A 72,089-nucleotide genomic window follows, 5' to 3' on the forward strand; every position below is an offset into this window, starting at 1 on the left:
ACAGTTTACACCCATGAAGAAGTGTGATTTTGACTCAAGGGGACAAGTAGGTGGCTCAGTGGTTATTACTGACCATTGATAACGGACAGGCCCCAGAGCTTCCAGGCTCAGTTCTTGATGCAACTAAATGTCAGTCAACTAAATGTCTAAATACCTCTTGTAAAAATAACTCTCTTCTGCCAGGAGTTTTCCAGAAGAACAACTCACGCCTCCTGGAGGAGATAGAGAGGCAACAACAGGACCTGTTGGGCCTAGAGGCTTCTAAATATAATATGCAGTTCCTCAGCAATGGGAATGACAAGCACCAGCACCAAGGTAATGCCATTTGATTTTCACTTTTCTACGTCTTCACTAGGGTTGGGAATGGGATCCTTTAGGATTTTAACGATTCCCTCTTAACGGTCCGATTCCTTAACGGTTCCATTTAACGATTCCTATAGGGTTCCAAATGGACCCTCACAGATCTGTAACTGAGAGTGAACCAAATGGACCCTTACGGGTGCATTTGGTTCCATTTGTACACTCAGAGTTATGGGGGTCCTTGAAAAATTAGTTTGAGAACCACTGGTATTGTAATTGTACAGCAGACGTGAAGTCCACATACCAGCTCTGACAGTGTGATAAACGGGTTCCGTAAACTGTTCCAAATGTGATTTGATGTTGATGTTGGATCCGGTTCCTATGGTTCCTCCGGTTCCGGATCCCAACCCTAGTCTTCGCTGTAGGTCCCCCCTCCGTGCAGTCAGCCATAGGATGGCACAGGACTTGGAAGTGGAGGTCCTCCAGGTTGAGGATAGTTTCTCTACTCACTCGGAGAAGCTGCGCTCTGGCCGCACAGTAGCTGACATTACGTCTAATGTATCCCATGTAACTGTCCTTTGCATAATCATAGATGCAGCTTAAGACTAACAGTAGGGATGGTCCAGTACATTTTTTATTGTCTGATTCAATCGTATTACACAACATCTGTCATAAAGCATGCCAACTGGCTTGATGACTGCACCCTCTGATAGTAGATGTGGGAAGAAAAAGTCTTTGCTGTGAGGTCCGGCGTTAACGTTTTCTCTTCCTTTGGGCTAGTGGTTGCTGAGTTGAGGTTAGTGTGGGTATCATATAGAAGCACAGTTCTGAATTTCCCAAAGTTCAAATTCGAAGTCCTGTGTCTATCTTGATGGACAATAATAATAATATGAATAATTAATTAATTATTTTATTTAAGTGTCATGCCACCTCGTGGCCCATCCCTCATGGGATTATTATGGGCGTTGTAAATAAACGTTAAATGTATGGCACTTCGCAAAAGCAGCGTTACAAAATAAAGTAATAAAATACACATGTAGACGACAGCATCGGAAGAGACAGAAGAAAACATGGTAAATAAATTAGAATTATGAGGATTGAGCATTAACCTGAACTTTGAAATGATGAGCAGTGCTTTGCTTGAGGAGCTCAGGCTACGCTTTTGTTCATAGGAGCAAAGTGGTTCACAAATGTAGGTCGGAGCTAGACCAGACCTGAGCCAGACCAGACATGAATAATACAATTTGATTATAATCAATTATAAAAGATGGGAAGCCAATCTAGGGATGCTAGGATGGAAGAAATGGGGTCAAATTATTTGGAGGCAGTTGAAAGCCAACCTGAAGTTTTCTGTACCATTTGCAGACAATGGAGAGAATTTGGGGTAAGACTGGTGTACAGAGACTTACAGTAGTCAAGATGTGAGGAAATGCAAGCATGAACAACCTTTTCAGATAAGAAATGGACAGAAAATATTTGATTTTGGCAATGTTTCTCATGATAACAATTAGATTTAATATCCTTCTTTACAATGTTGTTCCAGATTGAAGTCACCATTGAAAGTAACGCCCAGGTTTCTAAGACATCCTTCTACTATTTTCCACCCGGTTTAGCCTCAATAATGTTTTTAGTATTATTTTAAGGAGGAGAGGACAGTGGAGAGACACAAGGGCATACAGTAGGTTTTGGTGTTCTTTGTCCCACAGTAAGGCCTAGTGCTCTTCTAGATCTCACAATGTGCCCAAAGACAGGCTGTACACAGCAACATTTGTTAGTTTAACTCTGAAACTGTAAAAATTAACCCTTTTATGAGTCCATTTGTATACCTTCAGAGTTTAAGAGGTATGTATTCCATGCCTTTTTGTGTGTGAGAATTCTGATCCCACCTGTTTGTTGGTTTCCCCCAGTAAGCAAAGGAGAAGGCTATTTTCATTTTGGCTACAATGTGATACATTATACATAATGTACACAATCAAAATGCCTCAAGAGGCAACATACTATAACCAAGCTGTCCACACTATAATAGCCTAGTTCTTGATGGAGAATTGGTTCATCAGCACGTTCTGGATGGAAATACGGTACAGCATCCCTTCTGCCATGTGTTGCATCATCACTCATTCATTGCCCAACGGTTGCACGCCCAAACAATACCCAACAGACGGGTTTTGCTTGAGTGTCATGATAGAACATAGAACAGTTGTTAGAACAGAAAATGTTGGAACTTGTAACAATGGGACAGAAACTACCCCAAAGTCCATTATGGTCTCCACTTACACCCGCCAGATGTGAAAGAGTCATTTCTTTTCTCTCCGACTGTTTTTGTAGGCTGCGTGGCAACACCCATGCTGGAATACCCTTTAGACAGAGCTCTACTCCTCTCAGCCTCAGGTTAGACCTGAACATCTCGTTTCAGAGGGAGAAGACAAACTCCGCAGTAGCTGCTTGTATGACACCATCATGTCGGTGTGAAATAACTAATAAGGGGAAGGGTTGGGCCAATGGAGATGGAATTCGGTCATACACTGACTAGGAAGTGTCTGCTTACAGCCCATCTGTTCAACGCTGATAGCGGAACAGCTCTATTGTCCCTCAGCTACGGAATTTGTCAGACGATATACAGGCAGTATAGAGGGCAAAATACCTTGCAGTCTTTCCTTTGTTCCCCCCATTGGACTTCATCAGTCCAATAGTGGTTAAAAATATCCATGCATGTCAAGAAGGGACCGTGGCATAAAGCAAAACTACAGAAAAGTGATTTAAACTGGGTTGCTCTGTTGCTTCAATAGTCAGCATCTGTCCCACACAGTATAGGTACAGAGTCTAGAGTAGACCTGCTCAAAACAAATTGACTTTGAGTTTGAATGTAGCTCATCATGTCATATGCCCCCCCCCCCCCAAACTGTCTCATTACATCTACTAAGTGGAAATGCCTTTAAAATACTCAACTGTATATTTCATTTATATATTGAAACAACAGTTAAATAAAGTAGCTTTTGTAACTCTCTCTGACCCTTTTACACAGATCACTGGATTACAAATATGAATGTTGTTGTTGCATGTAGTTAAATATTAGTATATACTTTCACTTGACTTGACTGAAAAAGAAAGTTTCAGTTGAAAATACATAATTTCTTACTCAAGCAAAAGAGTGGTCCAGCAAAGTATAATTTTGTGCCTTATATCCCGATACATCTTGGTAAAACTTTATTCATCTGGTCGAGTCATAAAAGCTCCCAGTCATCAACAGTGTGTGTCAGGTGCATGCAAGTCTAAAGTTCAACAGTGTGGGCGGGAATGTTTTTCTTCTGCAGTGTGTGCTCTTGTACTTCTATCTGTTTGAGGGCCATATGAGGGGGACATTAGGACTGAGTTGAATGAGGACATCACATGTTGCTGGCTCTCACCCGTCAAGGACCATTTTAGGGAGGGGTTAGGATTACGGGCAGTTGGACAATACATGTAGCCAGTGTGGATTCGTAAGGAATAAAGTTCAATGTGTTTTATTGTACACAAACAGATAACAATAAAGCTGGTAGCAGCTTCATCAGCGTGTGCGTGTGTGAGCAGTTAAGTCAGCAATGAGTCAGTCAAGCTGTGCTTATTATAATACTCATAACATTTTCAAAGACAAGGACCACTACAGAAAATAGATATAAAGTGATGGATGGACAGTGAATTCAGTTCAGTGATGGATAGTGATTTCAATTCAGTGGCTGTTTTTTCTTTTTTTTTTCCCCCAGTAATGGATAGGGAAGTCAATTCCATGCTGGACAGTAAATTCGGTTCAGTAATGGATAGTCGGTGATTCATCTCAAATATGCCTCCCTTTTTAGTCATTTAGCTGAGTGTCATGCAAACTGTCTGAGCTAAAAGGAGAAAGTCTAAAACAGTGTTGTATAAGAAAAGAGACAAGAATCAGTCGGGTATATATTGTAATGTGTGTGTTTGTGTTCCTCAGTGCTGTCCTGTCAGCCGGTAGTGAAGGTTCTGTCACCAGCGGATGGGAAGCAGAGCATCGTTGCAGCAGCCCAGCAGCTGTGTCGTGCCGTGGAACAGAAAGAGAGGAGCTCCAAAGACATCGATGTCTCCATGCTAGATGCACTACTAAGAGGTAGGCGTGTGTGTGTGTGTGTGTGTGCGCGCCAGGGCTCCAGACTAACTTTTTTCACCACCCAAAATATAAATGTATCTGTCCCAAAACATTTTATATATTTTTAATTAATACATTAATGTATTATTATTGCTGGTGAAATATGCTTGAAAATCCTTTCTATTTCTTATGCTGTGATTTGTGGCTAAACATCTGATTGCCAGCCAGAGATATTTATTTGAGACGAGCTGACCTGTTGTTATTGAGAGTTAGATAAAAGACCATTATTGGTGTAAATAAGCCGTCGCAGCACGGAACTCGTGTGTCTGTGTGGTGCAACGATATTGCGTTCTGTTTAACATTATCTTTAATGTCACAATCCAAATCATATCCATAATGTTACTCTTTATGTAGCGCAGCAATATTTTCCATGGAAAGGCAAGGTAGACGGATTTGTCTCAGCCACAGCTTGTAGATCAGCTCTTTTCAACTTGTTGAATAGGCTATAGTTCCCAGATTGGCAGTATGTCTGTTCTCCACCTTTCTGCTGTGTTACCCTTTTCAAATAGCGCAGCATGTTTGCAACTAAGTTCTACCTGAAAAGGATGATCAACACTGCTTGCGGCAACTTTTAAGCATTATGATGATATGATATTTATTTTCAGTGTCACTGTGTCTCGTGCTGTGAGTTTGCGCACCGTTTGCGCAGTGACATTGATATGTGCAGTTGGCTCAAAAAATCCTCTTTGCCCCGTCTGTGTCCCAGGGGAGATTAATTTGCGTCCCAAATTCATATTTGTATGTCCCCGGGACGTCGGGATTCCCTTTGTGTGTTTCTAAGGCATCATAATCACTTTGCCAGTAAGACTTGCCCATTCAGAGTTGTATGTACCGGTACTCCTCTGGCACACATTGAGGGATAGACTTTCCTTTACAATCGGTGTCCGTTTGTCTAAAGTCTGGGGGCATTTGATGAAATCTCAGGGGTTCTCTCTGTGAAAGAATTTACTTGTTTTCCTTTTGTTGTGTAATGATAGATTATTAGCCTGATTTTTTTTTTTGACTCGGGGGACCCGGAGCAAAATGTCTTCTTCAGTGTGTCCTCGGTGTGACTCCCGGCTGGCTGGTGGACTGTTTACTCTGTGTGATTCCACTGCTCTCTGTCCGCCTTTCCTGTCTCTCTCTCACTGGTGCTATCAAAATGAAGCAGAAATTCAGAGAAACTGTATCTTTGAAAATTATTTTAGCACAACTGATAGAGACAGAACCCCCACCCCGTTGGGACTCATTGGGAGCAGGTTTATGGGGAATCCCAGAGAGGAAGGCTGGATAATGAGTCATATTCTTTGCTCTGAATATGTGTCTGTGAGCACTGGTCAGTGTGGCATGCACTTTGGCCTGGGCATGTCCCACACTGCCAACCCTCACCCAGCACCATGTGACAATGAATGAGAAATGAATAAGTGACACTCCATCCGGCACCGGGTTGGTGGTAAACCATGTGAACCATTTTTCTGGGCATGTCAGACTCATAATAGGCGAACATTTGACAGAAATAGACGATCTACAGTACAAGCTCATAATGCATCGCGTTGTGAGCTTGTAGATCGGCTATTCTGGGCAAAGAGATTAGTGAGGGATGACCTCGGCCGGGTCATACCAGAGACTATAAAAATGGGACCCAGTGCCTCCCTGCTTGGCACTCGGCATCAAGGGTTGGACTGGGGTTATGTCACTAGGATATTCTAGAGTTATGTCCAGGGGGGGTGTACTTGTACATCATGGCTGGGGATGTACTGTACTGTACTGTACTGTACTGTACTGTACTGTACTGTACTGTACTGTACTGTACTGTACTGTACTGTACTGTACTGTACTGTACTGTACTGTACTGTACTGTACTGGGCGGCAGTGGCTCAGGGGTAGAGTGGCCGGTAGAGCGGCCGGATGGGAACCGCAAGTTAGTGGCTCCCCCAGAGTTAAGGCGGTTACACACCGGCGAATACGCGCAAAATTCGGACTCGTTCCGAATAATTAAAAGACGTTTTTTTCGCTCCGCGAAACTGGTGTGGAAGCTTGCATTGACTTTATAAGGTTTTAAAAAATAGTATTATTCGCATGAAAAAAATCGCCCCGGTGTGTAAGGACCTTTAGTGTCGAAGTGTCCTTGAGCAAGACACTGAACCCCTACTTGCTCCCGATGAGCAGGTTGGTGCCTTGCATGGTTTCCTCTGCCATCGGTGTGTGAATGTAATGCACATGTAATGCACAATCTATGTAAAGCCCTTTTGGATAAAAGCACTATATAAATGTACCATTTACTTGTACATCAAGCCACCTCCTCACGCTAGTGGCCATGTGGCCCTATAGGCCACATGGCCACACTCGGCAAGGCTTACTTACTTTACTTGAGACACCTCGGGAACCCCGGTCAATCAAGTATATACAGTATAAGTGGGAATCTCAACAAAGTTGTGAATCTCCATTAGGGAGCAAGCAACACAATATCAAAGAAGTGACTTCTGCACATGATGTCAAACAGTGTGAAAGACTGTCAGGCCAGATGATATGTCACCATCACCCCTTACTGTTTTATTTAGATACAGAAACAAAGTTACAGATCACAGATGTTACTTTATTTGCATGACACATTTCAAGGGCAGAAAACACTTCACAGAGTAAAATTAGACCAATACAAAAATAAACAGAAAGTAGAAAAATGTGGATCTAGGGATCCACATAGAAATTGTGTGGCTCCAGTGTGGAGCTTGGATAAATTATACTACCTAGTTTGGCGCTGATTGGTCCTGCGGTTTGTGAGATTAGCCCCACACACACACACACACACACACACACCCTGTCAGACGGCTAGCTACTTGCAGGGACATGCCATAATAATGGCTTGTTTTACTCTGTGACATTGTAATACTTGAACAGTATGCATGTACTAAAGAGCCTTTCCTGTTATGTCAAAATCATCATATATCATATTGCTTCCTTTTCAGAGTCGAGGAATATCCCAGACCCAGAGCTGGTGGTGAAGTTTGGCTCAGTGGACAGCACACTGGGATTCCTCCCCTGGCACATCAGGCTCACCGAGTTCATGTAAGAAATGTGTGTGTGTGTGTGTGAGACCTTTTTGCTCTTACATCATACCCATCCATGCCTAAGTATGACATAAGAGCAAAGTAGCCACCATGTGAATGGTCAGTGTGGCAATGTGCAGTAGAAGTAAGTTTCATTCTGACATGTGACCCAGTGCAGGGAGAGCTGGAGCAATTGAAAAGTATTTTTACCCAAGAGCTCCCTCCTGTACTTTGGGATGTGCATGTCCACATGGAGGCTAGTGTGTTGTATTGTGCTGTCATTAAAAAAGTATTAACTTTGAGGCTCTGTTTGTACAGTAATGTTTTTAAAAATATATATATTTAGTGCAGAAGTGCTTTAATACTTTTTAGAATAGTCTTGTCACAGTTGTCATCAGCTTTCAATTCTGACGTAAAGAATGGATTTAATAGGAAACACTAGGTATTAGTGATGTGCGGGTCGGGTTTTTTCATGACCCGCCCCGCCCCAACCCGCGACGGAACGCGACCCGCCTCAACCCGCCCCGCGAACCCATATATAAATCTATGGCTCAACCCGCCCCGCGACCCGCGGTGGGAATATATATATATATTATATAGCGCTCTTTTAAGTACCCAAAGTCCCTTTACATGTCTACAGTAGCACAACATTGTCATGGGCTGAATAAACAAGCATGTTGGTCAAAATAGGGTTTTTTTTTTTTTTTTTCGTGGAGAGCGGCTGACCCGCTCACCCTCAGCCCGCATAATTTTCTCTGAAATCCTGACTCGACCTACCCGCGCCGCGGGTTGACCCGCGGGTCCCGCGGGTTACGGGTCGACCCGCTCATCACTACTAGGTATGCTGTGTCCTAGATCTTAAGTACTTAAGACCTATTTTTTATATTTTATACTTATACTTATATTTTATATATGAAGGTGTTGCCACCAAAAATTGCCAATCTATAAGCTCACAGTCATTGTCACATTACATATCTGCTATTATTTGTTTATCAATTTAGGAAAATGTCATCTATATAACCACTTTCAACCCCACATAGGGATGCTAGGTTGAAAGTGGTTTAAAGGCCAGACGTTCCATGTTGTAAGCTACTCTCAATATTGAAGTGGATAAAAGTCTTCCTTCTCCTAAAAGTCTTCCCTCTCTTGTCTGTTACAGTTCCCTGCCTTCACATATAGACGTGTCTTACAAGGACTTATTGGGTGCTCTGCAGACGTATGCATCGTGTGATCAGCGGCTAGGCCAGTGATGGGAATTGAGGAGGCTATATGTTAAACTGCCTGGCCACACCAAGGCTTGCCACATTGAAATTGTAGCTCCCTTACCACCAGGTGCCATCAGCTGCGTCCTGTGGAGGAACTCCATTTCCCATCATGCAACGGCCAAACAGGAAAATAACTTAATCTATGGGGCAATATGGTGTAAATACATAAAAGCTTTGTACTGTCCTATCTCTGTCCCCTGTTGCTTACAACTAGATGGCCCCAACAATGTGTTTAATGCGTAATGTTGAGTGATGAAGATGTTTGGATTTTAGATCGAGGTAAACATTTGCTTCCACTGAAAGATTGTTAAATAGGCCTGAAACAGAGGAGTACTGCATCTAGACAGCCTCTGACTGCAATTCTTGTCCATTCATCTAGGAAGACTCACAAAAGTCTCAAGGTTGGGAGGGAGGAGATATTCCAAAGATCTCCATCTCTCTGTGTGATGAGGTCATGAATTTGCACTCCAAACATTCACTCCGTCCAAAATCAAGCAACTTCAGCAATCACGTTTTGAACACATGGCGCTCTTATTTTGTTTTCTATATGTTTTGCGTGTTTTTGCCTCCTGTCTGTCAATGTGTATTTCTGTGAATAATCCACCAGGATATCTTTGCAACCAATTGATGGAACCATTAAACTATAATTGGGCCACATGACAAAACAAGCCCCGGAGCTGGCGATAGAAGGACTTGGGTGTTGGAGACATCACAGGACGTTGTATGAATTGTACAGTTGTGTTTCTTCACCCATGGGTTGGGACCCGAAGGTCAATCATGAGGGGCATGGACAAAGAACAACTTCATAGCCATTGTTAATCATGACAATAAACGGTAAGTTTGGGGTCCCAGTGCAAAACCGGTTTGAGAAGCACTGATCTAAATCTTATGTCTGGATGTTGTTGATGATGTGTAATGTGCAGATGTATTAAAGGTTGTTCTTCCTCTACTACTGCCCTCATCTTCTTCCCCATCCACACACCTTCCAGCTACAGTTGAGTCCTAGATACCTGTGCAATGACATTTCTATTCAAATCCAGACAGAGCAGGCTGGATATCTCTTTAAGGTGGCTTGACCACAATGCACCACTCTCTCAGAAATTGAAATCGTTATTTTTGAATATTTTGTTGATTACCTGTGTTTTCCTGGCTTAATAATTTTATTTGCAATTTGTTTGGGTGTCTCTGCTCTGATCTCACACGCTTATTTAGAAGATCTTTGTTCAGTAACAGTGGCCACAAAATAATTTGGATAAGAACTAGATCTAAAACGTGTGAGGTTAAGCCATTAGCAGAGTCTTGACTAGCCTGGTGAACCCTCCCTCCGGAAATCTCATTTCTATTGGAATCAAATAGGAATGAGATTTCCGGAGGGAGGGTTTACCAGGCTAAGTCTCGACCATATCCCTGGTTTTATTTCAGATCGAGGTGTCATGTCCTTTTCAGAATAAATCTTTATTCACTTGACAACCAAAGCGATTTCACTGACTTAACGATTTGTACAGGTGAACAATTTACTAATTAAAGTTGGATGGGACACCTTGATAATGTCAGTTATTTAAGGCAGACAAAGTCTTGTAAATGAGGCCTATGTCAAACAGTTAGACCGAAAATAATTAATGGATGTGTGTGTGTGTGTGTGTACACAGTTATTTTACTGTACTATGGTCTTCACGCTCGCTGAACTGTCCTGTCCTGTTAGCTGTTTTTCTTTTTGTAGTCACGTAAATGAGATGGGAGACTATCTGTTACTGATGTGTAATCTAATGGGATTGCATACCTCATGAAAGTCTGACTCTAGAAACATGATCTGAAGTCCAGTTTCACTCTCATTCTTTTACAGTCTCTATGCTTTCATGCAATAGAGCACCGAAGTCTGACGTCACTGCCACTAGAGGGCGCTGTTCCACGGGTTTGTGGCTTTATTTTTTTGTGTTGAAATCCCCATTTGGGAATCTTAGATCACGTCATATAAGAACTGTGTTCCAAACATAAACACACCACCCTGGCGATTCTGTCAGGGGGGTGGCTCTGCATCGTTTATGATATTCATTTATGTTTGATACAGCCTATTTCTGGCGAAAATTGAATTAATTCTGCCTTAAAAGTCTTAAGAACTGCTACTTCCGGGTCTGATATCACTGTTTCTACAGCAGCCGCGTTCATGGGAAATGTAGTCTTTGGGTTGTTTGACTCGTTTCTAGTGTTTATATTCGGTTCTTAAGTCTGACGTCATTTTGTAGTCCGACGTCACGTCCGGGTCAAAAAGGCACCAGTGCCGTCCACTCTTCATTGTAAACAAACATGTTGGAACCCGTAAATCTTTTTACAATAACCTCCTTTTTCAGAAATAAACCATTGAGGGCTAATAAGGGTCTTAATGCTAATATCATAGACAGTAAAAAGTAGGCTAATATATATATTTATATTTGTATTTATTTATTATTAACATTTTAATATATATGTTTTTATATTTATTTATATATATATATATTTATATATAGATGTATATAAAAAACGATTTCCTCTTCTTTTTGTCGTTGCCAGGAAAGCGGTAAAATGACACTTTAGTCGTTATTTTAGTCTCAGATCTGTTAAAACAGCGAGGGACACAGCACTGCGCATATTGGGAAAATACACACTTGGACTCGGAAGTTATTCTAGCGGGGCGCAACGTCACGTCTTAACAACCGAATTGTGTTAGTCTTTGGGTAAATGTGTACATTTACACCTTCAGTCGATGCTTCATATCCATATGAGTAAAATCGCCAGGGTGGTGTGTTTATGTTTGGAACACAGTTCTTATATGAAGAGATCTAAGATTCCCCAATGAGGATATCAACACAAAAGTAAAACCTGCGGAACAGCGTCCTCTACTGGTAGTGACGTCAGGACTTCGGTGCTCTATGTGCGGTGCCCTTTAAGTGCTACGACAGTACTGATTTACGGACGTTTTTACGACAGCCGTTCCTTCTCACGTTGGTAGGAGTCGAGAAAACGCGGGTCAGATGGTTGTTGCCTGTGTGAGAAACATCAAGTGACTCTAAAGTATCTTCTGTGAGACTCTCTTCTGTTAGGTGAGCACTGAACATGTTGATTTAAGAGCTGTAACATTATCTTATCTGTCATATGATATTAGCCTTAGATCAAGAAGACTATCGTAGATATATTTGACATTTTTATATCTACGAGTCTTATAGTCCTAGCCTGGTAAACCCTCCCCCCCCCCCAGTTTGTCGTGGAATGACACCAGCAAAGCCCTTATTTCTCCTAACATGTACAAAATGCAACATATAAGGTGCTTACCCGCTTGCCCCAAATTTTAACTAGGTGTCCGTTGTGTTTGTGCAATGTATTAGTCCATATTGTTCAATAAAGAAGTGTTTTAATCCCGTTGGTGGCCGAACGACATTCCCCCCCTCGTTTACTTCCTGTTTACATTGAGTGTAATTCCGGCTTTCACCAGATGCGCCCCATCACTAACTTCCTCCAAAATCGGCCACAGACGGGATTAAAACACTTATTTATTGATAAATATGGACTAATACATTACACACACACTCCGGACACCTAGTTAACATTTGGGGCAAGCGGGTAAGCACCTTATATTTTGCATTTGCATACATCAACGATAGTCTTGATCTAAGGCTAATATGGTAATATGTTGTTTGATTTATGGTCAAAGTTTTACAACTACATGAAGGTTTATTTTATATTAAACTTTGGCCAGTAGTTGTACAAAGTAGCTTAACTCTGGGGTGACGTCACCCATCTATGTTGAAATACATTTTATTACTGCAATCTGATAAAAGCCTAAAGTTATTTGTAAACTGGGTGCTTTTCTGGGGGAAAAAACGTCTTCCTCTGTTCTAATAATTCACAACTCATAGTTATGGGTATCATATCATCACATAGAATGTTGTCAGCCATGCCTTTTGCTACGTCTGTATGAATATTGTTATGAATTGTTTTGTGTGTTAGTGTGTGTGTGTGTGTGTGTGTGTATGTATGTATGTATGTATGTATGTATGTATGTATGTATGTATGTATGTATGTATGTATGTATGTATGTATGTATGTATGTATGTATATTAAATAAAAACATAAAAAATTAAAAAAAAAAAAATAAAAAAAAAAATATATAAATATAAATATAAATAAATATAAATAAATAACAGAGTGGTTCACTACCTCAGCCTGATGGCCTGAAAGTCTAATATCTCCCCCGAGCGATAGGGATATCCCTGGTTTAGCTGTGTGTGTGTTAGCCCAGGTCCAGAGCAGTGGCGGACGCAGGATCTCTTTATGAGTAAGGCCTGGCAAGTACGTGGTAGGCCCACCCCCCCGCCCCCGCACTGAGAGGGGGGGGGGCGGGGCGGGTCGCCACAGATAGACAGCGGGAGAGAGTTGAATAACCTCTTCAAATAACCAGAAATGAATATATTATATTATATTAATTGTAGGCAACATACATATTTATGGTTTAGCTTAGACATAGCAGTTGGTAGATGATTGGTAAATGATTAACCATGACAACGACTTTTTCAAAGATGGATTTTTATTTTGTACTTTCTTATACCACAAGCAGTCAGATATAATGTACATGAGATAAAATCGGGGAAAAAACACTTGATACTCGAAAACAAAGCTGGCATTGGCAATAGGCAACAAAAAAATGGCTATACAAGGCGGAGTCGTCAGGGCTTTGAGTTGAAGAGCCTGATTATGTGATCATAATCTGATTTGCCTATTAGGTCTCTTTCAAATGTCAAAAGTGTCAAATTGTTTAGACGTTCAGTTAACATAGACGCTCTCAAGCGGGACTGGACTCTATTTGTCACAGAGAACAGTCTCTCAACAGTGCAGGATGTTAGCGGGAGAGTTATGATGGCCCTCAACAGACGGTTAACATTTGGAAAAGAGCACTCAGGACAGTTGTCAAGTACTTCCATTATTGTGGGGAGTTTCAATTTCTCCTCGTCCATTCTCCGTGTGATGTTCTCAATGAACCAAGCATGTTCAGTGTCTTTGATAGCGATCCCATACAGCTTGCATGGTCCCATCAAAAGTTCTTTCATGCCGAAAGAAGGACATCCAGGCAGGAGAGACTCCGAGGCAGTCATAATTCCATATGTGTCCTCTTTAAAACGGCAGTTTAACTCCGTTATCTGCCTGTCTAGGACACAGTTCCACAGTGCCCTCAAATCATCATCGCACTTGATAGCAGCAGCAGCCCTTGCCTCTGTGTGCCCCTCCAGTGGGGGTGGTGGTGTTGGCTCTGAGCCAAGAGCTGCTGCTGCCGTGTCTGCTGCTGGTGTTGGAGGTGGCGGTACAGGTTTAGGCGTCGTTGAGTCGAAAATGAGTTTGCTTTGGACAAACTTTTTTTTTCTCGCCGGTGCCATTGCTCTCTCTCTGGCAGTCTCTGCTGTCTCAAGAATCAAAAATGAATCAAGAGAATGAGGCCGAGACATTGTGTGTGTGGCGTTTATATTGTGTGCTTATTATTTCATGACGTAGAAAACCGGTTCTGTGAATAAGGGACACAGGCAGACACATTTCACACTCGAGTGTGAAAGGGACTCTGAGAATACACATTGGCTCAAAAGACTCAACATCCTCCAGACACGCAGGACGTAGAGAGAGAATGGATGCGTACTACGTTGTTTGTCAGCCTTAAGTATAGGGGGCGATATTCATAGTAAATACACAAAAAGCTGTCTGGCGGAGGGAAGGCACAGTGTATTGGAGGTAAGGCACGTGCCTTACTTGGCCTACCGTGCGTCCGCGCCTGGTCCAGAGTGTTAGTGAGTTCTCTCTAACGCTCTGCCAGGTGAGCTGCTCTGCTCATAGACCCAACATTACACTGCCGTGAGAGGTCTCCGTCTTTAGTAAAAATAAACAAAACTATTTAGCTACTCACCGAAACAAAGGCTGTTTTGCATTGTTGAAAGTATATTCTCCAGGGTGGGAAGACTCTCAGCATCCCACCTTCTCTGTATAATACACTTTTGGGGCAGAAAATAAAAATATGTACCGCCAGACGGAAATGATTGTATTTACTCCACTGCGCCCCCTACAGATCTGTTTTATTGTGAAGCACAGGGTAGGATTATACATTTCTGTTCATATACATGGATTGCTTCCCTTTTTTAAACAAAAACAAACAGACATATACACAAAATGGACGGGTAACATGAAAATAATACACTCAAACTTAAGCAAAAAAACAAAGGGACCCTCCCGCCTCCCTTCCCCCTCCCCAGAAGTGCTGCCCCAGATTACGTGCGACACGGGTCATCCACAAGGATTAGCCTTTCAACCTTTAAGAAAGGAGACTAAAGGCTTTAAAATCTTTTCCAAATCTTTCAGTTTGTCTTTGAGTATAAATCTGATTCTTTCTAAATGTAAGGATTCTGTCATCTCGTTGAGCCAGAGTTTGATTGTGGTGTCCTCTTTCTTCTTCCAAAATAAGAGTATCAATTTTTTTGCAGCGATAGGGGCATATGAGAGAAGGTGCTGTTGAGATAGTTGTAATTTCTTCATCCCTTCTGATACTCCCAGGATGACTAACACTGGGTCTGGATCTATCTCTACCTCTAGTATATTGGAAAATAGTCTGAATATCTCTATCCACCCCCTACAGATCTGGTCAATATAAATTACCATTGAGCAGATCTATAGAGGGCGCAAATACAATAATTGTACAAGGAAATAAAATACAGCTACATGGTCTTTCTAATAATGTTGTCATGAGCTGCAGCATTGGTTACACAAACACTATTTTGAAAATCATCCAAGACTGTCATATCATATATAAATGGCTTTTTGAAGTGACACACCTATTTATAGGATTTTATTTCGTCATGCGTCCCTCTAGCCAATCAAAGGCATTGGTGTCAACATATTGACACGTGTCACGTGGAGCTTGACCAATGTTAGCTTGGCTAGGAGGGAGGTGAACACACGGCGGGACGAAGCGAAAACATACTCTCCGCCTCCGGCGGAGACAATAATAATACATACAATTTATATAGCGCTTTTCTAGGTACTCAAAGTCGCCTAACAGACAAATTAAAACAACTTTATTAGGAAAAAGTAGTTAAAAAGGCTAAATACTATAAAAGAAGGGTAAACAAAGGGGGGTGGGGAATGCAAGTCTGGCCACAGAGAAAGGCCTGTCACCCCAGGTTTGCTTATTTGTTCTGGGGATGTCCAGGAGGTTGGCATCACCCGATCTGAGGGAGGGGGCGTGGCGTTGGAGGAGTTCAGAGAGGTAGCGCCGTAGCGGGGAGCCTGGTTGTTGAGGGCCTTGTAGGTGGTGATTAGTATTTTGAAATCTATTCTGTGCTATTGCAGTAGTGGAGTCTGGATGTGATGAAGGCATGGATGAGTGTCTCAGCAGCAGTGTGTGATGGGCTGGGATGAAGGCGGCCAATGTTGCGAAGGTGGAAGAAGGCAGTTTTAGGGATCTGGTTGACATGGGACTAAATATGTTTGGGGCATACGTTATATGTGTATCAGATTAATGGCAAATTTGTGTTTGTGTGTGTGTGTACTTTGCAACAGGTCTGTGGTGGTGTGTCAAAGCTCCGCCCCCTGCCAGATTCATCTGAGACGATAGATTCAGATCAAACACAACATTCAGATCAAACACAACTTCCAGTGAGGAGGACAGACTGTCTTTCCACAGCTACAGGAGGGAATACTGACCCCTGACCAGTGACCACTGGAACCTGCTGCTGAATGGACTTTAACAACAACCACGATTCACAGTGAAAGTAAACTTCAGGGAACATTCTAGAGGAGGAAGTGTTACAGTATCACTACTGACTGACTAATTTACTGTATTAAGCAGAGTGTTTGTAACTTCACTCAGAGACTAAATGGCTTCCTCGTCATCTCTTCCAGAAGAGGATTTTTCCTGTCCTGTGTGTCGTGACATCTTTAAAGATCCTGTTCTCCTGTCATGTAGCCACAGCTTCTGTAATGCTTGTCTGCAGGAATGGTGGAGACGGAAGGAAATAAAGGAATGTCCAGTTTGTAAGGAAATACATTCAACAGATCATCTACCCCGTAACCTGGCTCTGAAGAACCTGTGTGAGGCCTTCATACAGGAGAGACAGAGAGCTTCAAAACGTAAGAGGTCTGAGGATCTCTGCAGTCTGCATGCTGAGAAACTCAAACTGTTCTGTCTTGAATGTCAACAGCCAGTGTGTCTTATCTGTCGCGAGTCTAAAAAACACACCAACCACAGTTTCAGACCCATCGATGAAGCTGCTCTGGATCACAAGGCGGAAGTCCAGAAATCACTGAAGCCTTTACAGAAGAAACTGGAGGTCTTTAATGAAGTTAAAAAGAAAAGTGACCAAACAGCAAAACACATTAAGGTCCAGGCCTGGCAGACAGAGATGCAGATTAAAGACCAGTTTAAGAAGCTTCATCAGTCTCTACAAGAGGAAGAGGAGGCCAGCATCACTGCACTGAGGGAGGAAGTGCAGGAGAAGAGTCAGATGATAAATGAGAAGATTGAAGGTCTGAACAGGGACATATTAATCCTTTCAAACAACATCAGAGCCATAGAGGAGGAGCTGAGAGCTGAACACATCTCATTCCTGCAGAACTACAAGACCACAATGGAAAGAGTCCAGTTCACACTGCAGGACCCACAGCTGATCTCAGGATCACTGATGGATGTCACCAAACACCTGGGCAACCTGACCTTCAGAGTCTGGAACAAGATGAAGGACATTGTCTCCTACACTCCTGTCATTCTGGACCCCAACACTGCCTTTCCAGTATACACCCTGTCTGATGATCTGACCAGTGTGAGACCTGGAGAATGGCAGCAGCTTCCTGACAACCCAGAGAGGTTTGACCACTATGGCTATGTCCTGGGTTCTGAGGGCTTTAACTCAGGGACTCACAGCTGGGATGTTGAGGTTGGAGACAATACAAACTGGGAAGTGGGTCTGTTAGCAGAGTCTTACCAGAGGAAGGGAGACAGAAGGGGTCAACGGTGGAGAATAAGGTTATATCAAGGTCAATACAGAGCATGCTCCCCACCAGGGTCATTCACTGATCTCTCATTGAACCAGAAACCTCAGAGGATCAGAGTCCATCTGGACTGGAATGAAGGAAAGCTGTCATTCTCTGATCCTGATACTAACACACACATACACACCTTCACACATACTTTCACTGAAACTCTCATTCCATGCATTTGCACTGGTGATGATACTGTCCCTCTGAGAATATTACCAGGGAAGATCAGTGTAACTGTGGAACAATGCAGTTAGACATGATGAGATGATGATGAGTCTATAAGGGGGAATATATTACTCAGTTTAGCAGAATATGTGATTATGTTGTGGTCAATGACAGTCACATTAACAAGTGTTTCCTAAAGCATTGGTTCTCAAACCTTTTCATGTCGAGGACCCCCAAATTGATATGTATTTGGCTGTGGATCCCCATCTTAAAATATTTACTTCCCCTAGAAAAATGACTTTGAAGATGTCACAAGAAACAAACCATGATTCCCCAACCAAATTTAAATCTGACCTAAAAACATGGCTGTTCTCAAAATGTAATTGGACTCCCTCAGTGACCTCCACGGAAGGACCCCAGTGTGAGTTAATATACATAGTTACTGTCCACTACTGTTCAATGGTTTAAGAGTAAATGTACTTAGTTACTGTCCACTACTGTTCAATGGTTTAAGAGTAAATGTACTTAGTTACTGTCCACTACTGTTCAATGGTTTAAGAGTAAATGTACTTAGTTACTGTCCACTACTGTTCAATGGTTTAAGAGTAAATGTACTTAGTTACTTACTGTCCAACACTGTTTATGGGTTTTAAGTACTGCACATTGGCTCTGATAGGATCCAACTGCAAGATTAATAGACTGGCTATTTGTCTTATTATGCAGAATGTCTGATTAATGTGCAATAATTCATATTTTACATACAAAAGGTATTTCAGGGCTCAGCAAAGTCATATCTTCTGATTTCCTCATAAATACAACCTTTATAATTTAGGCATTTAGCTCCAGAGCGACTAATTATCAGGTTGTGATTCTCTGCCTGTTCCCTGACAGCTACATTAGTCTTCACTTTTTGTTCTGTTCTGATCCTTGACTTTAATATGGATTAAATCTTGTGAACGCTGAATTCTTGCCTGAGCGTTTCTGTGTTGTCCTGTCTGAGTCACTGAACATTACCTAAAGAGTTAATATTTACAACAAATATGTTGACTATCCAGGTTAAATACATTTTATTGTAAAATATTATATCTTGAGTAAAACTAATTCCCTTGATGTTATCCCTCCTCTATAATGACTGTCAGTAACATCACATTATTATTTTCTTTATCAAACAAACTTTTCAAACTGATTATGCAGGGCATTTAACTTTGATAAATAGCCTACATTTTGTTACAAATTTAGTAATTCATAATTCGAGTACATTCTGTTATCAGATATGACTTATTCATATTACGTTCTGATCTGCCTAGTGACAGACAAGACTTTGGTGTCAACTTGGCCACAGGCATAACTTCATAATGTCATTCAAATTAATTTGAATGACATTATGAAGTTGACAACGTTCAGTCAAGGGCCAAGTGACTAAAACAACTAACTGACTTACCAGAAAACACAACAGAAATATATGAATATGTCCTGTTGCTACTGTTAAAGTTCACTTTAAAAGATGACATTATGTATTTCTATATTGTACAGATCAGTTTTAATTGTCTTAAGATGAAAGGCAGAGTGACAAGACTAGTGATGATGTCACCAAGAGACATACTGGAGCTGCTCCATAGATGGTTAATGGAACATTAGAACATAACAAATAATGGAACATTATTATGATATAATAATGGAACAATAGCAGACTATGATATAATAATGGAACAGTATAGAATCCATCCATGGTGATTTAGCTATGAACTCAGACCAGTAAGGCTAAGTAAATACATTCAAGTGTCCTCTGGATGAATCTCTTCTTCAGCGGTGGTCTCTTCATGTTGTAGTTTAGTAATGAATGGCTCAAGCTGCTCTCAGAGACCCTTTTATGCCAGGTGAGTACAGGTGATGGCCCAGACCCCCACCGCTGGCACCCCATGAAGACATTTGCATCACTATAGGCGAGGGTCGCTCTGCTGAATGGATAGTGTATTGGCTGTCTGGCGGGCTAACGGCCCGACGGCCAGTTTTCTGTTTGGATTTTTTTTCACTGCCTGTTTCTCAGTCAGTCTTTTACTTTATTTTCTAGGGGAAGTGAGATTTTAGTTGGGCAGGCGGCCGCCTGCCTTGCCTCTATGGTGGGTACGCCACTGGTCAAGACCCAGGCTCCCGGGGAGACATCAAATTTCTCTTTTGGGTCTTGAGTCCCAAGACTCAAGACCCAAAAGAGTCTTGAGTCAAGACCCAGGCTCCCGGGGAGACATCAAATTTCTCTTTTGGGTCGTGAGTCCCAAGACTCAAGTCCCAAAAGAGAAATTTGATGTCTCCCCAGGAGCCGGGGTCTTGACTCAAGACCCAAAAGAGAAATTTGATGTCTCCCCGGAATCATACGAGGAAGTAAAATGTATAATAAGCAAGAATTCAAGGAAACACGGCCGCAATAAATGGATCCAGGGAGAAAGCGTGGCAAAGTATTGCCGACAAATTAAATGCACAAGTCGTCCACAAATATATACAATTTGTATACAAGTCCATAAATATATAATTCAGTTAGGCTTAAACATGAGGAGTGAATATTGGAATTATCGCCTAATAATCTACAATGCGATAGCCTATTATATGCGCCATGCAACCAACCAATATGTCTGAGTCTGTGCTCATAAGGAATGTGTGAAAAACAAAAAAATCTCCATGAATTCAGGGCTTCATGGAGTGTGTAATTGATAGAAAATACGTTTTTTTTTGGGTGAACTATTCTTTTAAGTGTCTTGTTCAGGGACACTTTGACACATTGTTGAGGCCTGGAATCGAACCTGGAATTTTTGCCAGGCAGGCTCTCCAACCATTCAGCTATGGCCACATCATCAGCAGAGATTCTAAGGCAGTTGTACTCTAACAGTAAAGGGGTTTCAGGGGAAACCAGCAAAATGAGGAATAATATAATAAAAGACTGTCTTGCTAATAAAGCGTCATGCCTCTCATTTTTTACAATGTATTTGATATTACATTTATATTATTTAATAAATTATGCATTTCATCCTCTATATATTGTCCAGCAACCTTTATGATAAAGGCGAAAAAAGATAGTAGACCCGTGGGAGCCAAATTGCTCAGATGCAGAGGTTCCTGTGCTGGGATTCGAACCCATGATCTTGTGGTATGAAGTCAAGAGCTCTTCTGACTGAGCTATGGCTAGAGCAGCCGTGATATAAGCAGAAGTCACATCTTCAACTCCCACCCTCGCCAGGGTCAAAAACGTTATATTTGAAATCCGAACGTTTATGTAGATGATTGGAACCTGGGCACTTTTATTGCTACTTATAACTTTTTAATGGATCCTATGTAAGTAAAGCCTGATAAAAGTGTCAACCCCCCCCCCCCCCCCCCCCCTGGGAAAAAAATCTCCAGTTATCAGATGGTCTGAGGAGGTTCGCAGGTATGCTATCCATTAACTACCATAAAGAACATCAAGTAAAGCAGGTTAAAATGATTATGTCAACCATAGAGTTAAAAAATAAGGATGTCAACCGGGGCAGGGACATTAGCTGGTATTATTATTATTATTTTTTTTATATAAATGTATTTGACTACAAAAGGCAAAAAGTCACGTGACTATAAATTGGTCTCATGTTGTTACCAATTTTGTTGACACCTGCTGGCTGAAAAAAGTCAATGCTTTATAAACAGCACTGACAACATAATTATTCATAGCATATTTTTATTGTGTATATACATTATGTAGATAAATTACTGATAGCATTCTTTCTATGTTGGTGGGGAAATGTAAGGTTTGTGCGTGATGAATCTAAAACTTGTCTTACATTTATAGGAAGGGGGGGAACAATAATTGACAATTATGAATTACGAATTCCACTTAATAAACTATATCACTGGTGTTCACCGTTCACTTAGGCTACGGGGTTGGGAAAAGCCATCTAAAACTTAAAATGCAATCAAAAATCCATCATTCAAGTTGCACAAAGACATGTCTTTTTAACAGACGTCTACCCACTGGGCACACAATACAACAACGCCCAAACGCCGTGCATACGCCGTCCATGCGACGTCCGAGTCGGACGTGTGTCGACATCGTTTCAAGTATTTTTTGCAAAACAGCTGCTGACTGAGGTCTGACTCGGACGCCGTATGGACGGCGTATGCACGGCATATGGGCGTTGTATTGTGTGTGGCTGTGCCCAGTGGGTCTTTTACAACTAGGCTAATGTTTTTTTATAAATTATATTATATTATGTTATGTTATGTTATGTTATGTTATGTTATGTTATGTTATGTTATGTTATGTTATGTTATGTTATGTTATGTTATATTATATTATATTATATTATATTATATTATATTATATTATTGTAAATGATATGACCTTTGAAAATTTGAATGTATTATTAATTAATGGAAGCAGTTAGGGGTTAGGCGTCTTGCTCAGGGACACCTTTAAATTACAATAACCCTGTGTGTCTCCTTTAATTAGCTGATAAAGCTAATACTAATTAATTAGTGAAACTTTAGCTGGGAAAAGTTCTTTCAGTCATAACCTCCCACCTTTAACTATCAGGAAACAGGGGAGGGACGCAGCCCCCCGATGGTCCTCCATGTACCTTGATGGCATGGGACTTGAACCTGCAAACTGTCTGTAGCAGAGGCAACCAATCAAGCGCACCACACCGACGCACCTTTGGGCCTTCAGCAGGTGTCTTCTAGTGCTTTTGACTTGCTTTTTTGTGTTTTGGCCTTGAAAAGACAACTGGGATTTGAACATAGAACCTCTGTGCTGAGAGTTTGATCACTATCCCATTACACCAGGGGTGGGCAAGATTTCTTTCCAAGGGGCCATACTGACTTCCATAAAGTGAGTGAGGGGCCATACTGACTTCCATAAAGTGAGTGAGGGGCCAAACTGACTTCCATAAAGTGAGTGAGGGGCCATACTGACTTCCATAAAGTGAGTGAGGGGCCATACTGACTTCCATAAAGTGAGTGAGGGGCCACACTGACTTCCAGTAAGTGAGTGAGGGGCCATACTGACTTCCATAAAGTGAGTGAGGGGCCATACTGACTTCCATAAAGTGAGTGAGGGGCCACACATTGTACAATTGAATTGAATTTTGAAACGCATAGTGCTGAATTACGTTAAAACTGCATGGATTTGGTAGACATGCCAGACTACTTTACAATAAGGTACTTGCTTTCACAACTATAATATTCTTTACAGCTGTAAAATCACTCGGGTGTACTCTGGCCTTACAATAAAAAGATGACTTGCATAAAACAATCCACGTCAATGCTGTATCAACTTTTAAATTAGCCTATAAATGTATACAGCATCTTATCTGATATGCACCACTCCATAGGTCACTGATCAAACACATTGCATTAATGTTATAAATATGGACTCAAGGTTGACTGTTTCACTGTAACATTATAAACATAAAACATTTGAGTACTCCTTCACTCTTAATTAGGAATGGAGGAATGCAGGTAGGTATAGTACTCAAATGGTAAATATTAATTCCTATAATTGGTCTAGTTAAATAATTATTTCTAAAAACCATTAACATATGGCAGCCTTTTAGAATGTACATTTTTGTTGGGGGTCATTTTGTTTTCTTTGAGGACTTTTGAGGCGGGCCGGATTAAGATGGTCAAAGGGCCGGGTCCGGCCCCCGGGCCGTATGTTGCCCATGTCTGCATTACACCATTTCTCACTGTCTTTCAGCAGGTGTCTTCTAGTGATTTTGACTTACTTTTTTGTATTTTGGCCTTGAAAATTTCAAAGTACTACAATATTGAAGAATGGGACAACTGGAATTTGAACATGGAACCTCTGTGCTGAGAATCAGATCACTATCCCATTACACCATCTCTCAGCTGATGTCTTCTAGTGCTTTTCAATTTCTTTTTTGTATTTTGGCCTTGAAAATGTCAAAGTACTACAACATTGAAATATGGGACAACTGGGATTTGAACATGGAACCTCTGTACTGAGAGTCTGATCACTATCCCATTACACCATCTCTTCCTGACTCTTAACTGATGTCTCTTAGTATTCTTGAAGTGTTTAAGACCCATACGTAAAATGAAGAATGCCTTGTGATGTCAGTGACATTTTATTACAAATGAAAATAAAAATAAGAAACAGTGCAGTAACAATACGTCTTCGTATAGCAGCAATTTTGCATGTAGAATATAAATAGGCGGAAACCTCATTATGGCCAAAACTGTTGCTTTTCAGCATAAACATTCTAAAATAGCAAAAACAGCAGATCGACAAAAAAAAGCAAGACTCACGCAACATAATTTGGCAAGACCATCATCTCCGGTTTACTTCCCGTATCTGCATAGTCTCGCGACTCGCGTAGCTATCTGCGTGAAGTGGGCGGACGCCAACCTGCTTCCGGTCTCCTAAAAAGGCGTCCGAGACGCGAGACTATGCAGATACGGGAAGTAAACCGGAGATGGTGTGTCTTGCCGATTTTTTTTGCACGAGTCTTGTTTTTTTTTCAGGACTTTCAAAAAAGCGTTAAGCATTGGTTCTCAAAGTGGGGTCCGGGGACCCCAGGGGTCCTTGGGGGGGTTCCAGGGGGTCCCCAGCAAAATGTTGTTATTAAAAATGGCTCTTTTATTGCTACTTTTAACTTTTTAATGGATCCTATGTAAGTAAAGCCTGATAAAAGTGTCAAACTCCCAAAATCCACCAGAATACTGGAAATTACATCTACTCTGTTAAAAATTCCTGGGAAAAAAATCTCCTGTTATCGGACAGTCTGAGCGGCACTGGCAGAATAGTTTATCCTGATTCTTCTATTTACCACTAGGTGTCGCATATGCTCCAAACAATGCAAACTAGTGTGTAGGTGGTTTGACTAGGTATTTCACCAAAATTGCCAATGGGTGACCTGTCGAATTATACTATGTGACTCCAGTGTTGGAGTCACAGCACACGCCGGAAGGGGTTAAATAGTGGGGGGGACAGACAGTGATGACGTCATGACTCTTACATTCCGTTTTGTTGTCGCTCCAAATAGCGCACACATGTAACCAAATGGGTGAACGCTCTAGTATAGTTGCTATGGATACAGGATAGGTGGGCTCTAGGTACATATGGGCACCTCGATGTAAAATTGGCTATTTTGTCCAAAATGTTAAAAAATATATAATAATTGAAATATGATCTTAAGTAATGTAAAGTATACATGATGTGAACATGCATGGTACATCATTATCAGACTTTATTTTATCCTTCAACTTCTTGTTTATGCCCCAAAATGACTGGATATAGCCTATATCCAGTCATATAGGCCTACAGATTTTGTAGAAACTGTAGAAATATTAGACCTTAATTGTCATGACATGGCATGTAATCATGTATACTTTAAGACCATTTTTCTTTCTTTTTTATTCTTGTTTTTTCCCCATTTTACATCGAGGGGCCCAGATGTCCTTAGTGCCCACTCTATAGTAATGATTATAGGAATATCACTCACTTACTAGGCTTTAACAGTCAGTGTGGGTGGCGCTGCTCAAGTAGTTCCAGATGGGTTGGCCCAGAGCCTTCTATTAGATGGCACTGGGTTGGCCGCCCTCCCCTGGTTGGTTCTACACAGGTGCAAACTGCAAATCACTTTAGCTCTATCCCTCCGCTAGTGGCGGACTGGCTTGTGACGCTATAGGTAACTTTTGCTCCACCACATTTCACCGAGATAGAGAGAGAGACCGCGCGGAACTTTGAACACTGTGAGGCTGCACCTGAGTTCCTGCACACAGTGAATTCCCTATCATAGGTATTCTTCATTTTTTTTTTTTTTGAAGGCACATTGGCTGCATTCCAAGCCCTCCTCCCCTTCCCTCCCCCTCCCGTGCTGCAATCTGGGTCGTCTGGTCAACAGATGATTTGTTCTTGGAGATATGACTCATATCTCCAAGAACAAATCATCTGTTGATTGGGGGAAATTGCACAACAACCATGTATTGTATTGTCATAAACTGCTTCACTTGTAGATGTGAACTGCAAATGAAACCAGCAGGCAATTCGACATTGTTTCAGCGCGTGGGTCACACATCAGGTTCAATTAGTCAAATTATTACACCTGTGCAAGATGTTCGACCTGAAAAAGGAATGGAGTATTTCTTTAGCTGGTTGTGGGTTCATGGGGGTTTATTATGTAGGAGCCTCTAGTTGTATCCTGGAACGTTTTCCTGAGCTCATCCAAAATGCCTCTAAAATCTACGGCGCCTCGTGCGGTGCTCTGGTCGCAGCTGCTCTCACAATCGGAATCTCCATGGGTGAGAATGAATAAGACATTTGAGTATTTGATGATTAAATGAAGCATGTTGTGCAGTCTATGACCAGAAATCAGGTGTGATGCAATCATGATATTTGCACATACAGGGAATTTCTAGTGTCCCCTGTAATGAATAGCATGCAAATTAAAAGGATTAACAAAATAGATACATTAATTTGATTAAAATTGGCCATAGAAAGTAGCCTATATGGAGGTTGTAAAATGTCATAAATATGAATCATTCAATTTGGGATGTACTGGCTTTATTAGATTAAGACTCGTAGATGTATTTAATCTGACATTTTCAATCTACGAGAGTCTTAGTTTTCACCCCCCCCCCCCCCCAGTTTCCACTGGATTGTCACCTCCAAAGTCGTAGTTCTCCAAACATGTACAAATGCAAAATATAAGGTGCTTACCCGCGTGCCCCAAATGTTAACTAATCCTACGGGGGAGTTGTGCACTGTAATGGTCCATATTTTTCAATAAATAAGTGTTTTTGATCTCGTCTGTAGCCGATTCTGTCAGAAAATCCCAATGGGTGGTAGTGACGAAGCGCATCCGGAATTCACTCAATGTAAACAGGAAGTAAACGAGGGGGGAAAAGACAGACGGGATTAAAACACTTATTTATTGAAAAATATGGACTATTACATTGCACAACTACCCCGTAGGGTTAGTTAACATTTTGGCACGCGGGTAAGCACCTTATATTTTGCATTTGTACATGTTTGGAGAACTACGGGCTTTGGAGGTGACAATCCAGTGGACACAGGGGGGTGGTAGCTAAGACTCTCGTCGATTGAAAATGTCAGAATCGATAAAATACATTGTGTGTGTGGGGGGGTCAAATTCAAGGAAGGCTCCAAATCAGTTAACATTCTTGAAGTGGCCTGCACCAGTAGAGGAAGCTTTTATGACCAAAGTCATTAAATACCAGCCACTCCTCCTCCAGACCATCACAGACCTAGATAATAGGTGCAATCTACTTGTGTTTATCTTTGGCAGCCAAGGGTATGTACATAGGTTGGTTGAACCTGGTTCAGGTTGTAAGAGGCTTCCAACAACTTGGGATGGCAAATAAGCAGCTAAACGGCTTGCAAAATTCTGTGCAATCTCTGCTATTATTGGTAGCCACCAAATATGGCGAAGACTTATTTACCTTACATAAGGGTGTGTGGGTATTTGTTCAAGATTTGCTGACTGTAAAAAAAAGAATTGCAGCACCTATAATGGCAGAATATTTGTGTCCTTGTATTGTATCTCTTATGTGGACATGCATAAGAGCGTGGGTGTGGGGGTGTGTGTGTGTGTGTGTGTGTGTGTGTTGGGGGGCCGGGGCGGCATGTCCCAATTTGTCCCAGTCAGTTAGGGGTTTGTGGGCCACCTTTGTGGGCCACCAAGACAATAGCAAGATGTTTTGGTCTTAATGGACCAGTTGGTCTGGGATGGTGTCCAGGATTAGTGAGAAGAGGCAGCCAGGGCCAATGCTCCTGAAATCAGAATATATACACTTACACACATACATGAAGGGGAAATATTTAAAGAACAAACGGAACACAAAAACAGCACACAGGTGTGAAACTTTGTAAGGACAGCTGAGTTCCCACATTTATCTGCAAAAGCAAAGGCCACATTAGGTAGCCTTGCTCAAACTTTATTACATTAATCAGGTGCATCATCTGCTGAACTTTGTTCAATGCCTCACATTTCAAAGTACACTGCTCCAATGGACTTCTGATTAAACTGGAGTTTAATCAAAAGTTAGATTGTAAATGACTACGTGCCAACATTTTGAGTAGGCTATACAAAGTAACAAAATACGAATAATTTAGCATAATTATCTTGTTTTCGCCCCTGTCTGTCCGTCCGTCAGTCAGTCTGTCTGTTTTGGACACCGCCGGACCGAAACTTTGCATGCACACTCCCAGGAAGACACTCTACTCCACATTTTTCAGATCGACCTCATGGTGACAATATACCAGGCCACTTCGCTTTGACGTACTGTATAACTCTTGAATCAAAGGTCATACAATCTTTCCTTCTTTCTTTCATATTCCATTCTGATTGGCTATGATTGCCTTCCAAAACTAACCTGACCTGCCAGATGAGGGCGGTATTGAGTTTCACCTGCGTGTACGAACCAATCAGCGGCTGCTAGGGGCGGGATCATCCAATCACCTGCCAAGTAGCTTGAAAAAATGGAACGTTGTCTTGCATCGATTCTGCTACCGGAGTCCCAGATGTAAGTAGGCTGTGAAACAAAATGTGTGTCGCAAGCTTCTTTCATCTGGCAGAGCCAGGTTATTCCAAAATTTGCAGGAGGGGCGCATTTGACAAAAATGGCAAAAATCATGATCGACCCGAGGGGTCTCTAAAACCAGAGCCTTAAGCGATTTCACTTACACCCATAGAACATGCCACAAATGCTACCAAGTCATTGTTTGTTGCAGAAACGTGATTAACAAACAAATGAGGTGCAAATGTTCTTGTGAGTCGTGACGATGATCGTCAAACAGGGTTTTGATATTCCATAGTGTTTGCCTGTAAATGCCTTCAAAAATAGGGGGCTAAACATCTGGCCTGGTGTAGCTAGGCCTATAATGTAGCCCTGATTGCAACTTGTAAATGTATATGTTTATACTGCTTTTAGAAGACATTTGTTTCAATAATAATTTTGAGATGTTTGTATAGGTACTGTACATTATGGTACTGTACATTATGGCCCCAACATTACCATGTTGGGGCCACAAGTTGTATCCTGGAATCAGAATGGAATATGAAAGAAAGAAGAAAAGATTGTATAACCTTTGGTTCCTTTACTTATTGAAAACGAGCAAAGGAAAACGCAAAATACATGGATGCCTCGGTAGGTGCTCTTATCGCAGCAATCAGAATCCCATAGGTGATGAATAAGACAGATGGACAAAGGGGTGTGCTTGCATGCTGATATTTGTGGTCTTTCCAATTCTGTAAATGTAATATTGAACATAATGGTAACACTCACTATGTGTCCCTGTGATTGGAGTAGGGTGCTGTGCTCCTTTGGACTCTCAGGTGTTATATATTATCATTAGCCATGTTTTTGTACGTTCATGTTCCTTATTTGTCTGTCATTATAATATTTGCCTGAAGACCTAAAAGGGTCGAAACGCTGTGCCAGTAAATAAAAGTAAGTTTTTGGAGCTTAAAAACAGTGTGCGGATGAGTGTCCTTAACACTTTCAATGCATTATAAACATCCTAGAATGCATTATTATCTGTTTATATTTATAACACTTTAAATTATAGGTATAAGCACTCATAAATATTTATAACCATACAACTGTAACAATAATCATAACACTATTTAGCATTTTTCAATGACTTGTAGGCCTATAAATGCATTATAACCTGCTTATAAATGAATAATTAGTTATAACCAAGTAGTCATTTATAACAATGATCATAACATAATACATATTTTATAATGACTTATAAGGTCAAGTACTGTATCCTAATTTATAATTACTGAGGATTTTTCTTATTGTTGCTGTTGGGCAGAAACCTCATATCTCCAAGTTTTTTCCGTAAATTAATGCCCTACTTCATCATAGTGCGTTACACAAAAGTAGTGAAAATAGCAGATCTACAAGCTCATAAGGCGTTGTGAGCTTGTAGATGCTTGTAGATTATCATAGTTTTAATACCTTTTCATAATTATACATTTATAACGCATAATCACAGTTATAATGCATTATAGAAGTCATTGTATGCGCTCATTGGGGCTTTGTTCAGCTTGCATTGGGGGATTGTTCTGGTTGCACCAGGAAGCCAGATGGTCAGCCAGGTGTAGTTATAGTCTGTTCACTGGTTTGGTGACCAACTGTCCTTTGAGGTCCTTCAGTATAATTTAGGGGCAAATGTGAAAAGCATACATTTTAAAGGCCAGAATGCCTTGAGCAAGGCGCTGAATCACTTCCGGTTTACTCATTATTTAAATGCTCTGGAGAAAAGTGCCATCTAAATGCGTAAAGAGTTTGTGTTCATGTCCATGTAGAAGAATGCTGTGCTGAATTGATGTCCATGGCCAAACAGGCGAAGAAGCACAAACTAGGACCACTGTCCCCGGCGTTCAATCTGCTGCAGATAGTAAAGGAAACCTTGCTGAGGATGCTTCCAGAAGACGCCCATGTCCGAGCCTCCGGGAAACTCAGTGTTTCTCTTACCAGGGTGCCTGATGGAAAGAACGTTCTGGCGTCGGAGTTTGACACCAAAGAGGAACTCATCCAGGTACTGAGTTATGTATGTGACCTGTGACAGGGTATGTTGATGGAGGTGTGTGTTTTTGCAGTCTACTGCATGTGAGTGCATAGTGTTAAAGTACATTGTGTATACTGTACTGTATGTCTGCATAGCTATGCATTCTAAATTGGATAAGACACTTGGTTTATCCCTGTGGGATGGTATTTAATCGCAGCATTAACATACAACAGATGAAAATGATGAAAGTACATGGATGAAATATACAAGATGTTCAAAAGATTCTGTGCAGTGAGTTGTCTTATATTGTAATTTCCCAGGCTCTCCTATGCAGCTGTTTCATCCCAATATACTGTGGTGTGATTCCACCAACCTATCGAGGAGTCGTGAGTGGACCATTACATTGACCATAATTCACAGGTTGTCATTAGGGCTAGGAAGTCTCACCGTAATGTCCTCCCAAGATCCTCACCCTAGCTTAAACAACTCCAAACCTGTACCTCAACTTAACCACAATAAGAACCTTAACTAATGTTAATTCATTATACCTACTGTATTCTAATTTTAAAGCAGGACTTTGTATGGTGGCCATCTAGTGATGACCGTGATGACCATATTCACATGCTGGTTATTTTGTCCTTACTTCATATGAAGTAAGTTAGCAAAATGACTGGTATGTGATTGTGGTCTTTTGATTTGACAATTTGTCAATTGAGCTTGTTTGTGAAGGCTCTGGATACAACACAGATTTCCACTGTCTCCCAATTCACAATCCCTCTCAACTGTTTCTTCACATAACTTTTCATTTGTAGTATTCAAATTGTAAAACTGATGTATTGCATACTTGCTTTTACTAGATTTTTAAAGCTGTGTCACCAAGTCTCAGTTATTTTAAACCACATATAATGCACATATTAATTCACAGATAATAACTTTTTTATATGCCTTCATCTGCACAATTAAACTATTTATCTAATCTGAGACCCATCTATGTCCATGTGTCTTTCCCAGCACTACATGGATGGTGCCATCAGCAATAACCTGCCCCACTGTGACCAGCGGAACACGCTGACCTTCTCAGCCTATGCAGGGAAGAGCGACATATGTCCACGTGACGGCACCCGCTACTTCCATGCGTTCAACTTTAATAACGTCAGCATCCAGGTCAATTCAGAAAACGTGTACAGAGTTGCCAGCACCTTCTTCCCTCCTGAGCTTCAGGTGAGACCATTGGGGTCCTTTCCTCCTCTACTCCAAATCAAAACACAAATATCTTAAAGGTTGTTGTATTATTATTATTATTATTATTATTAATATTAGTATTACTAGTTTAAAAACATATATATGTCTAATTTAGTATTAGTATATAATATACACAAATTAAACTAGTTCATTATTTGAGGTTACGCTGACTAAAGTAGAAGACTGCAATTTGAAGACATAATTGTGTGAATATAGCTTTTAACAACCATGTATTGTATGGACTATAGCAGGCAGTATTATCCTACCTTGCTTTGTTGTTAGAGATGCTTTACAGTTACAGTAGTACAGTAGTGAATGTTGGTGTTCTGGAGAAATTTTGGAAATTAGTTTCCAATATACATTAACACTAATGGATTACCTTAATTTCTGTTTTCTTACCATGGTGTTGAAAATATGAGAGATATAGCAAAACTGAGAGAACAGATCTATGGCTTTGATTGATTGAATATATATTATCAAGTTTGTTAACAGTACAGGTTATAGGTTATGCTAAAAGGATAACGCAAAAAAACACCAGGGGGCTTGTTTCTATTTTACTCAATTCATCAGTAATGCATATAATACAATTACAATACATATTGGTAGAAAACTCAGTAGCATCAACAGGTATATATACAGAGAAAGAAGGTGGGGGGGGCAGAGGATTTCAATTCAATTCAATGCTAAATGAAATTAATTTAGCATTGAAGTGCCAAATCACAACCAAGTTGTCTCAAGACACTTATAAAGAACAGAGACCCGACATTTCCCCACTCGTTGAGTATGCAATTTCTGCGACAGTGGCAACGGAAAAATCTCCCCCTTAACTGGAAGAAACGTCAGGCAGATCCGGGATGGTGTTAAGCTATGCTCAATTGTATATGGCTACCAGTTTTATTCAGAACATATAATTTATTTATTTACACAAGGGAACATACGGTAAAAGGATATGATGATGTTTTTAATATTTTTGAACAATTTGGTATTAAAGGGACATTTCACTTTCATACATGTTTGGGGGATTTTTAACGTCTACTCAGGCTTTTGTGAGTACCCCAGACAGATTTGAAGTTGCTTGATTCAGTATTTAGATATTTGATATAAGTTTGATCAGACACTCCCCCTTCCTACACAAACCCATTGTAACTTCAAACCATGAGTGATTCATCGAAAACACCCGTCCTTGGTTCTGGTGACTAATATTGCCCTTCTAATGTGTGAGTTTCTTAAAATAATTATAGCCCCTCACGCATTAGAAGGGCTATATATCTCCTACATGGCTGAATGCATGGTCAGGGACCACACGCGATACCTTCACAGACCACCAGGTCCACGGACCACCAGTTGAAAACCCCTGAGTAAAGGAACCTGCTGGCGGCTGCAGAATAAAAAAAACAAAAACATGAAGTGCATATGATGATCAGCAGAGGGCAGCATTAAATGCACTTGTTTTGTTACAGATTATGGGTGGAATCTGCCATAGTGGCTACATGGATGCTCTTCGCTTCCTTCAAGAGAACTGTAAGCTCATCTCTATGCTAAAGGCACTTTTTTATTATTATATAATTCATAATTGTACAATATATGATTATTAATTTCTTAAAACTATATTTGTACATTGGGGGAAATCCTTACCTACTGTATATTTACACATGTAAAACATGTCATTATGACTTTGATTATGTGAAATTCAATTGAAAGTAACACAGTACATTCTATCCATCATTATTTGCAATAGTAGTTCACTATTGTTTGTCCAGAATTCAATTTAGGAGCAAAACTGTAAAATGTCTATTTATGCTAAGCTAAACTATTTTAACCAACAGAACTATCTATACTTTAGATCGCCATGCTTAATTCCAACTGTCCTCTCATGTTAAAACATATCTACCACAGGCCTCATCCATGTTGAGTCTCCCCTGGAGCCCAAGCCTTACTGCTGTGAGCTGGAAGCAGCGCAGACCAGAGAGAAGAACAAAGCACCCTGGTGGCTGGACCATACAGACATACACAACCTCCCTGTCCGTATCAAAAAGGGTAAGAACAATTCATTGTGACCAGGAGGGCACCATGAATATCTGGAGTTGTTTTAAAAAGTAGAAAAGGAAGGTGTATATACTGTATTATTCACATTGCTACAATTAATCTATGGGTATAATGATATAGAGAACCTCAAAGTTAGCGTAAAGAATAATGGTATGTAAGCCTTGCCCGAGCCATGTGGCCCACAGGGCAGGAGCCTATCTCATGTTTTTATAGCGTGAGGTGTCTTGATGTGCAAGCCATGATGTACAAGTAGTAAGTACACCCCTGGACATGGCGCTAGGGACTCACGCCCCAATCCAACCCTTGATGCTAATGCCCAGTTCAAGACCCTACTTTTAATTTAGATGTCACAAGACGTATCCTTATCAGTAGGCGGAGATCTCCGAGTCTCCTAATGTGAGACTATTGCAGACCAAGGGTGTATCGTCATAGAGGCCAATGGGGCCATGGCCCGGTCTGGAAAACTCTGCTCCCCCAGGGGAAAAAAAAACAAAAGATCAACATAACAACATTAGCACCCCCTTCACCCTATTCTTTGTTTTCAAGTCGGGCTTATTTGCATTCGGCCGAATTGTTAATGGGTGGCCATTAGAAACCGGTTTCCCCGTCAAACCGGTTCTCTTGCCAGGTAAACAGTATAAAGCGGGTCCAGAAATAGCTCTACATTTCATTATTGTTGTGACTTGTGACTAGTCTACTACTCTACAACTACAACTGATTATACTTGCATATTGTGTTTTATTCACGTTTCTCTCTCTTGCATTAACGCTGATGGTAATTCTCAATAGACTGTCACTTATCAGCCATCGTTGCGCGAGCCCCCACCCGCCCCCCCCGGCCCGGTCCACGTTAGAACCCACCATACGCGCCTGTTGCAGACGAACGTGCAGCATTGTGTTGTGTTATGAACACTGCAAAAGACAATGATTTTTTGTGTTTTATGGAACATAGTGAAAAACAACTCATGATGCCCCAAGCCTTGCATTGGCAGAATAGTTTTCTCGTTAGTAGCTAGTGACAGCTTCAACAATGTTTTAACCCATTTAGACCTGAGGCCAATTCTAAAAAACGCCTTCTAAATCCTGACCTACCTTGTTTTGAAAAAGATTTTAATTAAAAAATGTCAAAAAGAAACATGTTGCTAATATATATAGCAGCAGCTAATGTTACACAAAGGTGTTCCCTGATTGAAAGGTATAACAACGTATAGGTGTTCCAGGTCTAAATGTGGATGATGTCAGTCCCTGGAAAACTTGGTGCTTTATCAGGAAAGATGTGTAGATGTTGCTGTGATAGAACTAAGTAATGTCAAGAATGTTGTCTTGATGTTTAAACCTGACATGGTCAATTCTCAAGTCTCATGTGGTCTGAGTTAGGGAAATTGCAAACTTACACCATCTGCTGGCTACATCCATGTTTGAATCACCATTCATTTCTCCATAGATGAATACCTTTCATGAAACCGACATTTTACATTTACAGTACGCTTATCAAGCTAATGCTAAGATATAAGAACAGAGTATTTTGCAGAGCCATATGACGGGTGAATATCGAACTATACTGCTTTATTGCGTCACCACTCAAAGTGCTCTTAAATGCATCATTTGAAGCACTGGTTTGCAATATAACTGGAAATGGAGGTGACACACTGTAATTTGTACAACTTGTACTGTGCAGTGTGCATTACATCCAATTCATTGTTACACCTGCTGAATTAATTCTTATCCAATTCATTCAGCAGGTGGTAATTTGATTACTTTTGCTCCCCATAAATGTGTGCTTATCTTTGTGTCAGTGTTGTGTGAGGCATGCAGGGAGGGACATGAAGGAGGTAGTCCGTTGACCCAGGCCTCTAAATTCTCACCAGTAAAAGTGGCCTCCTACCTGCCTGTGGAGTCGATCTTCTCTCTGGGCCGGAGGTGAGACTCAGCATTACTATCATCAAGTGTTATGAGCCAATCACAACCCTTGGCATCAATGTCATTATCTGATAAATCAGCACTTGTTGTATAGGCTTCTAAAACAGTTTAATTTGCTGTGCATATTCAAGACTCATTTAGCTTAGCTGTCAGGACCTATAGGAGCAATTTTGGGCTTACTATACCTTGGTGCAGCATTGTCATAGCTATACCACTCCAATCAGAATCAGAAGACTTTATTGCCATGACATGTGAACATTGTGAAATTGAACAGGAATTTGATTTGGTACAGTGGTTACAACAAAAACAACACTCCCCAATACCACAGCAGCCGTGGGCGGCGCTATCTTGGAATGCCTTCCAGTCGACGTCCTGACTCCTCTCCGAAGTCTGTTGCTCCTCTTGGCCTGCACAATCGTCATCCAAAGCTCCTCAGCACCAATGCTTTATCAGCAGTAGTTAATTTATTTACATAAAATAACTAAACACAACTGTTAGGGACAAAAGGGGAAAAACATTGTAGGGTGGTAGAGTGACATGTGTTGTCTTTGTAGACTGGTGGACTGGCTGCCTGGTGTATCCCAGGACATGACCTGGCTGTACCACAGGGCTGGAGAGCTCTACAAACAAGCCTGGAAAGACGAGCCATTAATGGAACACAAAGGGTAAGTAAATACATATATATATATATATATATATATATATAAATGTAATAACATACAGAAACCAGTTTGAATACCATCAAACAGCCCAGGGCTGAGAAATGAGAATGTAAAGACAGTGAGCCCAGGGCTGAGAAATGAGAATGTAAAGACTGTGTACCATGAGATAGTGTAGGATGATGTGAATGAAAAGTCCTGGGCTTATAAACCAAAATGATCGTAAACCATTGTGTGTGTGTGTGTGTGTGTGTGTGTGTGTGTGTGTGTGTGTGTGTGTGTGTGTGTGTGTGTGTGTGTGTGTGTGTGTGTGTGTGTGTGTGTGTGTGTGTGTGTGTGTGTGTGTGTGTGTGGGGGGGGGGGGGGGGGGGGTCACTGGAGGAATCCGATTGCATTTAAAAGTTTTATAGTGTGTGGCATTAAAAAAGTTAATCAGAAACAAATTGACTATCCAGTTCTAATCCAGTGTACATAGCCAGAGCCTCCCCCAGTCCCGGTAGAGTAGTTCCGGAGAAGCGGACTGAGTGGCCCTGTCTTTCCCTAAGAGGACTGACCGTGGGTAGCTACTGGGACGTAAGTCGGGGCTTGATCAACCCCGGCTGGGTCACCTGGGCGAGGGTGTATGTTGTTGTGAGACCCGAAACACCCTATGACCCCACTCACCCCAGGCTACAACACTGATGATACGTCCCAGGTGCATCCATGTGATGTTTTCTTTATAGAATCCATAATGTTGCTCGAGTATTCTACATTCTCAACTCCTTACCTGTAAAGCCCAGTCTACACCAATGATTCCAAATGCAATAAAAACCGTTGTAATACATTGCAATACGTTGCAAAGCGAAATCACAATGGTCTGAATTGCCCTGAATTTCAGATCAGTGCAGTTTTGGGATTATTTTGCAAGTAGTTGCAAGTTCCATCTTGAATCACTGATGTGTACTGGGCTTGTGTAAAATAAATCATAGAAAATGCAGAACTGTCAGTGTATCTGAAAGTTTTGTTAAATATCAAATATTGTATTTTTAAAAAATTTGGACAAAATAGACAATCTTTTTTTATCAAGGTGTCCACTCTTCCGTAGTAGCCACTCTAATTGTATCCAGTGCAAGTTAGTGCTAGCTGTACTGGTTCTGTTACCGTGTGTCAAGATGACCCTCGATAATTATCAATTACCGTCGATAAACTGAATCATTGTAGGCCTTTGACTAGTTTTTTTTGTAACACCCATTTCCCAGCTACACTCCACTGCGCAGATGTACCAGCCTGCCGTCACACTTGGACGTGTGTTGCCCGAGAGAAGAAACGGAGCAGGTAGAAATGCTACCTCTGACCTTGACACCCCCACCCACCTCGAGCAACATCTTCTTCTTGGATACATATACAAACCCAGATTTCCTACCACTGACACCGCCTCCGACACCTACAACCAAGCCAGAGTTTGGGTGTGTGGTGGATGCAAAATGTCAAACCAGACTAAACCCCGAACCCTGAGCCCACTTAGCTGGCATCTGTGAATTAATCAGTAACATTGAAAGAGTACATTACGAAAAAAAAATAAAACAAATAAGAAGGAATTGCTATAAATGTGCGCTATGGCTATGTACTGGAATATATACTAGATTTGCAGGTAGTTAGAGTTCCGGCACTGATTAAGTTATTGATTCATCAGGGGCCGCAGAGCTGCCAGTCCAGTTTGCTGCTGTTCCGCTTCAAAAGAAAATCTGCCTTCCCTAAAATAGTCCTATGCCAATCTTATTCAACTGACATTGTGGGCTTACAGTCCTGATGGTGGCGCTACAGCAACCGCCTTGAAAATCCATAACGAATCAGTCGTATACATGCTATCACTCAAGTGAGCCGAATCAAGCAGAAATGTTCAGATGCTTTGAACTGGTAGGAATTATGAAGTCCATCACTCTATTTTCTCAAACTGTAAAACAAATTAAACTCCAGATGTTTTTGCTCAAATGTTTCACTGTAAACGGAACTGTAAATGTGTACTGCAAATATTTGCTAAATAAAGCTCAAATGTTCATTAAAAAAGAAAAGGCAAATAACACAGTTCTGATGTCATGGTAGATGTACTGTAGTGTGGTGATTTGCAGAATTGTATATCAAAAACTAAAGATGGATGAGGATATAATTCAAAATGCTTTCAAACATCAGATTTCTCAGTTATGAAGCAATCAATGTTTATAAATACATTATGACCTGCCCTTACAAGTGAATAGTCAAACTATACTACAATACCTCGGCATTCTGCCCATTTCTACAAGTTGTTTCCAGTAGTTATTTGCTTGATTACATGGACCTCTCTCACTCACAATAACATTAAGGCAGAAGTAGCTCAGGAAATAGTGCCTTGCTAAAATGACACAGATGCTTTCCGGGTTTTAATGGGTTAATAAACATTTCGATCACGACAGTTCTGCTGATCGACCCTCCAGCATTTCTCATTTATCTTCCTTGGTGATAGATTGATAAATATGTATTTATCAATCTGATAAAGATATTTTTCATTTGTATGTGCTTGTTTATATTTGGGAGCCAGCATGTCTTTTGTGCCAGTTTGGTTGAACTGCCTGGGTCTCTCAGTCAGTGCCTGGGTCTGATTTTTGTTGTCTGCTGGCCTCCTTCTCGGTGTCAACATAAGATAGTGGGGGGTGACCTGGTTGCCAAGGAATCGGTCGTGGCGACTCTGGTTGCCAAGTAAAAATGAAGCAAGGTGAGACTACAGCTGGATGACGGAAGGCAGAAACCAACACCATCTGTGTATAAAACTCTGTGCACACTGTTTAAACTTCAGAATAATATCTGGAAGCTATCTCTAAGCATTTCCAACGCTTGTAACATATGTTCTCATGGAATAAATCCCAAATTTGTTTTAACCCATTAAGACCAATTCTACAAATGGAGCTTGTAGTACCACCACGGCCCAAGAAACCATCACGCCAGAATGAAATGTTTGGAACAGGGGAGTCTGGTGCAACACTCAGGTCCTGGACCTGGTGAGACGAAGGAGGAGCCCGGCCAGGAGGCCATCCACAGAGCCTAGTCCCTCCACATGCCAAAGCCTCCGCCATGATGCTGTACGGCTTGGAAACGGTGGCACTGACGAAAGGCCAAATGCCAAAGCGGCGGTTTAAGGATGCGGTGAGAGACGACATGCAGGTGGCTGGGGAAGACACAAAACTAGATGGGAAAAAATTTATACATGTTCAGAAGTTCTGAGATTTTGTCCCTGAGTTTGACTGTGAGCACAGTTGTATGGCGTGTTTTTGAAATGTTTTAATTTAGATGGTTATAAATGGTAACTCCTGTTTGAAAATGTTCAAAAACATACTATGGGAGTGCTATTTGGTGATTGACCTCAAATAATTAAAAGATATGCAAAAACAGTCTAATGTTGGCGGCCATCTTGAAAAAAAATGGCTGCCATCTTTGATTTAGGAGTGGCCCGGTTTTCTAAATCGAAGCGTGATCTCCAAAGATGATTTGTACCAAATATCCAACTTGTATCACTATTTGAACAATTCTCCCAAAATATTGCTGCTAACTAGGCCACTCCATTACATTACATTACATTACAGTCATTTAGCAGACGCTTTTATCCAAAGCAACTTACAATAAGTGCATTCAACATAGGTAGGGAACGAAAACTACTAATCACCAGAAGTATTAAGTGCATTTTCTGCAAAAACAAGCAACCAAGAGTATACCTAGCGCTAAGGTAAAAGTGCAATATATCAGCTACCTATTTTCCTTAAACAGATGAGACAACAATAGCAAAATCAAATGAGCAGGAGCTAAAACAAATAAGTGTATCGACTAAACAAGATCCAATAAAACAGTACAACAATAACACAAGCGTTCGTACAACTAGTACAACAAGTAGGCCAGGCAGAGAGGATGGGTAGTGTTTCCTGAAGAGGTGGGTTTTCAGCCTGCGGCGAAAGATGGGCAGTGACTCTGCTGTCCTGACATCAGTGGGAAGTTCATTATATTATTGCAACGCCCCCTTTTAGGTAATTAGCATGAACACACCCACACACCTTCATACTCACATACATCACGCAACATTTTCGCCTACTAGGACAAAAATTAGGAGGATTTGATCAACTACTGGTGGCCATTTTGAAAAATACCTGCCACGCCCACAAGGGTGAGAATTTGTGATGTCCCAATATCCAGTTTTGTTTCCGATATGTCAATCAACACTTCTGCCAAATTTGGCGCTTTCTTCACAAAATTGAACGATTCTCGTGCTACGCCGCCGTACTATGAGGGGTAAAAACCAGGTTGACTTAACATTGCCCAATGCCACGCCCAATGCCTCGCCCCCGTGGTGACGACACGTTGGCACGCTTAATAAGCAACAGTAACCAACCACATATTTTCAGAGATACCCAAACGGCAATTAAGCATGGATCTGACTAGCCATGGTTCACATGACGCTCGTCTGTCACATGCGTCATGGAACCGTTTGTTCCTGGTTTTTGATTTTTTTACATTTACAACTCTCACATGTACATAAACGTTCAAATTTCAAATATAAAGTGCTGACCCCCATGCCACAGATGTAACAAGTTGAGCCGGCAAAGGTCTAAGTACCTGTATATTCCGTATTGTTAAATAAAAAGCTTTTTAATCCGATCGCCGGCCATTTTCTCCGAAGCTTTCAACTATGCGACACTACTGGTTGGGAGGTGTATTGCACTCTGATACATTACAACAAAATAAATAAAAAAATAGAAAATGGCTGCTGATCGGATTAAATTGCTTTCTATTGAACAATACAAGAGATACGGGTAAGATCGGGTAGATCAGGGGTAAGCACTTTATATTTGAAATCTGAACGTTTATGTACATGTGAGAGTTGTAAATGTCAAAAAAAAATCGAAAACCAGGAACAATCGGTTCCATGACTGTCATGGTATGACAGTCCTGTTCCAGAGCTAGGATTTGCCTAAAAATGTAAAACAGTGCCCTCTGGCGTCAAGTAATTATACAACGGGAGGGGATCTACACATGAAATACATGACTGCTGTCTGTCAATCCTGTTAAAGAAATCAATGCAAATTATGTTGAAAGAGATGATCTCTTCATTCTAGCCAACTGCAGCATTATTTGAGTTTCCTGATCTGAACGCCTAGATTAATTTGAAAGAGGAGCTAAACAAATGTGCGTTTCTCACCATCTGGGTATAAGTAGCCTAGCAGTGGTGGAAAAATAAAACATTTTTATGTATCAAAAGTATCTGCAATGTAAAAAGTGAAAGTGTTACAAGTGAAAGTCCGGTAATCAAAATTTACTTGAGTAAAAGTACAAAAGTATGAGCATCGAAAACACACTTAAATTACCAAAAGTTAAAGTATTGTTCAAAATGTAAACATCTTTTGAAAATAGCCTATTTACAAGCTCACAATATTGCACGCATTGTGAGCTTGTAGATCTGCTATTTTCGAATGGCATATAAAATATATAGGGCTGAAGTGGTTATGTGTTTTAATAATCATCGACATTTATAAAGTAACTAGTAACTCAAGTTCATATAATTATAGTGGAGTAAAAGCACAATATTTTCCTCTGAGATGTAGTGGGGTAGAGGTAAGTATATATATATATATATATATATATATATATATATATATGTAAAATTGTAAATACGGAAGAAAGTAAAAAAGAATACCTCAAAATTTTACCTAAGTATAGTACTTGAGTACATGTACTTCGTTACACCACTGCCTATTAATTCTTCTGACTTGCACCCTACATCCTTCGGCCAGACGCAGACTCCACACCTTTTGCTTTTGGCGTCACTCACTGCCACCCCAAGAATCGCAATTTCCATTGGCTAACTTTGAGGCTCATCTAAATAAATGTTACCGTTACTGTAGTCGTAGCTGTAGTATACAACCCTCGTAGACGTAGATTGAAAACGTCAGAATCATAAATACGTCTACGAGGGTTGTATACTACAGCTACTGTAGTCGCAGCCTTTGCTCGCTGTAGATTGCAAAGCGTGCCGTGACGCGCACGTTGATCTGACGCGACAGTACGCGTGTACTGTACATTCCAAGAGTCGGCGATCAAGACGTGATCGGAGTTGATCTGGACAGAGAAAGAAAAGTAGCCAACTTTGAAGAAAATAACTAGGGTTCAGCACATTGTGGACTTAGCAAGGTAAGAAAAACCAAGCACTGAGAATGAATGCATATAGCAGTTGTCTATTTATTGCATAATAAAATAGGCCAGCCTATAGCCTTAGCATACGTCTATCTATTGCCAGTACAGTATGTCTAGTATTGCCTATTAAAGTAGTAAGCCTATTCATTTTGTTTGAAACAAAATCTGCATTCTCCAACTTGCACTCTCTATACTTAAAACATTTGCATAATGTTGCTAGCTAATTATAATGTGCTTTATAGTGAGCAATGGGTGGCATTTCATTTGCAAAAGAGGATTCATTTTACCAGACCAAAAATTAAGATGACAGGAGTGGAACAATTTCATTAATCATAAAAATGTATAGACACCAAACTGATGTTTTATTTTTATTCAAACCATCTGACCATTGATCTGGTGGTGCTGTCACTGTCCCCATGCCATCCATAAAAGAAGCAGGTTAACCCATTAAGACCTGAGGCCGATTCTAAAAATGCCTTCTAAATCACTAGTTCACAAACTTTATGTCAAAATATTTTGTCCCTCAGGGACACCCCCAGAAGAGAAGATTTGCGTTAAAAAAAATTCAAACACTTTCAATGTTTTTCAAATAAATTTTCAAAAATAGCAGATGTAGAAGCTCGCAGCGCGGCACGAAGTGACGCGCTGTGAGCTTGTATATCTGCTATTTTTGAGAACCACTGTTCTAAACCAATGTTCTAAATCCTAAAGACTTTTCTGAAAAACGTATGTTGCTATGTAGCTAAAATATAAAATGACACGGACGCTTTCCTGGTTTGAATGGGTTTTAAAGTGTTTCTGATGTGGGATGGCGACAGGGGGGAGAACCCCCGCCCACCACCCCTGGTGTTCCGGCTTCATCACGGCGCCCCTGAAGTGGTGAGGGAGGTGCTGCTGGAGCGTGGATGGGAGGAGCATAATGAACAGGAGCAGAAGGATGGGGACTGGAACCTTTACTGGAGAGCCTCCACCTTCCGCAACTCAGACCATGAGAACCTGCTTCCATGGCAGCGCCTCAACCACCATCCAAAAACTAGTAGCATCACACGAAAGGTGATTTGCTAGTGATATCATTTATACACCTATTGCCAGCACAGCAGTTGTAATCTCTGTGTAAAAGCATATCAAACATTTTAGTATTAACATTACGCATGCTTAAATAGGATCTAAGAGCGTGTGCAGTTTCAGTTTCAAATAAAAATATCTGAGTGAGTGCTTAACCAGTTAGCTACTTTATTGACACAATTGTCGAAAACCCATGAATAAAAACATTAAAAGGTACCATACATTAAAATATACAGTACACAACACAAAATCCCTTGACTCAGGAGCTTTCTGTTGTGCCTAAAGGAAGTCAGGTTAAAGTAGTTAATTCACAAAACGGTACAGGAACACACAAAACATTCTAAAACATTGATGTGTATTTTGTTTGAAGGACTATTTGGCACGGCACCTGAGGAGGATGAGGGGTGCACATGGTTCAGCACTCTACGACTTCAGTCCCACCGTGTTCATCCTCCCTAATGACTACACACGCTTCCTGGCCGAATACACCAAACACCGTTTGATCAGAGGTGGAGGCTCGTCGGCCTACTGGATCTGTAAGCCCGTTGGTCTCTCCCGCGGCCGAGGCATTTTCATCTTCGAGGACATTAAAGACTTGGTCTACGACTCACCTGTAATTGTGCAGAGGTACATCAGCAGCCCGCTGCTCATCTCTGGCTACAAATTTGACCTCAGGATCTACGTGTGTGTGAAGAGCTTCGTCCCGCTGACCATTTACATACACCAGGAGGGGCTGGTGCGCTTTGCCACAGAGAAGTACGACCTGTCTTCTTTGGACAATCTCTTCGCTCATCTCACCAACACCAGCATCAACAAGTTTGGTCCCTTCTACACCAGCGACAAGGAGAGCGTGGGCCAAGGGTGCAAGTGGACCATGAGTAAGTTCAGATGCTTCCTCCACAGCCAGGGCATCAACGCGTTCCCTCTTTGGCAGAAGATCAACAACATCGTCACGCTTACCCTCCTCACCATTGCCCCCTCCATCCCCTCCAGTCCCAACTGTATTGAGCTGTTTGGGTTTGACATCCTTGTCGATTCCAAGTTCAAACCGTGGCTGCTGGAGGTCAACTACAGCCCGGCACTGACCCTAGACTGCCAGGTAGATGTCGCGGTAAAAAAGGGGTTAATTGGTGACTTAATCGATCTGATGAACTACAGGTCAAATGACTGCCTGCGAGCGAGTGGCTACCAGAGACAGATGCACAAGCGGCCCTGCTGCCTCAGCAGCCAGACCTCAGAGCTTGTCCTCCCTAAGTATAGTAGATCCCAGACTCGGAAGAGACAGAGTTGTAGTCAGTCCTCACAAACTCTGGCTAAAACCCCCTGTGAACCGACTCGGTCTTCACACACTCAGAAACTTCCTCTTCCTGAAGTGATTTGCCAGCACCAGTCCCATAAAAGAAGCCACAGCCAGCTGAGTTTATATAACCTGTTAGCAGACCGCCAAAGATACCTGCCTTCCTTTGACTTGAAAAGGAAACACGCAGAGAGGCGTTGGGTAACTAACACCATTGTTGGCAGAACCACGAAGACCCGCACTGTGCGAGGTGTGAACCCGATACATGACCCACATTTAAGGTCACCCATAAACAAACCTATACGCCCAGCTCTGGCATCATGGCCAACGGTCAACAGGGAACTCCTCATGTCTGAAGTTACACACTGCTGTGACAATGACAGAGCCAAGATCGACACACCGGAAGACACCAATGTTTCTTCAGTGAAATCTGATAGCCCTCGGCCACAACGTAGCTATCTGAGGCAGATGCATCCACCTGTCGATGGAGCCCTGGTTAAAGCAGGGCCTTGTAAGCTCCCGGACATCCATAGGTAGTTATTGGTCTATTTATGTTTGCAAAATAAATTTGAAATAGTTATTCTTCAAGTTCAAATGATCTTGAATACTTGAGACTTGCTGAACGTTATAAGAGAGCCTGACTTTGACGTGAAAAGACACAGAATTGAAGAAAAAGAAGAAAAGACAGAAAACTAAACTTTGCTTTTTGATTCACTGTGCTAGACGCAAGCCGTTGAGACCTCCCTGGGGAAGCACCAGAGCACAAGCCAGAGACGGAACTCCTCCGCTGAGAGTTGGAGACTTCATACTGACATTCCCGTTCAACAAAGCCACTCTGAAGGCCTCGCGAGGCAAACTGGATGTAAAGGTAGCCATCCAGGAGGTCCACAGGTTGACTGGTCAGCTGGTGACGGGCCAAACCCGATCAGAGAGGAAACAGAGGCAGTTGGAGGAAGAGGTGCGAGAAGAGAGAGGTGTCGGCGAGGAAGATTTTGATTCCTTGTTCTGGGGGCCGAAGGACCCCCCACTGCTCAGAGATTGCTACCTCTCCAGTTAAAATAAGCCAATTGTCTTTTGCGATAAAGCGTTTGGACTAGTCTGCCATAAAGCCTGTAGGGAAATAACATCCCAAGTACTAAGTCAGTCACAGTGACATAGCATTTATTGTTGGAGTGATTAACAGTAGTGTCATAGCATATTAGAAAACAGAATTAGCCTGTTTATAGTGTTTAATATGCCTCTTGATAGAAAGATGTTGTTCAGGGATGTCACAGTATCTACTATACAATTCGAGTGTGGTATGTACAGTAGTATCTGTAGTAGTGGGTGTGATTCATTTATGATTCGTATAGAGGTTTGAAGTCAGGGAATAAATAGAGCCAATGGGATGTCCTCTCAAGTGTAGTTAGGTAAATATGAGTGCTCACCTGCATAATGGCTATATTATTTCACTGTATTCAGGTTAGGAGGCACTGTAACAAGGTTCTTCTTACCTGTCAGTCACATGAGCATGTGAGGCAAGGAGAAAGGCTAAGGGGGGACATTGACCTTGTGGACACCTCATGAATAATATGCCATTCTGTGGAAAGAGTAGTCTCGTGCTTACAAAGTTACACCGGTCGGATGTGTGGGGTCGATAACCATGCTAGAAGTATTTTTAGAACAGCCCTTCCATCTCAATTCACAACAGACTATACATTCACAATAAATACTTTATAGACAATCACAATTCTCTAATTGGTGTCTGGTGAGGTGAACTCAAATTAAATGTGTAATTTACAAAATATGCACACACACACACACACACACACACACACACACACACACACACACACACACACACACACACACACACACACACACACACACACACACACACACACACACACACACACACACACACACAATCATAAAAAGCATCTCTGTTTTTGGTAGCTGCTATTCCTTTTGCCATTTTCTTTTATTAAGCAATTGTACAAGCAGACAGGTTTAGAGGTAACATAAGAATAACCACACACACACACACACACACACACACACACACACACACACAGACAGACACACACACTCCCACCCACCCACCCACCACAGGGTAAATTCATATGTTGATGTTGCTCTTGTCCTTGATGCGCACTCTGCCTGACGTGTACCTGGTCTCCTGTCGTCCATTTGAGTAGATGGTCTTTACTGTTCCATCAGGGTACTCTCTCCTTTTGTACTGGGAGGTGTGGATTTCTCTCTGGCCATTGATGAACTCCACAGTTTTCTCACCTGATCTGCAAACAAGACAAGTGACATGCTAAGACTAAACACTGATACAAATTGTGAACTAAATGACAACTCATTGAAACTGAGCGAGCAACAAGGGACCAATGCATATGAATTCAAATGAGGGTAATTGTTTTTCAAACAACTGTCTGACTTAAAGAATCAATTACAGACTTTATTTAAATGGCTAAATTGAAGAATATGTCTTAAGACTGCACTATTAATTTGAAATGAAAATTAATAAAATATGACTTGACATACATTCTCGAATGCGATCAAAGTTTGACCCGGATTGTGTTTGTGTGTGCTGCTCTTAATTGCAGCAAATATGAAATTCAAATATATTGTCTTAGCTCAGTGCAAATCAATTTAAACTAGGAAGGTGCACCGCTGGGCCATGTGCTGGTTACACCAATTGACACAATCCACTTACACAGAGAGAGTGAGAGAGTGAGTGAGTGAGTGAGTGCGTGTGTGCGAGATGGAGGGAAAAGAAAGGGAGACAGAGTATCTAAAATGAGTGACCCCAAAAATCCTTACACATCATTGAAATCTAAACAATATCATAGAATAGATAGTCAGTCTAGCATTAGACCCTCCTAACACATAATTAGGACATTGACATAATTTCTTGACAAATCCAACCCACCCAAATTATCAATCAACAAAAATGTAATTATGAAACCCATTTGATCGAAACAAAAAAAAAATTGTAAACTTGAATGCTCTCTGGCTCTAAATAGACACTACACCATGAGAGAATACAGACACAGAGTGCACAGCCTGGACATTGAGAAAGGCTGATAAACCTGCCTGCTATCTTTTTAGTTTAATTTGATGGCAGTTTTCATTTTTATTTTCCGAGTGACTTGAGTTTCAAACCTAGAACCTTCTGTTTATGAACCCCTGACATTTTGCTTACGCCACGCTGGCGTAGAAGTTGTGAGTTAGAAGGAAATACTTGACCTTTTAGAATTTAGATAGAGGATGTAAATGTTTCCAACCGTAGTCTTGAACCAAAGCTTTGTGTTTACAAATCTCCAACACATCCCATGTGCTACAGAGGTATGGAAACTATCAGTGACACTGACAATTCAATACAATACATGGACCTATTGGGATTTAGATGCATAAAATGGTCCCACTGGTGGTTTCAAACCACAAACCTTCTGTTTACACAGCATTGGCATATCCCCTGCAGGCTGCACCACAGAAGCATGGAAGACACAGATGACAACTACATAGTTATGAAAATGTTGATTGGGGATGATTAGTCTGTAGTTTTTCATCGAATCCACAATGTTGCTTGGGTGTCAGATTTTTTATTTATTTAAAAGCTTTCATTTTCAATCCTAAATCCGTCCGTATGTGAACATCTAATCTCCGCCACCGTTGGACCGATCAGCGTGAAACTTTGCATGCAAACTCTGGAGGCTAGGGAAAAACCTCTGCCCCAATTTTTTTACATCAGCCTTTTATAGTGCCAACAGGGGGCCGATTTTTTTACTCTCATATTACTCTTACAGATTTTGTCCAAACGTCTCGCAAATCAGTACACCTGATCTTTATAGTCATGTAATCAAGACACATCAGTATACTTTTTCATATTCCATCCTGATTGGCTAAGATTGGCTTTCATATGAGTAAGTAGTTAAGCCTTACTGTGAAATCCTAACCACAGTGCCATCAGGGAAGACAGTCTCCTTTCTGCCATCAGGATGCTGGTACTTGACGGTCTGGTCTGGAAACACTATTTCTCTCTTCCCATCAGGATGATGTTTCTCTATTATAGAAGGAGACAGAGATGCCATTAACCAGTCCAGTCCACACCAATGATTCGCAACACAACTCGTTGCAACTGCAACCACTTGCAAACCTCATGCAACCACTTGCAACATTATCACAAAACTGCACTGACCTGCAATGGGTCAATTCAGACCACTGCAATTTCTTCAACCACACTCATCTCGTCATTCTCATTTGCTAACAAGCTAACAAATACCCCCTCAATCTATTGGTTCATTAAGGCAGTCTTTTTAATCAGCTGTCTGTGATCAAACTCCCTCCACCTCCCTAGCCTCCTCCTGTGCCATCTTAAATGATTTTGTGGATTGTATGATGTTACATATGTGTATCTTAATGTAATGCCTTTGAAAGGCTCAATATTTAAATGCATGTTTCTGTAGATTGTATGTTATATCAGTAAATTAACTTGAAGGGTTCAACATTCATGACGAATCCTGACGAAAGTGTCTAACTGAAATGTGTGTAAATCCACAAAACATCTGTGGTTTGAGGTGCAAACTGGAAAACCTCATTCTAACGGCACAAGAGATTGTAACAGCATGTCCTGTGCACTGGCGAATGGCAAAGCCCCCAAGAATACCAATACCTGCCCCCAACATAGAATATCCATCAAATCTTAGATCAGCAACAGGTAAATGTTAATCTTAAGTAAAAGCAAAAACCTAGACTGTCTTTCTTTTGACAGATGTGTGTTGGTCAATGCAGTCATATAATGTAAAGAGAGAACAGGCCTTACCAATCTGTTTGTTGGAGAAGTGAAAGACCTCCAGACCATTTGGATAGGTGGTGTGTGTTGTCTGTGTGTCAGCGTAGTAATACACCTACGGTATAGTCACATTCCAAAGAAGTACATACAGTATCAGTAGTGCAACTATGCCTCAAACAGTAGTATTAGTAGTATTAGTGTTAATGTTAGTGTGTGATTTATTATCTATTCTATTCAGAGGCGTTGACTATTGATGGAGCCTGATTGTGAAATGTAAAGTTTCAACGACACACCGGCCCTTCAATTCATTTCTTCTACACGGTTAAATGTAAATGCAATAATATGTAAAACATATGCATATAGCTGGGTAATATGAAGTAACGTGTTTTCATAATATTCATATGAGATGTCTGAAATCAGACTTGCGAATTAACACAGGTGAAAGGGGAAGCAACACTGATTGAAAAGATGAGTTATTGCTGGAAAAAAATGAAAACATGGAAACACTATTTCCGATGTCTCAATACTCTTTGGTCTATTACTGTAGATATGTACTGTAAAAACAGTCCTAGTTACTTTCCCTGTATTTGCCATGCTGATGACCCTGATTATCAAGTGTATCAGTGTTGGCCTAGAGCCCTACAGTATATGAGAAGCATGTCTGTCTGTAGTTCAGATAGCACTGACGATGGTCGCATAACCAAAATGTTTGTTCAGCACTTCACACTTTTTGCACTAGCGCACTTTCTGAGCATGCAGAAAATAAAACAAATATATATTTTGTCTAGTCTCTGTCTTTGTCTAGTCTCTGTTTTTGCGGCGTGCAAATCTTCCTCCACTCAATATCTCGCTGTTGAATTTTTCATACTGCATTGTTCTACAAAATACATTTATCCTGTGAATGTGACATGTTGCCATGCCTTTCATGTGACCTTCTGACACTGTTGTGTGCAAAAGTGATAGTGGCACCCACCACTTTCCCATCTGCCGACATGGTTTTGAGATCTCCGTTGAAGAACGAGACCATGACCGTCTTCTGGTCTGCTGAGATCTCCTTCCTGGTGCCGTCAGGAAAAGTGATCAGTCTGCTGCCAGTAGAGAGAAGCTGCTCCGTCTGGAGGAGCAGAGAGACACGTTGTCCAGTCATAATTAGAACAAAATCAGTCTACATAAAATGTCCCTAAAAGTATAAGCCGTCTTGGGAGAACTCACTTGTCTTGAGAGGTAATGAGAGGTAATGGTTTGAATTTACACTGTATCCCCAACATCAGTCTTAACTATTTAAACCCTGTGTACTTGGTTGTACGTCAATAGAGAAAAGTGCCGATTTGCTATTTTTGCAGAATGTTCACCTATCTTCACCTAATGTTTATTCATTTTCGTCTGACATAAAATGTGTCTTTGTCTGTTATCACGTGCCCAGAATATGGATGCTGGGGATCAAGTGCTTAAATAGGCTACAGCTCAGTGAAATGATTAAAAAACAAGTGAATAGAGCAGGGAACAAGGACTTCATATTAAAAAGTTGCCTTAAATGACTTGTGTATGTCATGGATTCGCTCTCTTAATAATGATATTATCAATCCATTAATTGTAATATAAGGCATACTGTAGGTCAGGATGAATTGGTCCTTTAACAGGCAAAGACCAGAGAACAGACTATTATAATGAGTTGTATGTAGATAATCATCATACTGAGGAATAGTACAATACTTCATGTATTAATTAAACCCATTCCCAACCCCATGAGCTATTTAGGCAGGTAAGGACTGAAAGTGAAACTCTTACTCATTTCACCACTGAGACCAGTGAATGAAAAAGTTCCATAATGATGATGATAGTTTTAAGTACCTTCCCATCAGGATAGCATGTCTCTTCACACACACGACTGTCACCGACTGGTGTTAGTGGGTTCTGCTCCTTCTTGCCCCTCTGTGGGCCGGATGACCAATGAGAGAAAAGACACATTGACCAGAACATACACAGTGTTTACTGTGTCCATGCATAATACAAGAGGGCCAGCAATTCAAAGATAAAATCAGGTTGGAACAGTATGGATTGAAAGAATTGGCACAGGGAGTGTATCGCTTGCACTTCATACATAAGTGATGATGTCAAAGTCTGTGGTGTGACACTAACTATTGTCTTCCCTTATCAATTATTTCTGGGATGCTTAAAGACCACTTCAGAGCCTATTATATAGTTGAATAACTTGATACTTATTAGATAGGGATGAACAGGATTTAGACTGCAGGTCGTTAGGTGGACAGAGGAGATGTCTGTTCTGCTTTGGTCTAACTAGGGGAGATGTAATATGTAATATGTAATACAGTACTGCAAGAGGCCGTCTGTATAATGACAAGTGGGCCTGCAAACTGAGCAAATTAATTAATTAGAGTAGAGTAGAGTAGAGTAGAGTATAGAGACTGAGTGAAGTACAGTTTTGACCATGTGATAAATAAATAAAATGCATATCCTTTTAATTCACCAGACAGTCATACAAACCCAGTATTGCGTTTCAGATGCTGGTCTCTTGTGATAAGTTGGTGTGCTGAAGGCTGGGGTGGCACTTCTGCTATGGGTCTCTGACAGAGGTCTGCCTGTATGGGCCCCCAGTGTGTTTCTCACAGGATCCTGGAGTTATAAAACATACACAGTACTCGCACAAACAAACAGGACAGAGAACATGGATACAACTCTTGATGCAGTCAAACAGTTCACAGACCCAATTCCCACCATGAGGTCAACGCTATCAGTATGGAAATGTTGCAGCTGACATGCAGAGGAGCTGTTTTTGAAAAGGAAGTGGGTGTTTTTCATCACTGTCATCTAAATAAACCCCCCCACTATGTGCATGGATATCTATCAGTAAATGTATCACAAACAATGAAAACAAACTCAAGAGTGCTTTTTTTCAGTAGGCCATAAACAATTATTTCCATAGTGAGGCCAGGAAACAAAGAAGGATGTTTACATTGGGCCACAAATGAGCCTCGATCACTCTTGAAAAACAATTGTATTTTCAACTGAAAAAGGGTTGACACGACTGTTATACAACAAAATAACATTATTAATGAATCAGCGATTCTACACTAATGTGATTTGCATTGATCATCAGTCAGGCAACAACAAATTGAGTCAGTAGTTCTCTATTAACCACTTAAACCCTATATACATTACATTGTTGACCAGAGTACCCCAGGGGTCTATCTTTGGCTCACTCCTTTTTTTCTTCTGCATCAAATCTATTTGTCAAAAATAGTCGATCTGCACTTTCACAACACACTAGGAGTCAAGTGATTAAAACTGTGTGTGCAACCATGTCAGAATATCTCACTGGTTGTTCCATTTATGGTGTATGTCTACTGTATCTATCATGTCAGAACATCTCACTGGTTGTTTCATTTATCGTGTATGTCTACTGTATCTATCAATTGTCTCAGGTCGGGAGTGCAGCATCAGCAGACAGCAGGGTCCTTTTGTCAGTCAGTCTAGACCAGTGGTTCCCAAACGTTTTAGCTCAAGACTCAAAAGAGAAATTAGATGTTTGCTTGAGACCCGAACTAGTGAAAATGGCAGATCTACAAGTTCACAATGCGGCGCGAAGATTGTAGGTCGGCTATTTTCACTACTTTTGAAACTTTTGTTTACGTTTATTTATCGAAATTATATATTTTCTTCATTTTATTTATCAAATACTTTTGAAAAACTGTTGGAATTGTTTGGAATTGATGAAAACAGTGATTTCTTCTGTTTAAACTTTTTAAAATCTTTTGAAAAAACAAATATATATTTTTAAGTGTTTTAAATATTAAAACAAAAATTGATATCTACTAGCGACCCATAAAAATTGGTCCGCGACCCACAAATGGGTCCCGACCCAGTGTTTGGGAAACAGTGGTCTAGACCAGCACTTCTAATCTGGGATTGATGATGCTACCACAAACCCAATGCACACATCCAATTCCTCAGAGACCTTTTCTCACTCATTTGTAAATGTACTGTATATATTTCCATCATGTACACAGTCAAATCCATAATGTTCATTTAGGACAGTAAATGACTTTGTCTGAACAGGGTAGCCTATCATCAGTTTTTGTCTGGCTTCACCTAATGGCAAGTATAATATTCTAATATTACTAATATATCTAATAATATTCTAGCATAGTATAGACCCGATACCTGCATCTAAATCAGTGCACCCCTACACAATTACATTCTATTTTGATATGTTATATATAAGATATACTTCAGTAGTTATTCTAATGAATAGTGAAATATGGTGGTGGTTACCTTTTCTAGGTGTTGGTCTGATGTGGATCTATGTCTGGATGAAGACCTTTTGTAAATGATGGATGCTCTCCTTTCACCAATCCTCACATCTCCACCCTATATAAACAGTGTTGTAAACAGTATACAGTGTTTACTGTTACACTAAGGCAAGCAGAATGCCTACAACCCCCTTTCTTAAATTTCTTAAAATGTACTTATACACTTACCTTTATTTCTACTGCTATACCCCCCCCCCCCCCCAACCATTACACTGTTTAATCATATTTGTAAAATTGAAAGTTCTGTTTACTTCTATACTTGGGGTTCCTCTCTGGGATGCAGTGTCTGTGTGTGCAGTACACTGCCTGGCCACCAGGCTGTGCTGTTGTGTTGGGGTGAGCGTCCCCCTCAGTTCACTGTTCTCTCTGGTCAGAGCCTCCAGCTGGCTTTGCAGTTGACGCTGAGCCAAAGACCAGTCTCTCTCTCTCTGTTCCAACCACTGCTGGAGGGCCATCATCTGGTTTCTCAGCTCCTATGTGCGCACACGCACACGCACACGCACACACACACACACACACACACACACACACACACACACACACACACACACACACACACACACACACACACACACACGCAGTAAAGTATAGGTGTTATGCAGGTATAGGCTATAGTAAAGCTATGATGCAAAGACACACATACAAGTGCAGTCACAGAGACACTGAAAGAATACACAGTTATCAGAGACACAAACGCTAGACCAGACATACAAACACATACAGACATAATTATGTAAATGCCCGATTCAGGCCTGCCAACATCCGACTGTGAGAATCAAGGATTCCGCTGGACAATTTGGGGGTCCACCCCCCGAAACTTGAATAGAGTAGATGTAATTTCCTGTGATCTGGTGAATTCTGTGAGTTGATTTGATTTATCAGGCTTGCTTTACTAGCATTGGATTCATCCATTATAACGCTAAAGGTAGGCCTACAGAAATTGATTTGATGACTGGAATAATGTAAGACCCATCTTTAACAATAACCATTCATTGCTTAAAAGTGAATATCTCTGTATGATTGCAGGCACTGACCACACCCTCCAAGCAGGGGGTCAGGGGGTCCTCCCCCAGGAACTTTTTTTTAACATAAATCGATACCATAAATCAAGGAGAAATGGCAATCAATGAGTCCTCAAGGAGATGTGGTTGAAATCAAGGAGACTCCTGCAGAATCCAGAAGGGTTGGCAGCCCTGACTAACACACCTGCATAAACACAAACATACACACACCCACACACACACGGCACACTGTAAATAACCGAGATAATGTGAATGGTGTGTTGACTTTGTGACAAAGTGAGGGTGTGTACTGCATATACACAGGTCTCTTTTTTCACCGTAAACTGTTTGGATACACGAGAGGCGGTGGATCTCGTCAGCATCACAAGAGCAATTTACAAACCTCTATTGACAAACAGGAAATGCCGTTTGCTCTGTTTTTCCAGTAAAAACGAAAAAGTCATTTCTGATGATGCCGCCTCCAAAAGATTTACTGGTGGACAGCTGAGGACTAATGAGGTCATTCATAGCTTTTAACAAGTTGTTATCCAGATGTGTGGTGAAGTCACTCAGAATTTTAATCCTTTTTGTGGGGGGGTAAGGAGAGTGGGTAGGTGATTGTGCAAAAGTTTTTGGCCATGACTAAAGTTGACCCCAGTTGACAGAGGTGGTGCCTAAACACATCCCTCTATTGCAGGGCTGTAGTTGGAATTTCGGGAGTAAAAAGGGAGTTGACTTGGGAGAAGAACGTAGGTGTGGACAGAAGTGGAGTCAAGCAAGAGAGGTGAAGAGGTTGTTATGTACTGGACTCGGCACACAGTGAGAGGATAACAGGAAGAGGGTGTAGACATGGTCAAATGTACAAGACAGCATGGCCCAGGGTAATGGAGCCATCGAGCCTGAGGATCTATCCTCACAAATGTCACAGACTGCGGTTTGCTCCTACATTATCACTGCACTTTAAGGTCAAAGCTAATGATGCCTCAGCCTTTTGGTGTGCAATGTGATGTCCTGAGTTCTAAGAGACTCAAGAGCTGTGATGTTCTTTCCTTGTTTTCTCATAGGAAAGAAAGAACCTCGCCATTTTTGGTGCATTTATTCTGATCAACTAACTGCTATAAGTCAATCACCCTAAACATTCAGATGCGAACCACGATACAAATCTACTAGGACACACATTTTCTATTGTGCTATGAAATAAAGAAGAAAAGCCTTGAATATATAATACAAATTGTATAAATTGATCATCCTAAACCCTGTGCTCTCACCTACCTATTCACAGCAAAATTGTCTAAGTGGGCAATTTTCCTGTCAATATATCTGCCTGGATCGGTGGCCTAGTGGTCCGGGCACTTAGGCTCTAATGTAGCTGGACAGCGATTCCCGACAATCTTTGCTGCATGTCTCTCCCCATCTCTCTCTCCCTGTTTCCTGTCCATCTCCACTATAAATAAAGAAAAGCCCCAAAAATGTATAAAATGTTTGCTTTATTATATATATATATATATATATATATATATATATATATATATATATATATATATATATATATATATATATATATATGGATGTTTCATATTAATATAACCATACAAAGCATATTTGAAAATAAAAAGTTAATCTAAATAAGGAACAACTGTGTACTGTGTGAGTGTTTTTTCTCATGTCTGAACAGCGATTCCCGACAATCTTTGCTGCATGTCTCTCCCCATCTCTCTCTCCCTGTTTCCTGTCCATCTCCACAATAAATAAAGAAAAGCCCCAAAAATGTATAAAATGTTTGCTTTATATATATATATATATATATATATATATATATATATATATATATATATATATATATATGGATGTTTCATATTAATATGACCATACAAAGCATATTTGAAAACAAAAAGTTAATCTAAATAAGGAACAACTGTGTACTGTGTGAGTGTTTTTTCTCATGTCTGAACAGTGGAGAAAGATAAGGAGGCCAGTTTACTGTGCAGAGATGGAATGGAAGACCAGATTCACCAGAGTGTGCCAGACCAATGCTACTTTTTTCTAATATGTATTGTTTGATTTGGCGGCTCAGGCTGTAATGCAGTGACTTCCTCTGTAGCAAGACATAAGTGGCATCATTTGGGACTTTTCCTAGATGCCTCCTTGTTTCATTCTTCATGCTAAGTCTCCCTTCTTACTGGATGACGACATTTCAGGGGAAGAGGGCAGGCTACAACTCATTCACGTTGTTGTGTCATTTTAGTTGTTGTCACTGACAGGGAATCTGGGTCAAGGGGTCCCATGTCAATTCCGGTAAAATCCGGTGACTCTCACCTTGGATCAAATGCAGTCACTCCAATGCTGAGAGTGGCCCTGAGCCTGAGACTCACACCATGAATACACGACTTAAGGGTAATTACCTTTCATTCTGAGGAACAGATTATGTGCAATACCAGTGATACCAGTTCAGCAACACACGCATACACACAGTGAAGGTGCAAGTCAAGCTTAACAGGTTATTATGTAGACGGAGGTGTTGTAATTTAACTAGTTAATCATTTCTCGTAAATTTTGGCTCATTTCATATAAGAGCAACGGAACACGCTGACGTCACCAAATTTAGAGCGACGCCCCTCTGCACTCTGATTGGTTAGGAGATAACAAGGTTTAGAAACCAAGGTTCCCCCAGACTTTTTTTCTTTTGAAACAAAAAAAACCGCATGGGTTTCCGAGGCTAACCAGTTAGTGCACTGATCACAGGACCCAAGTTTAAATCTAACTCTCTCTACCCTCATTTTCCTGTTTTTAGTCTTGTCCACTGGTTCTTTGCGAGGCGTTGTGAACTTGTAGATCTGCTATTTTTTATAGTATAGTTTGATGATTTATTTTGATGCATTAATGGTCTTTTTTCCTTTCCTTTCTTTTGGGGTATTATCAGGTCCTGATGCCAATTTCATCCAATCAGGAGAACTCATACAGATACATGATGATAAACAAGTGAAATTGAAAGTGATGGAACAAATAAATGAGCAGATAAAATTGTAACTGGAACACAAACGGCTAAATTATCTTTGGAACCTTCCTGAAAAGTTTTTTTTCTGTTTACTAAAGAGCTTATGGGGAGACCCCTGTTATTGAACAAACACTTAGCAGTGCTTAGTATCAGAATTTAGAATATTAACAAAAATGTTTTGTTAACCACAATATATTGCTTACACCTACAGCACCTTTAAATATTATGTGTTCAAGTGAATCATTGTGAATGTTGTAATCATTTGTAATTTTCCACACATGAGATTCACCTGGGCCTCGTTAGACTCCATTTTAAGTGCCCACACTCCATTTTGTGTCATTTGGCCACCTGCTTGGTGACTCCCTGGCAAAGAGTAACCAGCTTGGCTGCTCTGAACAGCACCTCCACTGTCTATCTCCTCCATCTGGGCCACTATCTCTCTGCAAAGAAGCAAATGCATTTGAGGGGAAACGGAAAGAAAAGGTCACAGATTAAGAAAGCCTCAGATATGAGCAGAAGACACAGGGTAAATTGTCATGTAAGTAGAACACAAACGGAACAATTAAATGCTACAAAATAACTAGGACACCAGGTAAATATCAAACCTAGCATCTGTCTAAGCAACATGCATGCTATCTCCATAACATTTTTGCTATGCTATCTCATAGAGGTGACACGAGAGCTTGAGAGCTCTAAAATCTGAAATCTGATAAAACAATCAACATCCTGTACCATTCCTTGTGTAGAATAGGCAACACAAATTCTAGAACATTTTATATTCATACATACAGTGTTGCATTGGTGAATCTATCTCTGGTGGGACGTCTAAAAGACGTCACGTTGCTTAACACCTACACTACAGGTCACACAATGGACAATTGATATGCATCTAGGCTCATTCCTATGTTAATTCACCTGGTGTGACACCCAGCAGTCAGCAGCCTTTGTAAACTTTGTTGAGGTGTGAATTTCAGGGTTGTTTTTAATCGATGCATGTGCGTGCGCGTGCTCCTGCTCAAAAGACTGGTGGGACGGCATGTTACCCTGCGTGCAATGACCAATGCAACACTGGCTACATATGCTATTTCATCAGAAATCATTATCTAGAATCTAGATGAGGTTTTACCTGTGAAATTCCCCTGATTGTTGTTGAAATTTGGCTTTATCCTGTGATGAAGAAGGGTTTTGTGGTTTTATTCTGGGTGAGGCGGCCAATTCCTGACTACCTAGAAGTGTGACAAGAGGCACATGTTAAACTAGAAAAAGTGCTCCTCGGAGCACAAGTCTCCGCCAGGTCAGGTAGGTTAGTGTGGGCCAGCAATGTTCGGAATTCGCAAATCAGGCTGAATGTGAAAAATCAGGCGGATGGGACGGATCCGTCTTGATCACTTAACTAAAGAGATCATTTGTACTGATTTGCGTGAGGTTTGGACAACATTTGTAGGAGTAATATTTTAAGAAATTGTTTTGCAAAAATTTGCCTCCTGGTGGTGCTATAATAGGGCAATGTTGAAAGGGTGGCATTTGTGGCCTCAACGTAGTGCAAATGTGCGTGCAAAACTGCAATCGGACGCTGCGTTCATGATTTGTAACATGTTGTTCAAAACGGGCCACTCCTGCAAACTTTAGATGTCAATGTTAGCCAATCAGGATGGAATAGGAAAAATCTAACAGATCCATCATGATCACATGACTATCATGAGATCATGTCTACCGATTTGCGTGAAATTTGGAGTAATATACAAAAATGTGTTTTATATAAATCAGCCTCCTGGTGGCGCTATAAAAGGCAGATGTGAAAAATGCAGGGCAAAGGTTTTTCCTTGGCGTCTAGGGAGTGAACATACAAAGTTTTACACAGATCGGTGCAGTTGTAGGTAAAAACACGAATCGGCTGATTGTAGCACCACCATGAGGTTGATTTGAAAAATGTTCAAGTGGCATTTCTTCCTCTGCCTAGTGAGAATGTGGGTGCAGAATTTCACAGAAAGTGCCTGCTGTGTTCATAATTTGAGGCATTTTGTTCAAAACAGAGCACTCCTGCAAACTTTGGAAGCCATTTTTAGCCAATCAGGATGGAATATGAAAAATCTGGAAAAACAGGTTTCGTTTAATGACTATAGAGATACTGTGTACCGATTTGCGTGACGTTTGAACAAAATATGTAGGAGTACTGTCAAAAAATGTGTTTTGCAAAAACCGGGCTCCTGGTGGCGCTATTAGCTGTCCACGGACGGACGGACGGACAGGGTGCCTTACGGCCTGGCGGAGACAATAACTGTGTGTGTGTCTGTGTGTGTGTTGTGACATACTTGCTGTTTACATACCATGTCCAGTATATTATAACCCTATGGTGTCACATGAGCATTTTAATAGAGTTGTATCCCCAGGTTTCTCACCCTGCTCTGCATTGGTTAATCTCCTGATGCGCTCTTTAGATGCTACCATTGTTTTGTTGACAATCTCGGCTCTGGGCTCCGAAGAGTTTGGAGGTTCTCGCTTCCTTGCTTTTCCTCGGCCAGAGTGGCTCCCAGGAGCCTCTGTGCTGCTCTGTGGGGGCGCGTTCCTGAATGACAGCTGTGTTGTGCGGGACCGGGACGGAGTCCGCCGGGACTGCGTTTTGCACCAGACTATGTCCCTAAGCTCTGTGCAAAATAGAACATATTAAAAAAATTAAAATAAAAATCAGACACGCATATCCTTCCTAGATGATTTGGTCATGGAGACATGAGACAATTCATGAGACATGAGACAATGTATCATTTATTATTATATTTTCTCAAAAAGTCCTTTTCAACATGTGATCAGTGTTTTTTGGGGGAGATGGAGAGGAGCTGAGTTTTGGTTTGTTTTTGCTTTACACCACTGAGCGACACACAATGAAAAACAGAATTATTCCATCAATATCAAGGTACAATGTTTCATATTCATCAAAGTCCTAATACTGGATTAGGTGTCACCAGGGCAGTCCAATCATGGCTCATTTGTAGCAAATTGCGATCAGATTGAAAATATGATTTAAAAAATTTGTTTCTATTTAGATATATTCAATAATGTAAATGTTAAAAAGTTAATGCTGAAATAAATAACTTTTTTATCATCTTACCATCGCTGCTGGAGCTGCAGGACGGGGATGGCTCCCGGTACAGAGGGAGACTTGATGTTGGCCTGATTTTGATGTTTGGGTTCTGTGTCAGGAGGTCGGAGATCACAAGCTCTTCTCCGGCCTCACTGGGTGCATCACTTGCATAGTCACCTTCCGAGAGGTCTAGATTGGAATCCTGGTGCTGGAGGAAAGGAACTGGGGATGGGTGCTTGAGATTGTGATAGAACTTGGAGTGTGGGTGATCTTCATCATCACTACTATTACTGTTGCTACTTCTGCTGGCATGACAGGAAGTCCTTATGGTATTAAGAGGCGAAGTTAGACTTCTGTTGTTCAGTGAGGTGGAACATGATGATGGCGGTTTTGTTGTAGGTTGTCTCTGCCCTTTGACCCTAAAGGAGCCGGAGCCCCTTCTACTTGCTGGTTTTGAATTGTTGCACCGCCGGGCCCAATAATATGTTTTGGTTTCGGCGGAGTCTGAGGAAAGAGTTTCCATCTCTGGGCCTGTGACTCTCACTATGTGGTCATTCACTGTCTTAAAACCAACAATAACTTCCTGAGTTGTCCCGGCTTGGGGGCAAACTGTGTTATTCTTGTGAGGGGATGGATGAGTTTTCAAATGTTTTGTCTGATGCGGTTCGGTTGAAACGGCAGGCTGTTTGAGTGTCGACACTTCTGTGCAATTCCCTTTCGCGGAGCGGCAACTTCGCTCTTCAGAGGCCACATGAGATGATCTCAGAAGTTCACATGTCCTCAGTGTTGCTGTGACCTCAAATTCACTTTCCCTCATCTCTCCTCCTCTTCCAGTGATTTTGCCCAGTTTTTCCTCCTTCTGTCTCCTTGCCCCCTGCTGTATGAAAGACTGATTATTATCATTCCCAGCAGGCTGGTTTACTCTGGCTTCTTGCTGACGTGACTGGTGGACCTCCATAGCATCACTGTGTCGTCTCTCTCCTGATTTACTGTTATGTTTTCTCTCTCGTAATGGGTACAGACGTTGCTTTCTGTCTCCTACAGCTGGCATGCTGGTCCATTCTTGTATTTGACCCAGGGAGGGAGGGAGAGAATCAGGGTGGGGATGGGGCCGGAGAGGGGAGCTGGCCTGGTTTAGGGAAAGCTGCGGGGGTTGTTCCAATGTTTGGAGCTGGGTAGAGGAATCAGACGGGGCCTGGGATTCAGTCTGGGACTTTGCCTGGTTATGGGGATGACACAGAGTATGGCTGTGTCTCTGTGATTTAAGTGAGGTTTTGTTCCTTGGATCCCTGATACCCTCTTTCTGAACTGTCAGAGGGAGCTCCGTTGCAAGTTGCATTCCTTGATCTTTAATTTCCAGAGAGGGGGCTGAGGAGCGCCTTTGCTGCCTGCCCCGGATTAACTTCCTGCTGGGCTGCTCGTGGTCAAGGGAGGCCCTCCTCTGGGGCTTCCACTGGACAGTGTCCTTATCTTTAACCCTCTCTGTCCTAGACATACCCTCTCCCTTACGCAAAAAGTAACGTTTCTCTGTCGACCTTCTCACCTCGCCAGTGTCCTGAGGGAAAGACACAGATCAAGTTAATTTCTGTTTACACAACTAAGAAAAGAGAATGAAACACAAATAAAAATGGGGGGGGGGGGATACGTAGAAAGTGTTTGGAACATAAGCATTTTTGCTCTGCGTTAATAGAATACACATCACTTTTAAAGCCATTTGTTAGATTACTAGTATTAGTAGTACCCTGTACATTAACAGATCCTTCCTTGTGTGTGAAAACCATTATTTGTTAGGTGCTGTTGCACATCTATTCTGTCGCTTACCCAGAGGGTGCATGTTTGGTGAATAATGCACTAAAACAATGACTCTACAAAGTAGGACAAATGGCTGACATTGTTCTGTTATACAATATACTTTACCTGCTCGTGTTTGGGTTTGGTGATTTTTTCATCCACTTTCAGTTGCTCCTCTACAAACTCTTCAAAGGTCTTCTCTTTCTCTCTCAGAGCAGGTCTGATAGGCCTTGCAGACCAGTGAGAAAACATGAAGGCCTTTACTCTGTCTGCACATGGCAACTACAACCACAACTGTATTCTTGACATAAACATCATGGCTGTTAAGTGCTTTTCACATCTAATACCTGCACAATCAACTACTTACACATAATCAAACTACAGCAATTTGGAAATGACCAGAAGTGGCAACTGTTTTCACCAAGGGAAATCTGTTCTAGACACCCTACAACACTGTATTCTGTACTAGAACGCTTGGTGTTCAAATAAAGTTACACATTTAAAAAAAGAAATCTTTCAGTTTACTGAATAAAGCAGGGGTCTTCAACAGGGGGTCTGGGACTATGCTATCCAAATAAAGCAAAAACAAAAAAGAACTGCCCATAAAATGTTTGAATAATATATTGTAGTATATACATACTACCATACCTGCATACCGTTCCCTTAGACCTACAGTATGGTAAAGTATAGTACCTGTCTTCAGGGTTAGCGGGTGGGACTCTTCTGACACCAAAGGGACTGACTTGATCTTTGACCTGTGCTCCATATTCATTTGTAGTTTCTTCTTGGATGGGAGACAGCAGTCTCTGCTTCGATCGTTCTTTCTGAACAGCACAGCTGCCTAGATGAGAAACAACAGGACATATGGAGTAGCGTAAGTATGAAAAGCATCTCTCTTGAAATTAGCTTTGTTGTCGCACAGTTTGCATATTGTTTTCTGATTTAGTTGAGCCTGGCGTGCTTTATCTTTTGAATAAATTCCCATTTATGCTTTTAGCTTTATCTAAATCCTATTCCATCCTCACTGACGTAGTGATTCAATTTCAATTCAATTGTTAGGAAGTAGGCACATGCTAAACAGCACAATAGATACTTCCCCCAGACAATCAGGCATATGAACGATCTGGTCAGAGAAAAGAAAAATAAGTTAACCCCCATCGTTGTTGTGTTTATTACCATTATTATTATTATGCTGCTACAATATCTGAGGACCCAGAACAAAATAAATGTACTCTCATGTACAAGTGCACAAGATGTTACAATAAAGAAACCTTGAACCAAGTGGATGAAATACTGTATACGATGAAAACCACTGACTACAGTACATTGTTATATATTTTACATACTGCATCACTCTGGCTACTGAAAGCAAGTGGGGAGATTCAAACTTTGACCATGGGTTAAGAACACACAAATTCCCTTAGGGCTACTTGGATTTATTTATGGTCAGGCTATCAACAGATCCAGATGTCTCAATACCACCATATCAGATGGAAAATGTATGGAATATTAATACTTTTGGTGTTCTTTGTTGAAAATGTCATACTCTTATAATCTGGCATTTAATCTGATTGAATGCCAGTTATTGTGCGCATATGAAAGTAGTTGCTCCACAGTGTAACAGTTAAAAGCCGGGCTTTTAATCACTGATTACAATGGGCTATGTTTACATGCCCACAAAAAACTGATTACTGTGTGAGTAATCCTGTGCGCAGTCTACTAAATCTGTCAACCTGAAGGAACTGACCTTTAAACAACTACCTGGTAGGTCTTTCCTTTCCCAAGAGAGAGCATCAGGTTTTTGCATAGACTCATGCAGTCGCAAATAAGCAAATACAAAGGGAGGTGCTCAGTATAGGTTTCTGCTGAGGATACATAACATATCCTATTCAGAAATGAAATAACCACTTAAACCCTATATACTCAGCTGACCGGAGTCCCCTAGGGTTCTACTCCAAACCTCCCTTTAGTCCAAAACTTTTCATCGAATAACCAATCTACATGCCAATCTGCTATTTTCGTAGAATGTTCGCCCCAGAATACGGACGCTAGAGTTCATGTGATTAAAATGTTGGTTTAGTGAAACATCATGAGTTTGAAACCTTCCAAATGTACTGGATTCAAGTGTGTGACAATCTCTCCACACACTTTAAATGGTTTATTAACTAATGCACTCGTAGAGTATGCTAATCCTAGTCAAACCTGTTTTCTTAAAAGAGAAAAAATAGTAATGGAGTATCCAGCCTGAGGGTTTCCTGTTATAACAGAATAACACATTTTTCAAGTATGTTTAAAGCATTATACTCTATTTGTAATTAAACACAATAGAGCAAATTATATACACATATGATTATGTTATAGACATACGTCATTGTCCTCTGTTTGCAATTGAAGTCTGTGAGTCAAAATTCAGTTAAAAAAACTGATGCAATAATGGTGAGCAGGAACTGGATGGGTGGGTCAGAGATGAGTAAAAAAAACAGGATGTAAAATAAATATATAAAGTTCTCTGTCAGGCGTCAGGCATGTGTCAGGCATTGGGTCACGTCACAGACAGTGAATGGAAAGACTTATAGAGACTAATATTCCTGATCAATACAATAGAAAGTCAATTTCTTTGAAACGTTAAACAAACGTTATACTTTTGGCTTATCAATAACAGACACCTGGACACCAGATGTTAAGCAAAGTTGAACCAACATAATAAATTCTCCCCAGCGCTACAGCAGCCCAAGAGTGGGTTCATGCACTCTGCAGAGGCAGCATTTGCTGAGTAACATAGGGAGAAATGCTTTCCTGGCACGTACTGAAGAAAGCATATTTTCCTACTGTTCGTTGTTGCTTTTGATCAGTATCCCCAAAAAATCCCCTGATAGCCAGCGTTGGAGTTGTGTGTGTGTGAGTCATGTATTTGCTTAACCGTTAACTGCATATTATTTTCCGTCTTTGACGTGGATATTATGGCTCTGCTGTATTATGCAAGATGGATCATTTCTCTGACCACGTCATTTGTGAAAGGTGATGCCGTGTTTTCTTGGTGAGTGGAGTTTAAATTATCTCTTTGTTTCCTTGTACCAGCCTTTGAAGAGTCCACCAATAACTTTCACATAATAACTCTACTCTGGAACGAGGTCGTGACTCGTGCCCATTACTTATTTCGGAGATGTGCCCCTGGAGAAAGCCTGCATGGGATGCAAGACCAAGACTTGTCTGGACTGGCTACTAAACTGCAAAATGAGTTTGAGGCATGTGGGGTTAAATGGAAGGACCTACAACTTTACCCAGAGAAGTTTTAAAAAAAAAACTCCTCCCTTAGGACACAACATTCCAAATGCCTTGTTTACTTTGCCATACATAGTAGAAATAGTGACAGAAGCGGTATCTGTCCCTTCATTCCTACGTGTAAATCTCTCATCGATTCCCATGCACGTTGCATGTAAATTTGTCATTCGATTCCCAGGGATGTACTTTATATATCCTCTCTAAGGAGACTCTCTCACAGACTCCCTCAGTTACATTTTTATCATACTAAGAGAGAAGATAGAATCTCCACATTGACTCTAGGCCAGCGTTCCAGATGGAGTTATATATGCATTTCATCAATCATAACTTGTCATTCATGAGAGACTCCGCTCCAACGCTCTTCCCAGAGAGGCAGCAGTGCTGTCACGCAATGCAAGCGCTTGCTCTCTTTGACCATCTTTGTCTTTATTTATTTTCTGTCCATCTCTGTCTCATCCATATTGTGGTCCCAACTCATAACTCAATGGAACCCATACAAATAGCAGTTTGTATAAGTAATTGTGCAATACTTCCCAAGACGTGAGAAAGAAGGTGACAGTGAAACGTTTTTCCCATGGGGTTAGCCATTCTTCTGACATACAACTACGTCAACTTGCTCAGTGGCTGATAGACGGATTGCCTGAGTTCCACTGTGGGACTTGACAGGCCTAACACGGCGTGATATCACACTTAACACTATAAAAAGTTTCTATTTTTTTTTTCTTTTTTGAATCTTGGTTCCTATACAGATTGTAACTCTGTTCTTTTCTTTTCAGGTAAACAAACATTGCCCTCGTTAAGTGTGGTCAGACCTAAATGTTGTCCAGAGTAATGTAAGCCCCAGTTAGCCCTGCTGTTGAAAGCAACTGGTGACTCACTGTCACTGTGCCTTGGGCAATAAGGAGGAGCTACGATAACAAGTCTGAACAGCCCGACTATTCCAAAGAAGCTGCCTGCCTGTTTCCTATTAGGAGCTCAGCTCTCAGCACCGTCAAGACTAGAATTACTTGCAGACTTCTGCTTTCATTATCTGCTTTCAAAAACCAGGACTGCAAAACAAAAGGTGTGTCGGACCCCACCTCTGCTTTTAAAAACCTTTTTTGGGGAGACATTTTTCTGCTTCAACTTGGAACACTGCAGCTTGCTGAGTGAGAATTGTCTTACGTGAGTGTGAAGTGAACAGATTTCATCTTGGGGACTGAGGACACCGGTTACACACACTAACTTTTTCAGAGAGGAATTAGAATTTCTCATTTGTTCTGAGCAGTATAGTATATATGTACACATGAGATCTATTGGTGCATTTTCAAATGGATACCGGTAAATACCATGCCATTGAGGACTGCGAGGCCTTTAACAAGGCACTATATAAATTCTATGCAGCTGTGGTGATTATCATTTTCATCTTGGCTCTGCCTCTGAACGCCTCTGTCCTCCACCTGTTCGTCACCAAGCTGAAGTTCTGGAAGTCCAACTCCAACAACATCTTCCTCTTCAACCTGGTCCTGGCTGACATCCTGCTGCTCTTCTGCCTGCCTGTGAAGGCGCACAACTTCATTCAGGGGGAACGGCGCAGTACCAATGACTTTGTGTGCAAAGCCATGCTCTTCATGCTGTTCCTCAACCGGGGGGCCAGCATCGCCTTCCTCACGGTGACCTCCATCGACCGTTACTTCAACGTGGTCCACCCGGGAAAGAAGAACTTCCTCAAAGCCCTGAAGAAGTCCCCTCAGATCTCCATCCTCATCTGGCTATTCCTGCTGCCACTTACCATCCCCACCATGCTGAAGACCTTCGAGTGCTGCAACAGCCTCACCACCACCAACGGCACCTCAGAAGATGCATTGATCAAGGTACAGTGTAGCACACCAATCATGTAACATACTGATTGCATTACATACATGCATGCATCATCTAATGTAAAGCTCAGACAGAAAAAGTATATTTTTATTTTATTTGATCTTTATTCTTATCTATCTTGGTCTTGACTCTACTCTTACCTGTACTTGTCCCTTACTGCTGTTACTGCTTTGGCACCTGAATTTCCCCATGGGGATCAATACATGCATATCTTATAGTGTGTTTTCAACATATATCACCCCAAGGTGTAATCAGCTGGCTCAGTACATAATATAAAATAAATGATAAGACATAATAATGAAACATTTTAGAGTTAAGGCGGTTACACACCGGCGAATATGCGAATGTACGCAAAATTCGGACTCGTTCCGAATAATTAAAAGACGCTTTTTTCGCTCCGCGAAACTGGTGTGGAAGCTTGCATTGACTTTATAAGGTTTTTAAAAAAAACATATTATTCACATGAAAAAAATCGTCCCGGTGTGTAAGGACCTTTAATCTCACATCATTCTGAGTGCATGATGGAAAGTGAACATTCTTATCTTTCCAAGTCAAGTCAAGTCTATTTGTACAGCCCTTATACACTAAAGCAGTCACAACAAGGCTTTATAAGCACACATTTAACCACACCCGCTGTTCTAACAAAAAAGAAAAGATTTTTGTTCTGCAAACAATGAAGCGAGATATGTTACATTATTACATAATGACTGTAACCACATTTTGTTATTAAGAAAACTGGCTTCAGGGTTTGCAGCAGCAGTAGTGTGAGTAGTTGTGCATGAGCTGGGCCTATTCCTCCTCTGAAGAACCCTCTCCTCACAATGTTTATTTTTAACATGTAGAGTATAACACAGGAATCCATTATTATCTTCATATTGTATTATATTATAATATACAACTCACTCGCATGACATCTCACATGTACAAGTTTCAAAAGCCATTTTCCCCATCCAAATTGCACCGGCGTGGTTTCACAGTGCACCATACAATACGGCGATTTAGCTCACAAGTGATTAAGTGGATGGCGCTTTCATTTCAGGACGTGGTGGACAGCCTGAGAGAGGTGGTCTTCTTCACACAGATCATCATCCCCTTCATAATCCTGGTCTACTGCACGGTGCACATCGTCAACCGTCTGCGGCAGAAGACGGTCGGGGACAAGACAAAGCTGAGGCGCGCCGTGTTCCTGGTCACCTCCGTCATGGTGGTGTTCTCTCTCTGCTTCCTGCCCTGCACCCTGGCCAGGATGATACTGCTCATCGCCAGGGTCCAGGAGTTGCCGGAGATTGCGGAGGACAGAGCTGCACAGGTGTACGACGGCCTCATGGTGCTGTCCTACATGGACTGTTTGCTGGATCCGCTCATTTACTGCTTCTGCAGCACCAAGTTTAAAGCCCTCTACCTCAACACCTACTTCCCCTTCTTCTTGAAAGAGGACATCACGCTGCCGGAAAGCACCCATTCCACAGGGCATGTCTCAAAACCCAAGGACGATAACAACGTCCTTTGACCACATGAACACTAAGCGTCCCTATTCCGGGCATGTCTTAATAGGGGAAAATAACAGCTCTACAAGCTCACAATGCGACGCGTTATGAGCTTGTGGAGCTGTGTTTTCAGCTAAATTAGGTGACCATTTACAGATCCCTGGGGGATCCCAGTCAACAAAGTAAAGGGTTAATGTCACTGTGCCACCCATCACCCAACTACCGGGAGATGGAGAGAAAAACAACACCAGCATTACAGGACTTGGTGTTGAAATCCGCTTCAGTTTCATATGAAAAGACAACCTAATTTCAAATGACCTTTCAGATTTGTCTTACAATAGACAAGACTGCAACAACCATAAGGTTGAAGGTGACACTGACAGTTTTTGTTTTGCTTTTATGAGAAGAGGACTTGATGGCGGTGTGATCTTCAGAAAATTAGGTAGGATACAGCAAGTGTGCAGCGTGTGATCAGATCAAAGCAAATACTACAACGCGTGTTCTTATATGTAGATGATTTGAATCAGCAAAAGGAGTCTTTTTTTAAAACTTTTTAACAGACATTTTTCAACCTATATCTTTGAAGGAGAATGCCTATCAGGTGAACGTGTTTGCGAAACTGGCGTTAAGCCTTGGTCTTAAGCCAAGTACAGAATGTATATTTTATCAAGAAGGCAATCTTTCCAATTCATTTTCTACAAAGGTAGTATATGTTAGCTTCACATCCCAGACCAGGAGTTTAAGATACTCTGGCGAATGGAAGCAGTGGTGAGTAGTCAAAAACATTGATGAAACTGTCCCAGGCCAGATGAGATCATGTTGTTTTTTTAGATCTCCTGTAAAATTATTTATTTACTCAATTTATTTCTCATGCTGGGTCACTATGCCATTTGAAATCTGTGGTATTCCCACTGTGCACATCTTACCTCCTACATGTGTCACACTATTGTTTACCAGAATGCAGTTAATGTATAATAACTGACTCACACACAGCCTAGACCTCTGTATGCGATTTGCTCCTGATTCCCAGCTGAACAAACTACCTGTCTCACCTTTATGATATATTAAGCATGACTACAGGTATCTGTGATGACACGTCTATTGCTAACTGTCTGGCTATTAATAGAACACTGAACATCTTTATCAAGAAGGTATTTACACAGCTAAATCATGATTTGTACAGGATGAATTTCGTCTGACCTTGGACATATCTTCAAAATGTATGTGTCATGTTTTACGTACAACAGTGATTGCTTAACAGTTAGAAGAAGGTCATTACACTGATAATTTCATTTCTGTGATTACTTGATGTGATTCCAATGGGTGATACATATATGGCATTAGAAAACTAAATGCATTGCATTTACCAGTGCTGATGTTAGTTGCATGGAAACTACAGTATTTTCAGTAAAAAAGAAAAGAAAAGCAGTTTACATATTTAAGTAATAGGATAATGTAGCATTGGCTGGTTGACTAAAGATGAACCCCAAAATAAATAGACATATCACACAGATGTTAGCAATTGTAATAACAATTGTGTAATAACTTATAATTGCCATTTAAAATCAGGCATTATAATTCTAGTAAATACCTCACAAGTTTCTTTTTTCTTTTTTTTTCTTTCTTACTTTCTTTTAGTGTTGCAATGTGAAAATGTGTAAATATACTTTATTATGTTTGAGTACACAGTATATTGTTGTTTCATTTGGCCTGAATGTCCAAGACGATATTTAATAACTAACGATTTCATAAAGTTTAAACTGAAAAGTATGGTTTGGGGATGGATTACAGCATAACTTGTGTTCTAGTGTAACTTTGCAGCATCTCTACTGGTGTAAATATGTCAACAACAAAAAAGAAAGAACTTGCAATAGACAAGCACTGTGTGTTTACCTAAAGTACAGCTGTATCAAAGCTTACAGTACATTAACCTACAGCAAATTATTTTAAAGGGGGTTGAGAAAGTGTGCACTTTGGTGATATCTGAAAATCTAAAATCAGTCATAGAAAAGTAGAGAAAACTATGTAGCCAAGTCCAGACTTGCAGTCAACATTCTAACAATTTAACTTTTGTTTTCAAACTGTCAAAAGTTTGAGGGGCATGTACAATTAAGACCCTAACCTCTTGAATTTCAGCATTACTTCAATGCAACAGAACTAAATTGATCCTGAGCACCTAACCCTAAATCTAACCTCAATCTTGTGTAATTCTATGAGTCAACTGACTCCATTATAGCTGGAAGGCATGGACACAACGCAAGTCAAAGGGCAGAACCAAAAATGAAAGGGATTTAACCAGCTTAGAGATCAGTCAAAAACAATATGTGTCAAACAACTAGAATCATCATGGCTAGATAATACAAATGACAAGCAATCATAAAGCATTTATGTGAGGCACCCTGGTAACTCAACCAGTTAATGCTTTGACTGCATAACTGCAATTTCACTAGTTAAATTCCTGACTTCACCTGTGTTGAATGTTATCTCTGCCCAACACCCTCCCCTCCCAATCTCTCTTCACTGTCATTTAAGAATAGATGTTGAAAAAGGTAACCATTAAAAAAGATTACCTCAAGATTTAAAAAAAATGTAGAT

General features: G+C 41.0%; 5 protein-coding genes across 6 annotated transcripts in view; all 5 read left to right on the top strand.

Annotated features, from left to right (window-relative positions):
- nus1 (NUS1 dehydrodolichyl diphosphate synthase subunit) overlaps positions 1 to 9,693 on the top strand; it is a 12,524-nt gene extending 2,831 nt beyond the window's left edge. Inside the window, exons 2-5 of the mRNA XM_080452621.1 lie at positions 184 to 315; positions 4,259 to 4,411; positions 7,396 to 7,495; positions 8,636 to 9,693. Of these exons, the coding sequence (XP_080308747.1) occupies positions 184 to 315; positions 4,259 to 4,411; positions 7,396 to 7,495; positions 8,636 to 8,726 (476 nt within the window). The 3' untranslated portion in view covers positions 8,727 to 9,693. The remainder of the gene's footprint in view (positions 1 to 183; positions 316 to 4,258; positions 4,412 to 7,395; positions 7,496 to 8,635) is intronic.
- Positions 9,694 to 11,729: 2,036 nt separating this feature from the next.
- Positions 11,730 to 18,837, top strand: LOC308103307 (E3 ubiquitin-protein ligase TRIM39-like). The gene is made up of 2 exons (XM_080453232.1): positions 11,730 to 11,818; positions 16,308 to 18,837. The coding sequence occupies exon 2, from the start codon at positions 16,625 to 16,627 to the stop codon at positions 18,035 to 18,037; it is 1,413 nt and encodes a 470-aa protein (XP_080309358.1). The 5' UTR covers positions 11,730 to 11,818; positions 16,308 to 16,624; the 3' UTR covers positions 18,038 to 18,837.
- A 7,207-nt stretch (positions 18,838 to 26,044) lies between these two features.
- On the top strand, positions 26,045 to 38,309 carry LOC308102506 (patatin-like phospholipase domain-containing protein 2; the record flags this gene model as incomplete). The annotated part of the gene is made up of 9 exons (XM_080452253.1): positions 26,045 to 26,231; positions 30,269 to 30,501; positions 30,792 to 30,857; positions 31,483 to 31,692; positions 33,174 to 33,234; positions 33,610 to 33,750; positions 35,555 to 35,678; positions 36,233 to 36,343; positions 37,576 to 38,309. 9 exons carry the CDS (start codon positions 26,045 to 26,047, stop codon positions 37,829 to 37,831), a joined length of 1,389 nt encoding a protein of 462 aa, XP_080308379.1. The 3' UTR covers positions 37,832 to 38,309.
- A 5,018-nt stretch (positions 38,310 to 43,327) lies between these two features.
- On the top strand, positions 43,328 to 46,070 carry ttll2 (tubulin tyrosine ligase-like family, member 2; the record flags this gene model as incomplete). Its single annotated transcript, XM_080452711.1, has 3 exons — positions 43,328 to 43,579; positions 43,962 to 45,421; positions 45,612 to 46,070. The coding sequence occupies 3 exons, from the start codon at positions 43,328 to 43,330 to the stop codon at positions 45,943 to 45,945; spliced, it is 2,046 nt and encodes a 681-aa protein (XP_080308837.1). The 3' UTR covers positions 45,946 to 46,070.
- A 21,040-nt stretch (positions 46,071 to 67,110) lies between these two features.
- LOC308103254 (12-(S)-hydroxy-5,8,10,14-eicosatetraenoic acid receptor-like) overlaps positions 67,111 to 72,089 on the top strand; it is a 16,535-nt gene continuing 11,556 nt past the window's right edge. Inside the window, exons 1-2 of one of the 2 annotated variants that reach the window (XR_013934716.1) lie at positions 67,111 to 68,000; positions 69,047 to 70,765. Coding sequence is in view for 1 of the 2 variants with exons in the window: in XM_080453160.1 (XP_080309286.1) it covers positions 67,458 to 68,000; positions 69,047 to 69,517 (1,014 nt within the window). In the remaining variant the exon portion in view is untranslated. Of the gene's footprint in view, positions 68,001 to 69,046; positions 72,059 to 72,089 lie in introns of those variants that run through there. The other variant, XM_080453160.1, reaches the window with a different exon arrangement.

This window comes from Gymnoscopelus braueri, assembly GCF_963280865.1.
Source record: "Gymnoscopelus braueri genome assembly, chromosome: 16".
Classification (NCBI taxonomy): Eukaryota; Metazoa; Chordata; class Actinopteri; order Myctophiformes; family Myctophidae; genus Gymnoscopelus; species Gymnoscopelus braueri.

Bases quoted from the DNA above. Each gene is read 5' to 3' on its own strand.
- LOC308103307 (XM_080453232.1), top strand. From the start codon at position 16,625: ATGGCTTCCTCGTCATCTCTTCCAGAAGAGGATTTTTCCTGTCCTGTG.